This window comes from Anas acuta, chromosome 1, assembly GCF_963932015.1.
Source record: "Anas acuta chromosome 1, bAnaAcu1.1, whole genome shotgun sequence".
In the NCBI taxonomy this organism is placed as follows: Eukaryota; Metazoa; Chordata; class Aves; order Anseriformes; family Anatidae; genus Anas; species Anas acuta.
In genome coordinates, this window is record NC_088979.1 from 30,558,569 (window position 1) to 30,630,657 (window position 72,089).

Below are 72,089 nucleotides of genomic sequence, written 5' to 3' on the forward strand. Positions count from 1 at the left end.
AATACAGATTTTGCAGGAACCCAAATTAACCAATGTCCAGAATCTTATTCATAAGATGTATCTGAAAAAAGTCAGTACGAAATATTTAGTTAAGTATGTAATACATGCATACTTTTCACCAGCTTTTTAATTGCTGAAAGCTTGATCTTTTCTTGTTTCCAGGGCTAGACATACTATTTTGGCAAAGTCTGTTAAGTCTTATGGTATGCTCTAGTCATTTTGGACTGTAAACATATTTCTGAAGGCAACAGCAACACTCACTGAAAAAGCAATTGCAATCAACTCAAGATGGGATTTCAAAGGAAGTTTTCATCCTCTCCTCTCCTCTCCTCTCCTCTCCTCTCCTCTCCTCTCCTCTCCTCTCCTCTCCTCTCCTCTCCTCTCCTCTCCTCTCCTCTCCTCTCCTCTCCTCTCCTCTCCTCTCCTCTCCTCTCCTCTCCTCTCCTCTCCTCTCCTCTCCTCTCCTCTCCTCTCCTCTCCTCTCCTCTCCTCTCCTCTCCTCTCCTCTCCTCTCCTCTCCTCTCCTCTCCTCTCCTCTCCTCTCGACTCCTCATGGAAAAATGTGTGTAGGTGAGTGAGGGAGCACAAACAAGAAAGTGGCAGGTGTGAAGTGTCCACTGGACTCTGCATACCGTGGAAAAAGTACTAGGACTGGAACAGGGTGGAGGATTTCAGTTTGCTCTACATTTCCCCTCTGTCCGACCTCCTCCTCACTCCTTTACTTCATTTTTCAATTGCTGAGATAATGTACATTAAAAAGAACATCCAGCTCCATCCAGTCTGGCTCTCAGGACACATAGGCACTTTATTTTTTAAATAAAACGCTAACAACCTTTACATGGAGAGCATCATGGGTAAGTGTCTTATGTCATGGGTTTAGATTTCTATCAGGACCTCTATTAATGACACTGATGTCCAGCTGTTAGTGGACTCCTCTTCCAATGAATGCTTTGTTTAAATGTATATTGCAAACTTATTTTCACAATGGCTTTCTTCTCTTTAACAGGATTTGACGTGTTGGCTCTGGTGCAGCACCAAGTTGTTTGTATAAAGCTTTGAAATATTTTTCTGAATGGTGCTGTATAAATACTGCAAGCATTGGATTGTACTATTTTATTGTGCAACTAAAAGGTTTCCTGTTCTATACCATAATAAGATTTGTTATTTTTCCAGCGCACACATTAGCCTGCATTCAACTTCTGCACAAGGTAGAAGAACTCAAATTAAATTTACAAGCACACCTGAGCAAAGCTAGTTAGTTCTGGCCAGATCATGTTTCCATGATTAAATAATGCTGGCTATTATAACACATTGCAAGAAAATGCAGCTATAAATCTCTGTCTCGGTTTCCAATGCTTCATTGTACCATGGAAACTCTACTTTCTGGTGAGCAACAGGCTAGACGTGGGACTGAGCCACCCTGAGCAGATGTGTTAGCTGCTAGCTCTGAGGAGATAAGAGTAACAATGCTGCTCTCCCATGAGTTTTCCCCTCAAGGACCTTCCCATGCTACACGAACAACAAATTGATCTTTACTTCACCCCACTGCAGAGTTTATTAACCTAAGAAATCGGCTCCCTGAAAGATTTAGCAACTTGCTCAAGGCCAGAGGGTAGGTCCACAGCAAGGAGAAAGCGCTGAGGGACTGTACCGGAGACCTTTGGTTATTGCCATTTAATGTTTAACATTAACATTTAACACAGTGTGCTGAAGGCACAATAGTGCTAGGTGTTCACCTTGTCAGAAGCAGATGGGCACTGATTTTGGAGAACAGAGCAAAATGTGCTGATGGCAAAGCAAGCCCATGCTGACATACTCTTGGGACCATCTCCTGCTTGCCTGAGCAGTTGTTTCAGGACAGGGGTGAGACAGCCATGTCTCCACTGCCATCCTTGCTGGGATGCATCAGCAGGTCTCTCAGCATCCCAGGAGATGCTCCTGAGGATAATGACTACTTATCACTGAGGGATCAGAGCTGGGGAGGTCCTGGTCCCACAGGTCACACCACAGCTTGAAGACTGCTTTCATTTTGGTGGCAACAAGGGTGCCAGCAGTGTATGGGTTGTTGGTGCGTACCCAGCTCTGAGCTGAAGATACTCAAGACATGTCCAGGACATCTGTCTGAAACCAGGGAAACCGTGGCAGCTAAACCCCGTCTAGAGTTCAAGGCTTTTACAGGTGGTTCTGACAGTTTTGCATTTCATTATGATTTCTCATTTCCAGTCACTTACGGTGTTGCCAAAATTTGACCATTTGGAATGAAGTTATCCAATCCAGGTGTTTGCCTCAGGCTGAATTATTTCAGATAGGGTGGGAAGGAGAATTTCATTTAGAACTGCTCGTTGTGGCCAAGGCTCAGGCTGAGGGAAAAGTTTTATATTAAAAAAAAAATAGTCCTGATTTACACACTGAAACTCTCCAGTGCTCTGTGAATGAAAAGATCATTTGTGAGGGAAAGGAAAACATCAGACAATGAATTGTGTTCTGTGGGGACAGCTCAGATAGTTGGCTACTGCGGGATGGAGTAAAAGTAGTGAGGCAGAAGAGGGTGAGGACAAGGGTAACCATTTATAAGTTTTGCACCCAAAAGGAGGTTCATAGCCTGGACTGGGTCTGTTCCTAAATTTCACTAGTTACTGCTGTCAGTGTGTATGTGTGAAACCACTGGTGAAAGCACGTTTCGTCTCCCACGTGTTGCTAGAGCAGGCTCTCACCCTGCTGGCGTGGTCCTTCAGCTCCCTTGGCCAGCCTCAACATCCTGGTGTTCGCCCTGCTGATAAGCCATGTGGGTGTCGTGCAACCTGAGTTAATTTCCTTTAATTCTGTCTCTAATTACACACACATACTGGGGGGTTGTTTGTTCATGTATCTCAAAGTCCTCCATCCTCATACCGTGCACTAAAAGGACACCAGTAAGCTGATGAGCACCTACTCAGTCTGTTACTTTGTGGTATACTCCTGATTTACACCATGCGCTTTGAATCACAAAATATTTTCTTCATGGGGTTTTCCACAGTGCGTGCCACTTCAATGCATGAGCTCCACAGCCATTAACTGGTTCATATTAGCAGAACTTCTTCATGATGAGATGTCACGATATGGTCCTCATTTGGCAAACGGGCAGCTATGTCAGCACGGCAGCCACCCGCTTTGAACCCGCGGGGACTTGGTTTTTCAGAGTACTTACTATATGATATGGTGCTGTGAATCATCGGAGCATCTCTCTCCCTGACTCAGCTGAGACTGAGAGCTCAGCACTTCTGCAAACCACACCGCTGGGCTTGGGAGTCGGGCACCTAAAAAATAAAAAGACACAATTAGAGACCATCTGTGAAAAGCTCGGCTGAAAAATCTTTCGCAGCACTCAGGAACAAAGGAGAAGACAGCATCCAAGGATGTAATTTTCTGCTCTCTCTTTCCCACAGTCCCATTCCTCACTCACTTCTAGCTTTTGTAACAGCATGAAGTAGAGATGCCACCCCAGACTGGGTCTGATTTGTGTACCAAAAGAAGGAGCTGTGTGGAAAAATACTGTCTGACCCCACAGTTAGAACTGTGCCTGCACAATCCACGTAGGCATGGGTGTTGAATTCAGGTAGGAAAGGTAATTTTAAATTAGCATTTTCTGATGTTTGCGTGCTTGCTCTGCTAAGCTTCTTAGTATTCCTTCAAGGCACAGTTTTGATTTGTTTATTATTATTTTTTTGAATAAAATGTATTTATTCTAATTCCATGCAGAAAGTAGCCGGTCCTATCTTTCTTACAAAACACTTTTGCAAGTGGTAGGGTGCCCTTCCTGTGACTTTGCTCACTAACTTGGGCTCAACGTTGGAAGATGATAAATGCACATCAAGCTCAGCATTTCTTCCACCACCTACCTGCTCTGGCTCTTGTTTCATTAGAATTTCAGCAATGTGCTGGTTCATGGCAGATAACCTCCTCTCCCTTTCTGGGCTGCGAGCGTGCGTATGTGTGTGTGTAGGGGGTGAAGGAACGGGTACATTTCTCATCTCCTCAGTGCTTATTGCATTCCTCTTTCTCTACCTCCTCTGCAGCAATAAATCAATGCTACTTGTTATTGTCTACTCCTTGGGCAACGTCTCGGGGGGAGAGGCAGTCTCTCCTGGCTGTAATGTTGTATGTTTAATCTGAAGCTAAAATAAAGCAAATAAAGCAAACAAAACCCCACTTTTCATGGATTCTGGGAGGAAGGACCCTATCCTGGTCATGCCAGATACATCACCCATCGCAGCTGATGCTTTGCTCCATGCACACTCCAGTTACTGACCCTTTACGCTGCATATATAGGCAGGGGAAGACAGCACAGCAGCATTTCTGATTCCATCATGGAAAGGTAAATTTAGGATTTGTGGTGCCACTACCTATTTCCTGCAGCTCCAGGGCTGTCTTGCATGCATCCCGTGCATGTGCTGAGATGCGTGTGCACTCCTTGAACTTCTGCAGCGGGTTAATTGCAAGCAAAGACCTAAAAATAGTTTGTGGATGGAGCAAAATATAGCCTGATTACTGTTTACTCTGACAAGAGCAGAGGCACACACACTGGTGCCTGGAGAAACTGTAAATCAAGAGCAACATCACAGTGGGTCTGTGGCTTGTAGCGACTCCCTGGAGAAACTCTGCCCAGAAATCTCTGCCTTCTGTTCTGCTGCCTGCTCTCTAATCACAGCAAACTGCTTTGCTTCACAAAGACTTCCTGATTTTCTACAGGGAAAAAAAAAAAAAAAAAGGTTTCCCATAGACCTGGCCCAACGTGCAGGGATTAGATGTTACCTCTCTCTCCATGGGGAACACCCTGAAGAGATGGGCTGAAGAAATGCTCGGATGAGAAACTGGTGTGGTGGAGGAGCAAGCGAGGCAGACGGGAGCCTTCTGAAGTAGAGGCATTTATCTGGTCTGAGCCCAGAAACATAAAATAAATATCTGGCCCACCTGCTCAGGCAGCCGGGCAGGTTAAAGCCAAGGCTGCATCTGGGATTTTTTCAGCCTTAACCCCTTCTGATGTTAACTGGGGTAACTCATCTGGAAACCTTCATACAGAAGTTACTGAAGATTTTTTTTTTTTCCTTTCCCAGGCAGATTCTCAGACTCTGGAGTGCAGAAAATGGCCCCCTGACTTATTAGCATGTTTTTATTGTGGCTTTGTGGACATATTTTACATTTTCTTTCTGCAGCAGCAAAGGGGGGAGAGTTGGACCCCCCAAGCAAGAAAAGTAATTTATCAACACGGTTTGTCAGCAATGGCACTGGTAAAAGCATGCACACACATGTGTCTCTTCTTTCTCTATGTCTTCTTTAAACCTTGCCGAGTTTTTTTATTAAAATGGCTGCCTCGAGCTACCGACAAATGGTGCCTGAAACATGAGATGTGCAGAGGATGAAAAATAAAAAACAAACAATAACTTCTGTGCAAGTTCACATTCCTTTTCCTGCTCAGATTTTGACTGTTTCCTACTGGAAGACTTTCCCTGCCCTCTCGCCCTGTTTTTTGAGGGGATATTCACTAGTCATGATGCATTTTTCAGACCCTTTGAGGAAGATGACGCCCCTTTAAAGCAACTGCTTTAGGAGGACACCATGGCCACCTCCATGAAGGTGAAGTCCCCAGAGCTCTGGCCTCTCCTACCTGCAGCACCTGGAGCTCTCCTGGGTTTCCACATCCTTAAAACTCACCGTGTTTTGGGAGCTGGTGGTTTCTCCTCCTGCTGAGCACTGTAAAACAATTCGGCTTATCTCTGGCTACAGGAACCCACTGAGAGAAGCAACTGTTTAAGACAGAATGAATTATCCGCAGCCTTCCTGTCTTTTCACATCTCATTTTTCCACAACTCTCTCACTTGCTGATTATAATTGCCCTTTAATTGCTTGTGTAATTTCAATTACATAACAAGTAAGCTGTAGCGTAGCTGCCAAAAGTATCTGTTAGGTCCTTCTTCTTTAATCATTAATTGAGTTTAAATAATTCCACAACTCTGACTGCCATAGTCCAGAGAGAGTGGCTAGTTTATTCCATGGATGGACTTTCTCCTTGTACTGTCTACTTACTTTGGACACAAGTTCACCAGTTTCCTCTGCAGAGATAATTATTTAGATCTGGTAATGCTGACCAAACATCCTTAATGTGGACAAAAGGATTTCATGGTTTATGCAATCAAATGCTGTAGGGATATCCAGCCGTGTGAATGCAGTCAACAGCCAAGTACAGACCATTCATCACTGTCACTAGCACTGTTTCTGCTTTACATGCCAGCTAGATGCTGAACTGGAAGAAGTCCAAGATCCTTGTGGGATTGAGACGGAGATAGGACCAGCCCTCCTCAACAGCTTTTATCATGTTCAAGGCAGGGAGACATCAGACACTGGGTTATACTGAGAGAATTTGCTTGCATAAAGCAACAATTAATACAAGGATAAGCCTCGGGTGGGGTGGAGGCTAGATGTCTCTTCTGGAAGAAGTGTGAAAAATCTCATGTGAGGTTGACTTTTTTATTTTTTTTTCTTTTGTAATTTTTTTTCTGGATGAAATAATAAGGGATGATGGCAGTGAAGAGTCTTGTTGGAGACTTTCCCATGCTTCTGTTGTGTGGAAGGGATGAATTCAGAGGTAGAGAGCACCAACTCAACGGCCAGTAAGGAGTTTGCATGGAGATGGTTTTCTCCAAGAAGCAGGCTGACAGTAATGGGTAATAGAGATGTTCAAGACTGACAAGGCCATCCACAGCACAGAATAAGGCAGGAGTTGTAATTAATGTATCTTGTGATTGAACCTATCTGGATTCCTTTCAAAAAGGCTAGTTTTAAAATAAGTTTTATAAATGTGAGCATGCATTAATACATCAAGTGAGGAACCTTAGTCTGTTAGTTATTTTAATCTTGTTTTGCATTCATGCTTTTTTTCGTAGTTTCTTTTTCTTTTTTTTCTTTTTATCTTTTTTTTTTTTTTTTTCTTTAAGGAGTATATATTTTTACTTCTTGCTAAATATTAAATTGCTTCTCTTATGTAAAGTGTGGCTCCTTTAAACTACATTTTGTTCTTTTTGTTAATGTTAACCAGAAACATAAGAGGTACTAGAGGATACACAGCATGGGAGCCCCCTGCTTTAAACAGCCTTGTAGCTTAACATATGTTTATTTGGAAACTTTTCTTTTATCATTTTTATTGTACCAGGAAATGGCGGGTGATTCACTCTTTCTTTTTTCTTTTTTCTATTATTATTATTCAATTTATGTCAGATTCTACTCCCACAAATATTGGAATTCTATAAAAAATGAGAGGAATAAAATTCGTAAAATATATTTATTTTAAGATGGTGCATTCTTGAAAACAAGGCAATTGAATTGATCTAGTCACCAGAACTTTCAATATTTTAGATGTTTATAACTCATTCTCTCTCCCAAGAGACTAGAAGAGGAGGTTCTCCTGGTTCTCCAACTTTTAAGTACACTCTCAGCAGAAAGTGAATAAGATACTGGACTGAACTACAACCACTAAATATCTATGGACATTTTATCAGGACTATAGATTAACCGTCCCGTCAACGTAGGGACATGAGCTAGCTAAATGCAGAGTGGTTTATCAGTTCAAGAATTGTGCCATTTCAAGGAGGCATTAGGATTTGCAGGTCAGAAAGGGTTTGAGAGATGTGAAATTGTGTTTACACACTACTAAGCCCAAGCTAATAAATTCTGAAGGGCTCAGCCTGACTCTGCAGAGCAGGACAAGTGTCCCATGACACATTTTGGAGAACATACTGGCCACTAGCCAGAGCTAGTGGCTTTTACCATTATCACTATTATTATTATTATTATTATTATTATTATTATTATTATTATTATTATTATTATTATTATTATTATTATTATTATTATTATTATTATTATTATTATTATTTATTATCATCATCATCATCATCATCATCATCCAGAAAGTCTCTGTTGCCATAGCACAGATAATGTGGAGGATGCTAGAGCTGAACAAACAAAGCAAACTCTTTTGCTTCAAAAGCTGTTTGAGCACACATGTAGATTCTGCTTATTTCACGATTGTCATAATTCAGTGGTTTTGACCTTTCCTCAAAACTTGTTAAGTAAACTTACAGCGCTTAGTGCAAAAAATATTCTTTAATTATAACTCAAATGGTTTGATTAATTGTAGGAAATTTACACTTTAACATATGTACATCACAACTTTAGAAAGGCTCATTTTTTTTTCTTCAAATAAACAATATTGCAATTTAAAGGAAAAATTATTTTCACTTACATTAATTTTCTTTTTCTACAGGCAGGTTCTACATTTTCAGTAATTCCTATAGGACATGCTTTTCTATGTCTGCCTATGTTTCTACGTATGCCAGTGTCAAGTGCCACTGACTACTTTCATTCTTCTGGCTTTTTTCGTTTTATATAATCATTAAAACCACAGAATTCCAGTGGTGGGATCTGTATGGACACTAGGAGTAATTAACGGAAAATAAAAAATATGCTAAAGGACTGATAAAAATTGCAGTGTCAGAATTTTCCATGCTTGCCCCTCCCCTAGAAGACCATGCATTTGTCATCAAACTCCATTTCTCTTTCACTACTGATCCTTTCCTTGAGGGAATGTCTAACTATCTGACCTCTCACTTGTCCTCCCTCTCCCTCCTTCCCTTCAGTGGCTAGAGGATTTGGGGATGGACGAAAATACTACAAATATCAACGATTGCAGCTTTCCTTGGGAAGTGGAAACAAAAGCAAACCCATCCAAACATTCTGAACACTCTTTAAAGTCTTGCAGAAGTACTGCAAGTTTTGATGTGAAGTTTCTTAACCTGTCTGAATCAAGACGCTCTTCCTTGACATAAATCAGGAGAGGAAACGCTCAAACTTTAGGTAATTTGACTAGGACTTTGATCATAATTTGCCTAGAGAGAGAGGTTAAAGTAAGTGGTACAACATGAAATAACAGAAACTAAAATTAATGGAGCTGTAAATGGGATTGCATTGTGCAGGGCCCCAACATATGGTTCAAATTCAGTGCTTCCTCTGTATCTGATGGCATTCTTGCAGCAAGAATGCTTCTGAGGAACCGCCACTGCACCCACCATGAAAACATGGGGAAGAAAACCTCACCCCGCAGTGTCTGTTCACCATTCTTTTTCCTCCCATGGTGGTTCTTTGTGGTTTTATTTATGCTCTCAATTAAACACAGGTCTGAGTTTGCTCTCATAAACAGATTTATCGATCTAATTTATGGTATGAATCTCAAGAACAACATTGGAAGGTCACCTAGATTGTAGAGAGCTGAAATATCCTCCATGAGCTCAATTCAGGTGCTCAGATACAGACATCAAATGCCATCTGAGATGCAGAGAGATATTGAGGCAGGGCTGGCAGATATGGCACAGTATCTACAGGCGGGACAAGTCCACCTGAAGAGGCAAGTGGAGGCCAACCACACGATGGCAAAGCAGCTCCCATGGACAAAGTTTAGAAAACTTAGCATACATTTGTTGTTGTCAGAAGAGACAGGTGTCAGCTTCCAGCGTAGTCAACTGAAATCTAGCCAGTGCAGTCAGCAGCACCTGGAGAGCTATCCATGGGACCAGATGTTGAGATGAAATTCAGTTGCTCAAAAATGGATATCAATTTTCTTTTGAGCTATCCTCCCGTATTTAAAGTATTGACACAGGACTGGGAGATATGTTTGAAAACCAATGGGAAATTAGTAGGTAGATACCGGGAAGGGTACTCAAGTCAAACACCACCTATGTTCTGTTAACCAAATCACCAACTGTAAAGAGAGGCACATGCTCTGGGTAGACTGGACAACAGATAAATCAAAGTTAAAAGCAGCCCATCATCAAAGACCTCAACTTCAGCTCGTCTGCATTAGCTATGATGATGCTACAGCACACAGCATGAATGAAAACCATATGAGTTTCAATGCTTATGAAGTAACCTATTGCCAAATTCATTCTTCACCTTGAAGTGTAGACTGAAGGTCCAATTCCCCATTAGCCTATGCCAACCAGTGACCAGCATTTTGGCCTTGTAGAAGCTCTAAGTAAGAAATATGGATCATGTCAACACAAATCTGGTGGGAAGTGAGCCAGATAAGGACCTCATTGAAATGTCAAATTCATGCCTATGTATTAACGTGTCTTTAAATCCGCTATTTCCATTGCACATAAGTATTAGCATTGGCATGAGTTATCCCCCTTGCTCGAGCCTGCGAGGAGTTTGACTTTTGTAGCTGCACTTAACTGTTGCCAGGGATCCCTGTAGTAGCATTACCCTGTTTAATATTACATGGCATGAGAAAATTAAATGATCAATATCAGGTTAAGAGCACTCAGTTGTTCTTTCTTTGCTTTTGTAATTGCTGGTGTGACGGGAAAATAATTACAATGTTGAGTTTATTGCTATTCTTATTGTTCTCTGTTGGTGATTTTGTTGTTCAACTATGGACATGTCTGATTTAAATTGTCTATAATATTGTTGTCTTGGAAGGAAATAAAAAGGAAAAGGGAAGGGAAAGGAAGTAGGAGAAATTAAAGGCTGATCTAAGATTAACATAATGTTTACTCTGGCTTTTGGCAAGGTCTATTTGTAAAAGGAGACTCCCAAAGCAAAAATCATGTAGAGTGTATTTGTTTAAAGTGACACTGTCAACTTAAATATCACACTTCAAGATTTTTTTTCCCCTTAGTGCTGCTACAAGTATCATCCAAACCAATTATATCCTGTTAATGCCATCAGAACACCTTGGATTACTACAGATGTCAGAATGAAGAAAAAAAATATGTTTTTCTGTATGTTTATTTATTTATTTATGTATTTATTTAATTTTATTTTTATTGCGCTTGATACAACCTGTCTGTGATTACCAACTCATATGGAAAGCCTATACACAAAAATAGCCATGTAAAATGTTGCCTAAATCTTCCATAATTTCTTATTGAAGTGAACTAATCACCAGCTGAATTTCATTTGTTTGTTTGTTTGTTTTAAAATTTCCTCACTTCCCTGTATTAGGGCTCTTTCCTGTTGTTTGTATAGCTTTCTGATAGAGTAACAGGAAGGAAAAAAATACCACCAGTGGGTTTAGAAATAGAGATTTTAAAACCAGCAGGGAAAGCAGAAAAACAGAAATCACCATTAGGCTTTGGCAGGCAGCAGGTACCCTTGGGGTCCTTGCTTTCAGCCATGCGGGGACAAACTGGTCCCTGGTGAAAGAATACCTACCGCCTTCAGAAGCTGGTGGGAGTGGACTGATAAAGAGATCCATTTAATGGTGATGCCTAAGAGTCACTGGTGTCAGCCTGAAGACATCTTGGGAAAAAGAGGAAAGCAAAACCAGTTATTCATTTCCTTTGTTCAGCTGCCTTAGGAGTTTCAAGGGAGCTGAATACAAAGACACTGTGGCATATGCCAACTGTTGACTCTATCAAATAATAAAGCAATCCCAGTGGGTATTAAGAAGCGTGGAATCATTCTAATGAGTCTGGCAAAATCTCATTAGGATGAACAGCAGGTGATGACAAAATATTTGCTCTGTATGCAAATGACTTGTTTCCTTCTCCATCTACACATGTTACGTGAACACTCAGAATAGGAGCTGCTAGATAATTACTCACTGGAGTAAAGCCCTGTACTTGTGGTGGTTGCATTTCAAATGCATTGGTGGCAAAAACAGGAAAAACACTAGAAAAAAAGCTGTGTTTTAGGGTGAGAGCCCCTCTGTATCACCAAATTCAGCCTCCTACCCTGCAAAAAAACATATTTTTCTGGGCTTTCAGGCAATCCAGCTGTCTTTCCAGTAATGTCTTCAAAACAAGAAGAGAAGGACTGCTGGTTCTCAAAAATTCTCCAAGAGCTGAAGGCATAGGAGGCATGATGTGTGCGTGAGGGGGCTGTGGAATAAGGAAAATAAGAAAAAAAACATGGCAGTTCCTGTTAATAGAAGTATGCTAAATGCATAGTCCTGAGTCTGGTCTGTCTTCCTAGCTCAGAACAAGTCTACTAATTAAACAGGAAATATCCAGCTGTGGGTTCAAATATTGCTTTTTGCATATGTACTAAATCACTGCTTTGCCCTCTTCTGCTGCCTTAACTGGCTATGTAGCCCTTGATATCCATTCAGTTTCTGGTGGTGTTTTTGGCATAGCACACTTCCATTCTCTCCAGTGTATCATTAATAATTCTTCATACATTTGTTTTTAATCATCTTGATATTTATTTATTGCCGCAGTCCTGTTCCTACTCCTCATACGTGTCAGAGGCAAAATTCTTGCATGGGGGAGATGGAAATCCCCCAAGAGCCCCATTCTTCTGTGTGTGCCAGAGAAGAGGAGGACAGGGGATCCGAGTCACAGGACATTCCAGATTAAATAAACCAAGCCATGCAAACACAAGTGTTCCCGTAGATCCACTGTTCCAGTGCCTGGCAGTCAAATACCTTCGCTATGCTCTCCCCCATGTAATTGTGGTTTGCTCTCAAAAAAAAATAAGAGTCAGGAATGCATTTGAAGCCTCCCTTCTAAAAACACCCCTAGGATCCCCAGGGCCATGCAAAACTTACAACTCTGAAAGGCAAAGGGCTATCTGTATGATGACCCCATGCTCTTGCTGTGCTCATCGGCTCTTACCTGGACTCAGTTTTCTGTAGGCTGTCCATTAGAGAGAGAATTTAGTAAGCTGATTATGAGAAAGAGACACTTAGCTTCCTGTCTAAGTCCTATACAGAGGGGGTGAAAACAAAACAGTAAAGAGCAAAAAATTTTCTCCCTCACCATCCCACAACCTGCAGCTCAAATCTTTTGGAAAGCAAGGAAAGAATACCAGTCTTCTAAATTACTACCTTTAAAAAAGGAAAAAAAAATATCATTAGATGAGTACTTGTGGTACAAAGATATTATAATGAATCAGTTCCTGATTTTAATAATAGAGTTTATTTTAAATTATTAATAGTATTATTAAATGCTAATAATATTGGGGTCTTTTTAGTCTGTAGATCTTTATCAGAAGTACTTTTCATCTAAGTGGTTTGTCAGGTAAAGCCAATATAATCATTCCTTCTTTCATGTGGTTGGGGAGCCTATAAGGGTCCCAGAGCAGGTCAGCAGGAGAGCTGGGATGCAATCCCTCACCCACCTGGTTTCCAGATCAATACCTTGTGATCACAGAGGCAGTGGGGCTCCCTCTGTCTTTCCTGGGGGTCTCGGACCTACAGAGATACTAAAGACCTTTCTCTCACCAGATGATTTTAAGAAAAAATTGGACAAATATCACCTGGAATAGTGTGGGGTGTGTTTGATTCTCTGAGCATGGACTGGCAACATAACCTCTTGAAATCCAGACCTCCCGTCTGTGATTTGATGACTGATGTATCCTACATGGTATTTGTCTTACATTTAATAATTGTATTAAATTGAGGTCTGCAGCCCAAAGTGCTGCCAAAATGACAGTGGGCCAAGAACTACATTAAGCATTAACGTGCATGCTCGGCGGGGTTTGCAGGGCAGCGCGGCTTGTTCTCACGGTTGGGTTGCACACGCTGGGGTGGTGCGCTCCAACCCAAACCAACAGCAGCGCAGAGGGGCCATAGGCTTCTGGTTCTGCTTAGCAGGTTTGCTGAACAGCAAAAAACGATGGAAATCCCAAGCCCTTAAAAAGCATTAGAGCTTAAACAACTATGCTTTCTATTTTTTTTTTTTTTTTTTTTTTTTCCCTAGCCTGGAGAGAAAAACAACAACTGAGTGTTTGTTCAGTGAGGCTGGCTGCAGCAAGAAAACTCTCTGGACAACCATGGCAGTGACCTATTTCAAGATAAAATGCCATGTGATGTTAGTGGTGGCCTGCATCATCTGACCAATAGTCATGTTGATCCTAGATGCATATTGTTCCTGGAAAAAATCCTCTGGATTCCTCCCAAACGCAGTATAGATAAGACTGCACCAGGTTTGCCTCCCTCTACCCAAAACGACCCCCCACCACTGTCCCAAAAGATTTTGTGTCCTTGAACTCATCCCCTAACAGCATACCTCCGGGCATGCGACTTACATTTGGGGATGTTCTGTAAAAACATAACTTAGGTGCAGCCATCAAGGTGTGTCACACACTTCCCACTAAAAAAAGACAACAAACAGTAAGCAGCATTTCTCTCTCAGGACCACATGGAGACCATATGGGAGTCAGAAGATATCCAAGACAAAGCAGTGTAGGCAAGAGAGAGCAAGCCCTAAGCAGTGCGGACAGCAATCTGTGCTGCTTGTCCTTGGCAGCAGTCCTTGCCTTCTTTTTGTTTAGCAGTATAGATGATATCTTACAGAGGGTAAGAGCACTTACCCATGCAGAGGTATCTAGTGCTATCTGAGATGCCAAAGCGTATACTATACAGCTTTCACTTTTTTCTTCCAAAGTGAGAAATGTTGTGTGCAAGACCTTTGTAGTGCCTGGCGGTCTGCAGAGGTTGCCTGGATACTCTCCAAAATGCTACCTTTGCTGTACCACCCCCCTCCAAACCTCTATAACTTCACTATTCCACTTACCTCCTACCATTTCTACCTACACCTTCCAACCTTTGCTGCCCCAGATGGTCAAACTCAGACCTTTCAGATTTTCTGCAGCTCCTCGGTTCCTCCGTGTCTCCCTGATGTCCATCTCTCCGTCTTCACCCTGTACCTACCCTTGCAGGATTCCATTGCTGCTCTGCCCTTGGCCAAAGTGATACAATTCCCCTTCACCTGGCTTTCCCAGGGACAGAAATGCACCTGGCCAGGTTTAGGGCAGAAGAGAACATGTCTGTGTAGAAAACAGTGACCCTAATCTAGGGATTTGAAATGCCATATTTGTTATTTAATTGTTATCACATGTTTATTAGCTAAATTTCTGGAAGGCTAGGCTGTGCTGGAGCATCTCCACATCCATATTTCCTCTGGCAAACTACATGCTGTCACCCACTTAATGTAACAAACTGCAATTCACTGGGAGTTCACAAGTCACTTCGGAGTAGGTGATAAAGGGTTCTTTAGAAGAGAACAGCAACTGAAAGGATGAACAAAACTTTTTTTTTTTTAAAAACTTCTGTTTTTCTCTTGGTTCTCAGCATGATTTTGCCTTTCAGATGTCTGCCTCACAAATGTCCTTTCACTTTTACTTTACATTAAGTAGCTCAGAAGGCAGACTCTTCTCCTTTCCTGTCCATCTCCTTTCTCTTCCTCTTTATGTAATAAATCAAAGTGGTAACTGTTGGTTTGGATATATATATATATTTTTTGCGGATTCTGGAACCTAGATTCATCCTGTCTTTCAGCCCTTGCTAGGGCATGTAAGCCAGTAGTCTAATTACCCTTGGATACTCTCCCTAATCATTGGAGAAGGACAAAGGCTTCTTGGAGTTCTACCTAGTGGAGATGAGTGGGCAATTAAGTCTTAGGTTGAAATTCCCTCTGGATGTGCTCAGTTCTCTCTGCTCCCAGGACCAAATCTGCTCAAGGCCAAATGTGCAAGGTGTCTTTTGTTCCATGATACTGTCCAGCCACAAGATTTTTCTCCTCAGCAGATCCAGAAATCTAGATGAAGATAGACTACAGGTGGCCTCACGTCCTATAAATGTCATTACTTTTTGCATGTTTTTTGGACTTTCAGAGTTAAAAGGTTCCTGGTTTAGCTGAGGGAAAATCTGTAGGCTATTTCTTTACCCACTGACTTCTGCTGTCTCCAGAGAAGACAGAAAGTCAAAGAGTTTGTTGTACACTTGCTAACCTTACACTACTACACATAATATTTGGCAACATTGGGAACAATGACTTACCAGGTTGTGTCCTGTAACAGAGCAGTATAACTCCAGATCTTGCATATCTTAAACTTATGCAAACTTCAGCAAGATTTTTCTTCCATTAACTGTAGAAGAATAAAGCATCTACTCTTTCATACAAAAATAATAATAATAATAATAAAATCACCTCTTCCTGGAATCCCAAGTCTAAGGTGTTTTTACTGTGAAAAAGAGCTTCATGGTAATGATAGCAGAATATCAGATTGCAAGCACTGTATAACAGTCCTCTGTTTGGCTTCTGTCTACCTCTTAACAACATCTAGTGAAAAGCTGAATGCCTTCCAGAGACACCTTTAATTCACATGTAAAGAATGTTTATGCCTCTCAAGTGGTCAAATTAAATTGTATCAAATGAACCGTATGGGCTTGATGTAGGTTCTAAGGCCCTCTTTAAACTGTTGTGTGTTCATGAAACAATTAAAGCTGAATAAACATTGCCAAAAGAACTTCAGAGAGGATTAGTTCAAATGTTTAACTAAACTAATTTCTGCCACGGTTGGTTTCCATGGGCATTCTTTTGATCTGGCAGAAATAGTCTTCCCTTAAGCATTTAACCAAAGTCTGATTGTAAGAACCACATTTGTTCTACGGGGGAAGGTAAATAGTGATTTTGCCGTCCATGGTCCGTTATAACTGAGCAGCTCCATATCAGACCTCTTGGATAAGAGGTGTCCAGCAGCCAAGCCAGGAACTAAACACTGATTAGGGTACAGTGACTGGAAGACAGTCACTCAAGAAAGCACTGAATTTGCCTGGCTGTTAACAAAAACAATTCTCAATGCATCTACTATTTTTACAGGCTGCTATAAACTAGACCCAAACACTTCAACTTTAGACTTGGCAAATTAAGCGTGACTGGAGTCATGACTTCTACAGGTGTTTGAACCCCTTGACATTACACCAGGTTTTGAGATCAACAAGGAGAAGCAAGTCTTACACTGTGGTTGGCTGAACTGATCCATCTTTCCACGCAAACCCAATCTTCATTACACTCTCCAAAATCTTCCAGAAAGCCTTTAGGATAGGAGGTAGGAATGTGGGAAAATGTAAATGAAGGGGGAAAAGAATGGCTGTGGTGAGGTTATTCAACCCCTTCAGTGTAAATAGCCTTCAGCCTGTATTTGTTGAAAATGAAAGCTTGAAATCCAAAATTAAACTATAGTGAGCTTTGAATATATTTGTTCAGTCCTGCAAATCACAGTACCTATCACACATGGAGGAAATGTCTAAGGTGTGCTATCAGATACTACACATGAATGCCATAAAAAAAAAAAAAAAGTGGTATCCCCAGCTGCCCAGAGAGGTACTCTGCTCAAATTTAGCTGTGAGCTCCAGAGGAACTCAGCTGAAAACACTTCTTTTGATTACTTGGTATTAAGGATGTTCATACAGAAGGTCACCAACTCTGGTATTTGCTCATCACTTTTGTCTCTGAGATCTCAGGAGACTAAACTGTGACCTAACGGTGGCCAGGAGTTCTAGGTAAAGCCCAACAATTTATTAACATCTTAACTCTGTGGCTGTGTATCAAGATAGATTATTTTCTTTGTGTGTGCACTACGTGGGGTTATCATTATCTTTATTGTAATAATGGCTGAGTTTTAACAGACTCTGACAGTAGCTGTTTGGAGGGAAACCTGCTAAGCACAAACACTAAATATTGATCCTCCCGATCCACATCTGTCAATCCACCACCAGTCTTCAACCCTGTGATCTGATACTCTTCGTTGGCACCACTCTTGCCTATCACAGAAAGAAACTACTCCGACTTGCGATCTTTGCACTGTACTTAACAACATCGGGAAGTAATCATAGCTAATTGTTATGGCTGTAATTCCAAACCTGACAGCTGGCAGAGAATCAGAGGTCTCAGTCACATTTGCTGAATGTCTCCCTAATACGTTCCACCAGACACTTTATGGCAGCACTCCCCAAAGTCTTGCCCTTTGACTACTTGCAGTTCTCCAGCACTCAGGTAGCTGCTGCCAAAGCTATCCTGCTCAAGGGTAATTATTTGTGTAGTGTAATTTCTTGGCAGCACAGCTGGCAAATGTTGCTCTCATGCAGGCTAGACAAGATCTATGCAGAGAAGGGCTGACAGGGTAAAGATTTTAGGAGCATCTAGAGTGAATGAATAAACACTGGTTATAAAGAAAAAGCAGGTGCCATCTGCTCCCACTCAAATAACTCCTGTTGACTTCAATGGGAGTGTGCTGCTTTTCACAGCCACTCTATTTGTTTTCTGAAAATACTTTCTTTAGCTTTAACAATGACTCAAAATGACAACCCCAGAAATCTGAGGGAGTTAGAGAACTGAAAACACTGGTAATGGAGCATGGATCCATTCTCATGAAGGTCATCAGAACAGAGCAGTTGCCACGCAGGAACATCTGAGACATCCTAGCAGTGGGTAGGATGGGGTAGGTGGCTTTTTCCAAATGGCTTTGGTAGTGTGAGAGTGATTTTTCTATGGGCTGGCATCCTCCTGAAAATAAGCAGCTGACTTCATCCCATAAGGTTTTACCTTTACCAGGAGCAACTGGGCAACTTTGGAAAGGCCCACACCACCTCAGGAAAGGAGAGCCCTTGAAACAAAGAAAACATTTCTGGTGTCAGGAGATCTGGTGGCCTTGTGTGCCACCAAAGTCAGAAAAGAGCAAATGGCTTGATTAATCTTCTGGTGTCTGGGCAGACAAAGGATGACACAGTGAAACAAAACTGCTGGCAGCTTCAGCAGTGTGGATAAAACCTGAGAAGTAACCAAAGGGGAGCATGGGGGAGTGCTGGTTTGTTTTCCACGGGCTGCTGCACTTAATGCTGGCACTTGGACTGGAACTGCTCTGAAAAATGTGACAATGCTGTACATTTCACCGGCAAAGCTTCGGAACCATGTATGCACTGCCATCTATTGTATCCTATCGCTCTCTGGTTACAGAAGTAGCACGTCTTATAGTACACCAGGGCTATCACCTTGAGTCTAGATGCCAAAGTGAGAACCAAGTCCTGCTATGGGTTCAGTACACCACTGGAGACTTTCACGTGGAGCCTTTGGTCATTGTGGCTCTTCTTTGGTGTGTGCATGCACTGAATGAACTCGGATTGCTTCTAGAGCTGCCCAGCTGCTGTCAGGGCATAGGCACCTGCTCAGGTTATGGTGCCTGAGTCACCATGTTACTGCTCCCTGTTCCAGCTAAATTGCTGTACGTGTGTCTGCACACTCAACGCCTGAGGCACTAATGGAGTAATTCAGCTGCAGAAGAGGCTGGAGATAAGGCATGGGCGCCTCATCAAGTGTCTGGGCCTTTATCCTAAAACCTGCATATCAGCAAGTAACTTATACCTCCCTTCAGGCCCTTCTGCTGGGACCGATGCTCTAAAGTCAGTGGTGTGTACGTGAAGCAAAAAGAGGTCAGACTGGTGTAACCAACCCAGCACAATGAGGATACTTACACGAGAATTCGGGAGGGTGCCTTTGCCTTTAGTTAAGATGTCATCTAGGAGACCCAACTAATTGACCTAATGACCTCCTCTTACAGTCTACGGCTGCTAAAAAAATGAATAAAAAGTGCATCTAGTTCTGCAGTTTGACACTCTGGCATGCAGTCATCCCTCAGAGCTGCCCAAACCTCCTTCTGAGTTAAAAATTAAAAGCTACCCACTATGAAGACAGAAAAACACTTTTTTTCCTTCTGTCTCACCACATCGCCTCATATTTTTACTGCTATTCCTTCCTTCCCAATTCTGTCCCAGGCAGCAGTATAAAAAGGTGCTTAGAGGAACAGAGATTGCATTTCAGTGTGGCATAACACACAGGGCTGGGGCAAAATCAATTTGTGATTGTTGTCACGGGCTTAGGAGCATCTGTAATGAACACGATGCCAAGAGGAAAACAAATTGACAATAAGCTCTCGAGATTTATGTTTCTTCAGGAGCGTGGAGAAAATGAGGAAGAAAGGAGAAACTCTGGATCCTTACAGCTCACCCAGCTCTATTCAGCATCTTTACATGGCTGTGAAGAGCAAAACACAGTGCACTCCTATGTTGGACCAACCAGGCAGAGCTTTGCCAGTGAAATTGAAAAAGGCTAGAAGATTTCAAGATAAATAAGACAGCAGGAAAAAGTAATGAAGGAATTAAACTGACCTTCTTTAGAAATGGGTGAGACAGGGTAAACAGGCAGAGGTCTTGTTTTGCTTTCATCCTGGAAAAAATAACATTTCTTCCTTTCCAGTTCAGCACAGTTGACTGATTTGGAAACAAATCTGTTTTCTCTGGAAAGATTTATTTGCCCAACAGACTTTTTTTCTTCTTTTTTTTTTTTTCTTTTTCTTTTTTTCCTTTTTTTTTTTTTTTTTTGGCAAAAAGCAATAGGTTGAAAGAACAAGGCTTGTCTTGTTAGCAGGTTTAAAGGGCTCAGTAATTAACTGGTACATTTAGAGGCATGGCATGCAGGATATTTGCTGCAACCTACTTTATTACAGTGTCAGGGAAGTGCTGCGAAATGGGCAAGAGCTTTAAAGAACACTGTTTATTTCTCAGGCAGTATCAGATAGCAGGATTATTCGGTTATGAAGTTAAGCCAGAGCATTTGCTGAGGTAAGGACACTCTGGCGTGACCTTTGAGAACATGCTTTCATCTGTGACATCCTTTCTCTGTCCCTCCCTTCCTTTCCCACTTTCTTTCTGTGTTTTCTAGCTCGAAAACAAAGCAACACTTATTTAGTCTGGGGACAGCTTGCACTTTTTCACATCGGTCCCCTGCAATACATAGTAGGTGCCTTCAAAACACAAATTGACATCCTGTGATTTGGGGAAGTAAGTCACAAGGGTCATTTATCCCTGAAGTCATCTCCTTTTGGTGCATAGTATGTAATAACATTATTCTCAGGCAAACCTCTCTTATTCCCTTACCCTTTTTCTGCCTCCTTTTTTTTTTTTTTTTTTTTTTTTTTTCCTTTTCTTTTTGAATTTGGTATGATACTGCAGGCAATTGCTGGCTTGGAGTAAATTTTTTTTCAACGTTGGTGGCTCAAAATAGGACTCTAATTCCATGCTGCAATGATTTAAATCTTGGCTACTTGACCTTGTGAAGTCCCAGAGATCTGCAGCTTGCTGTAGCTGTACGTAATGCAGAGAAATGTTCAGCACTCCTGGAATACAACTACCAGTAGGCTGCTCCCCAAATCTGGGAGCTAAAATAGAGCCACCCCTGTCTGGAAATGCAAAGCTAGTGAATCTTGTCAAGTGAATCTTGTCAAGTGCTAAACAGACCCTTGCAGGAGTGAAGGTCCTGGAGATGTTTGACAAACATTTAACTTGCAAAATGATGTCTCTTGTATCACAAGTGCAACCTAAGCACTGAAATCCCTCCCGACTCCTGTGCAAAGCCAGGCTTGCCTCTGATACCAAGGCTGAGAAATGCAATGTTTGCCACTTTGTCAATTAACTTCTCAGCTCTTGGATGAACCAAACAGTGCACAAACATTTCACACCCTTGCTGAGAGCCCTTCAGTCTGAGGGTAAGATTTGTCCCTAAATATCAGTGTGCAATTATTGTTATGTTTTTCTTTCTTTCTTTCTTTCTCAGCAAATGTCATTTACCTTTAGACTCTGACCTGCTTTCGTCAGGTGCTAACATCTTCTTGTGGAGAAAATAAACACCACAAGCATCTGGGCATATGGTTTTATATTCACTAGGGTTGCACGCTACTTGCTTGAATGAGATCTCTCCAGAAAACTCTATCCACGCTCCCATTTAAAGGCTAGGTCATCATTTTTCAGCTGCATCCAGAGCCCTGGGGAACAACCTGGGAGGAAAATAGTGATTTGCTGAATCATTGCCTCTTCCCTGCTGCCCTGGAGGAGGACAGAGGCATCTGCAGCTATTCGGTTTCTCTAACAGCATCTTCTCATGGCTGCATTGGCGCTAACACCTTGGGATCATGGTCCTGCCTCAGGTTCCTCATATTAGATCAGGGTGCCATCTGCCATCGCTGGCACAGAAGATCAAGCCATGAAACCCAGCAGGGTGAGGGAGGAAGACCTGGCTGGAAATCAGTATAAATTTATTTCATGCTCTCCTTCATAGGGAGAAGAGGGGCTTGGGGGGAAAGCACTGGACTGAAAAGATCAAAGCAGATAGGAATGAGTTAATGAGTACGCTTCTCAAAAGGAATAATTCTCCTGACATCTCGAGGGACGGGTGAAGGGCATATTGCCTCGTCAGTTAAACACAGCCGTTAGTTTTGAGCCCATACTAATTAGCCAGCTTAGGAAAACGTGCATCTCAGCAGTTCTAAAAGCGGACGGCAGCCTCTGCCACTCCTCAGCACAGATATATTTGTCTACATCCTCTCAGAGTGACATGCTGGTACAGAGGCGGCTTAGTTAGTAGTTAAAAGAGAACCTAACATTAAGCGAGGCTCCATCCAGCATTTTTCTCACTTGCTACATCCAGGTCAGCCCAGGACAAACCACTGTGAATAAGGAGTGGGAAGCTCGCTGTGTGCTGGGATCCCGCTTGCACAACAGAGCAAACTGCAGCCGTGCCAAGACCCAAGTCACTTCCCTCTGACTGCGCTGGCTTGCACCTGCATAAGCAAGAATCGTGGTCCCTAATCTCTATGGAGCTTAACCAGAACAGAGGGGAGGAGGGTAAAGCTCACTTTTGCAGAAAAAAACATGTGGGAAGAGACAGCGGTATTACAACAAGAGCAGAATACATGAGATAAAGATTCAATGTTGCTTCAAAAGGCTTTAAAAAAATTCACTTTCACTCCTGGCCCTTCATTTTCCATGCTATAATTCAGGGCTGCTAAGCCATGACTGCACTGAAGGGGCCCTGGAAGGCACTGGTATGGCTAAGGTGCTCGGGTGCAGCAGCGATGGGTGCCCAGGGAGGTTCTGCAGATGTACCATTTCCACTCAACAGGAGACCCTCAATTACAGTGCTTAGCTATCCCTGTTTTTTTTTTTTTTTTTTTTTTCCCAGTAAATAGATATTAGAGGTGCCTGGACAGAGCTGCATAAAGCTGTGATTCCAGACTTATTGTCTGCTGCCGTGGAGTAATCTCCATCACATCTCGCAAAGGGAAGCACACAGCATCCATCTCCTCTGACTCCACAGAGTCTCAGCTGAAGCACATCTACAGGCCTCCTGCAGAGCCCTCAGTCCCAGGGTGGCTCTTGCTGCCCAACAGAACCCTTTCATCACAGTTTCTGTTTGTTCGTGCATTTGTTTGTTTTTCCCTTGCCACCCCAAACACAAGGATTGGGTGGTTTGGGATCAGGAATCTCTCACAAACGTACATTGACCCTAATGCCAGGCAAAGGGATTTTGCTGCTGCTGCATGCCAATGGAAGCCACATTACAGAAAGGAGCAGGATATTCTTGCAATGCACTTCTCTTGGTCTGTTCCCATGTTTGGGGCTCTTCCAGCATGCCCTAGTCAATCTGTCATCTGCTGAATTTTGGAGCTGCTGACCCCTTGCATGGCTGGCACACATGCACACATCAGGGTGCCTTGGCTCAGCAGATTTAGGCTTTCTGAATCCTAATACAGCGCAGAATTAGCCTCCAAACCCACAGTAGCTCTGACAGTGAAGCCAGGCTGCTCACATTGGTCCTTGATCCCACGGTGCTGTGCTTGGGCAGGGGTGTGGGCAGGCCTCAGTACAGCTCCCCAGAAGGCAAGCTGAGCTCTCCAGCAGTACAGGCTCCCCTGCCATGCCCCCTGATGCCACCTGGGTCTTGCAGAGAAGGAGCATGCTGCTCCCCCCCACTACTTTCTTGTAGCATTTTGTTTAAAAATCAATCCTCCAAAAGTATGTAAAGCAGAACCATCTGACTTATTGTCCGCAGTGAATATAATTCATAACTTTACGCCAGAAATTTACAATCCCCTTTCGTGTATAAAAAGTTTCCTGCCACGGTTTTACATCTACTCCACGGCTCTGCTCTGGATGGAAACACTTGGTGTAATCTCTTTAGAGATAAATAAGCCCTCTGCTGAAAGTTAAATGATGCCATTATTTTCTGGATGTTTATAGACATCATCCTGCCTCGCTCCCATGCCTGGATCCAAGACAGCCCGAATCTTTGTTTTCCATTTCCGAAAGCTCTGGAAGAGAGAATGAACACGAGTGTGTAGGAGGGGCAGAGGGGCAGGCAAGGCGAGCCAGAGCTGGTTTCACACACAAACGTGCCTGCTCTGGAGAGCCAAGTGGCAGATGATGGACACCCCAGCTGCTTCCTTGGCCAGGAGCGTGTTTAGTCTAGGATGCAGCCTGGATCCTAGCAGGGCTGGGAAAGGAGATGACAATTGCAAGAGACATGGGGAGCAGGACCCAGACTCCAGCCATGGCAAGGAAACCTTCACCGATAAAAGCCCCTTGAGCATGGCTGTGCTCCTCAAAGCCGTCCTGTAAGTAGGGTGCTGGGGGACTCTGTTGATGGTTTGCTGGGTGGCCCAGGAGAGGAGAGGTCCTCCAGAGAGGTCATCATTTCAAGGGGTGCTGGGAAAGGAGGGATTTATAGTTCTGAGACCAAACTGCCAAGCCAAAAGGGAAAGGGGCATCTTGATGTCCTTAGGCCAAATGTTTTCATTATCAATAAAAGCAATAGCTTGTAAACAGAGCTAACTTGGTACAGGAGTATGAGCAACAGATATCTGGTCTCTAACAAAGCTAAAATATCAAGGCAGAGCAGCATAAGCTCCTGGTAGAAGTTCCTGCTATAAACTGTTGGGACTGTTTCTGTTGTTCCTCAAGTAAGCGTGGGTTTAAATAAATAAATTCCATGGACATATGGAAGGAAAACCAGCACGAAAAGTTGAAAAACAGTAAATAAGTACAATAAGGGAAGGCATGGCATCCTTGCTAGGATGGGAAGGGGAAGGGCAAGTGGAAGGGGAAGGGGACTTCAGTCGCAGGAAGGTGTTAAGTAAGTGGCATAATGACATGTCGGAGTAACTGCAATAGCAGACCTGGGGTTGAAGGAAAAAGCTAGGTTTCTACTATAGCAGTACAAACCCTTTGGACACAAATGTATGTATATATTTAAAATCTGGAACAACTTGAACTCCAAGAATAAAAAAATAAAATTAATAAACACCAGCTAGATTTTTTTCTGGAGCAAATAGTTCCTGCTATTGCTTCTGTGTTGCTGGAGAGATTAGCAGGGTATTTATTGCCTTTTTACATTCATACCTTGGCTTCAATGTCTTGGTTTGTAATGTCAGACCTGGGTAGTTTCATTGCTCTGTGTCAGTCAGCAGGAAAGGAAAGCAGCACAATAACAGGCATAGCAGTTACAGTGGTTACATGTACTTAAGTAACCGTCTGGGAAATTGTAAGGGCTGCTCCAGCCAATTAGGAGTATTAGACCAAGCCTCTATTTAAGCTATAGAGAAGGTTTGTAAGTTGTCCAGATTTTTGGTTTGGGGGTTTGGGTTTCCCCTTCATCCCTTGTATTAACGGCTTGCTAGGAACTAGACAGCCACAAACTCACAGAAATGGTTTTCATCATATTCCAGTGAATAGAAAGCATTTGGCAAACATCAGGAGCAAATCCAGAGAGCTGGCTTGCAGTTCCTGAATGTCTAAGCCCCCATTTACATCGCCACTCAGCAGGGCAAACTGTTCCCACCTCAAGCTGAGCTGGCACTTCTGTGCCAGAGATGAACTGAGGAGTGCGAGCTGGGAAGTGGCACCATCAAAAAGGATGGTTCTTGGAGAAGGGATGCTTCCCAACCACTTCTGCAAAACATTGGGAGCAGATAATCCCCTTCCTCCCTTGTGTTTAACAAGCAGAGGAGCTGGGGCTGGTTTAGCTTCACTTTCTGCCAGCTACACTGGGGTGCGAGCACTGCCAGCTTCTTCCATTCTTCCTTCTTCCATTTTTTCATTCTTCATTCTTCCGTCTTCCACTGAGAGAAGGGAGAGACAAAACGAGCATGAAACATGGCCAAAGAGATAGGACTTTCAAGTTTACAAAGCTGGCCAAGCACTTGGCTCTTGGAAGTCATTCAATCTTTCCTGCCATCCCCATGGTCCCAAAGAAGGATGGTGGTCACCCATGAGTGACAAGGGGGTCCCAGCCATGGCTAGGAGGACAGTCCTCATGGATCCTGAGCAGACATTGGCAGTCTCTAAGGTGCTTTTTTAATGTACTACATTGCAAAAGGGAGAAAGCAATTCTGCAGATATATTGCAAACCTATTTTAGCCTTTTAGAAAATGCAGAAGTTTAAGAACAGCCTCCACCTGCAAAATTAATTTAACAACATGTCTGCATGACGTTTTGTGGAAACCTGGTGGCCTGTGCTGCCCAGCACTCATTGGAGTGCATTTTCGACTTCCTTAAGAGCACAGCTACTTCATCTCGGGGTAATTAGGCAGTCGGAAGCTCCAGCTGGGCCTAAACAAACATCTTTTACTCTAACAAAGAAAGTTATTGTCTAACCTTTCAGGACACAGTTTTCTGTAGTATGCAGTGACTCTAATGTCTATTAATTATTTCTAAATGGTTTAAGCATTATCTGCCTTTGGGTAAATTCTTTCTATATAGCATAATCTAACCTGTGGGAGGGGAAAGAAAAAAACAACAGTGTTTTGCCATTTCACCTCCCCATACATAACAGATTCTTCTTTTAATCATTATCACCTTCACCATCACACATCAAAAGTTTAAGGACTTGGAAAAGGTTAGCGGGATGATTTCCCGGACTCCGTACTACGTGTCACTGACTCACTGGTTTTAAAGAGCCTAAGTGTGTGAGAGCCTCTAGGGTCTCACCTCTCCCTCCAGCAGCAGCAAGAAGGGAGTATGCCTGTTTGTTCTTTGCCTTTACAACAATTTAAGTATTGTCAATGTTCTCAAGGTTGTGGTCACGAGGCAAAGAGTTAGGCAAGATTTTATTTTGTGAAGCTACCAGAAAAATTGCATGAACAGACAGCCTGGAAGCCCCAGGACTATACCTCTACTTTTGTAGAGCATCCAGTTTTGTCTTAAAGAAGAAAAATACCCCCAGCTATGTTGTGTGAGCCTGTAGAATTTACTTATGCCTCCTTTGCTTCATTTCTCTAGAGTCAACCCCAGCCAGACTCTGAATTTTATACTCACGTGTCTCTCCATTAGCTGAATTGCTGCTCTTCACTGCTGAAAAAGAGCATTAGAAGTATCATTAAAAATAAAATAATTTGGTCATATTTTTCTTCTCTATTATGACACCATCCTTGAAACCACAGACTCACGGGAGATGCCATTTGCCTTGGCAGGAAAGAATGATGGGAGAAGACAATACAGATCAATAAAACCCCTGCAACTCACAAACTGGTTTCAGAATGAGAAGCTAAACTCTTCTCACAGTTACACAGATGAAAACAAACCGAGTTTGATTTCTTAGTACCCGGCAGCTTTGTGTCCCTCAGACATAGTTGAAGCAGACAGAATCAGTGTAGCAAATGTTACCTGGTTGGTTGCAGAGGAGAAGTTCCCTGTTTATTTCTGTCAGTGTTTATTAACACTTTGCTAAGGAGACAATTGGCCCGTAAGCTGGTCAACGCAGTGGAGCGCTGCCGAGGCCAGTGTTTCAAAAATCAGAACAGCGTCTTTCAGTTTCCTTAAACCAAAAGGGTTTCCACCTTTTCATGGGAGTTTTCTCTTGAAATAGTGCAGCCACAAGGGTTCCCTTATGTGACCATAAAGCACCAAGCACATCTGTCAGCACTCAATAAATTCAAATTAATAATTGGTCCTCAAAGAGCTACATACTGCTTCCAAGATACCTCAACATGTGGGCAGGAGAATGGTCTCCCCACAAAGAATGAAACATGTTTTTGCTTAATGGGACACTTATAAACGAGTTTTTTTTTTTTTTTTTCCCCTATGAAAGACTATATTTATAGCTTAATGCGTGCACCCAGCAGTCAAGTTTATCAAAAAAAAAAAAAAAAAAAAAAAAAGAAAGAAAAGAAAAGAAAGAAAAATAAAAGAAAAAAATGCTCCTATGCAGTGTTTACAGTTTATAGCAAGAGTGGGAGTCGCATAGAAGAAATACAAACAGGCTTCATCTTTTCCCTTCTTTACCCAGTATCACTTGAGCAGGGAGGACTACAAAGACCTGAGTCAACACTGACTCATCTGCTGGGTCCTGAGAAGGGATTCACCCCCACTAGACACACGCTTCTCCTGGGAAGGGCAACCTCTTGGGGAGTTGCCTTGTGGTTGCACAAGGAATGACGCATTGATTCACCACCTCACCCGGCTTGCTTAGCTCATCCAGCTCCTCAGCTAGCCCTCCCTCTCCTTCCACCCATCCTGAGGCTACTTCATGCTCCCTTCTAAGAGAGCTTTCTACTACCAGTCTTGGCAGGACTGATGGGATCGTGTTTCATTACAATATGGCTTGAACATGCCCAGGTCCATGACTTTGGCCCAAGTTGGGTTTGACTCTTCGCATGGCATTTCTACTTGTCTACTACCTTCAGGCCTCCATGCTGGAGGCTTGATGTGAACGAGCGTGTCACTGGGGCCTTTGCACCTCACAAAATGGAGTGTTTGTGAGTTATTTCATGTGGACCTGTCCCAGACCATGTATACTTCAAAGCATAAGGACAAGGCACTGGTCTAGCCTAGCACATATCTCTCTCACATCCCTTCCAGCCAATCTCAAGGCTTTCGTTCCCCTCAGGGCAATGGGTTCCTCTTGGCAGCATGGTTACTGCAGCAAGACAATGTGCAGTATTTCCATGTCTCCTTCTGAGCCTCAGGAGGTAGTGACATGGCTTGGTGCAGACCATACAGGCTCGGCCATGCAGGCCACCATGGCACACAGAGACAGATACGGCATGTGACAATCTGACTCCCATGTCCAGTCAAGCACTGACACCATGTGAGGGATATCTCATCATTCCTGGCATGAGAGCAGCACAGCCTTGCCTCCCGACAAGACACCCTTCCAGAGAAGTGTCAGGATCTCACACTTTACCTTGTAGAAACAGCCATCCCATCCTGGGCCCTACAAAATGATGAAGGTAAACAACTGGGTACCTGACTAGAGAATAAACCATAATCATCTGACAGGCTACAAGGGTGCCAGAGCAAATGTAGACCCTGCTAAAGCATGCTTTCTGGGTTGGTATCTTTGCATGTTCCTCAGCATAGGTTTCCAGGTGTGGCCTCTGGCCAAATCCCAGCTGAGCGAAAAGATGTGACTCAGAAAAGGTGTTTCCATGAAGGAAGCTGATCTTGTGCTGGAAAGGAGTTAGGACATGTTCAAAAAGGTGTCCTGCTCTTGGAGACTGGGGGGAGCCAGAGGTGTGAGGTGCCTCATGTGCACTTGCTTACCTTAAACCTACATTTCCCGGGTCAAACCAGATGTTTCTCCAGTCTACCTGCAAGCCTGTTCAAATGACATCTCTTTGGTATATAGGAGTGGGATAAAACTCAGAATTAAACAAAGAATATTTAGAAAGCTCTCTGTGCTTTCACAAATGAGAAAAACACCTGGCATATCTGTATTTTCAAGTACCTCTTGGAGCAACAAGTAGGAGAAACAAATGCACCTGCATGTTTTGATGCTTCTCTGTCTCTGTACCCACTCTTGAACTTCAACCGTTGCTAACCTCAGCAGGAGATTGCTCTGTCAGCTCTGCAGAATTGAGCAACTTCATTAGAAGTTAAACAGGGCTGTGACCTAAACAGTAACTTTCCTCAGGGCTACAGAACGACAACACCAAATCCTAACCTTCTGCCCCTGTCTTGCCCTGGGACGAGCTAGGATACGTTCCCTGTGATTCAACGCTTTTGGATTCTTATCTACAAACACATAGAACTCATGGGAAATGGGTCACAGGCCACCATTTAACCCATTCCTCTGCTGCTCAGTTGTGATGGCAGGGTAATGTGCTTCAAAATTCTGATCTTAAAACCAAGAACAACAGGGTCTCTGCTATCTAACCAAGGTATTGGATAACCCCATTCTCATTCCCTTCGCAATTTTTTTGCTAACAGCTAACCATTGCTGCAATTTTAATATATCACTTCTTGTCCTCCTACCTTCAGTGGACATAGAGTGCATTTTATTCACTTGTTTTGTCAGAAATCATTCACCTAATTACAGTCATGAGACAGTTCTTAAGTCTCCTTTCAGTTTTCCCTGTATCCCCCACTTCATACAAAGGAATGACTTGAACTTCCAGGTTTTAGAGAGGTGAATTTATCATTTTATTTGTGGGATCCAGCACCTCCTTTCAATAAGGAACCAGTAAAATACGAGCGAGAGGAGGTCCTGACATTGGCAATGCCAGTGGTGCTCCACAGGACTGAGAAAACCCCTGCTGGGGTGGGGCCACGACAGCCCCAGAGTTTCACAGAGCAGGTGTGTTCTGAGCTGTGTTTAGAACCAGGATGTTTGTCAAACCTCAACTGGAGGAATGCTCTGCATGTGGGGAGTGGCATGGAAGAAGTCACAAAGTTCAGGTGTGAATTGAAAAAGGACTGAAAGGCAAAGGGAAATTAAACAATTGAAGCTGGAGCGGTGTTAAGGTTCACTGCCTGCAACCCTGACAGAGAGTGAAATCAGGGCACACCAAGGCACAGAAGCAAGATCCATGTCTCCTATCTCCGTATGTCTACAACACAGTTATTTACATTTGAGTTAATCACTGTTGTATCCTTGGTGAGTCAATGCCCAGGAGTTCATGGCAAATTTGAAAGGTATTTCAGATGATGTGTATTACCACTTTTAGTTGTGCTTATTTTTCCTGTTGATGTTGTGAGGTGCAGGATGCCCAGATATAGATATTATATTTCTTCAGAGGAATCTGACCCAGAGAGATTCCCTTTGGATGAGAAAACTTTGATGTCACTCTTAAAATGCTCTTCTCTGGGCCTGCCTTGTTCTATATAGGAAAGGAGGATGGTTTTCTTGCACCTTTCCTCATTCCAAGCTCTCCAGGTGTTGATGTCACATGGGACCAACCTTCTGATGGAGGTCTGAAAACATCCATCACCAAACTGAAAACTCTGGCTTGTGTTATTCATGAGCACAGATCCAGATACATGTAGTGAGGAGGTTTTGGACATGCTGCACCCATGCGTCACATCCTTCCCATGATGGCAGAGCCCTCCCCAAAGGGTCTTTCCCCTTCATCTCCCATGAAAACCTTGTGGAGACCATAAGGTGAGCTGTGGCCATCTTACAAACTGCATGCTGTGGTCTCAATATCTCCAATGTACTGTGATAATCCAGACTGTCAGCATGCTATCAAATTTCTTCAGAAAGAGTTACAACACATATCGATAGCTGTTTGTGGGGACCTTATATGGGAGGGTAGGAAGGGAGAGGAGAAGGGAGCAGCAGAAGGAGGAAATGGAAGAAAGGCAGGGCCTGGAGGAACAAGAGAGGCTGAAGGGGCTCTTGCTCCCTGTCTGCCTTGAGAGATGCTTCACAGATGTCTTTTGAGACAGTTTAGGCCACCTATCTTATCTCCATCGCATAGCAGGAGGGTTGCTGACAAGCAGCACATTTCCCAGTGCTTTGTCCAGGCCCATGTTTACCGCTTATCCTCTGGGACTCCCACTCTTTCCCCCGGGAGGCTTAGTCAGCACTCCAACAGACTTTGCTGCTGCTGGGGAATAAAGAGAAAATTGTCCTTTGCTCCGTGCTATTACTCCAAGTTTTTCATCCTGTCCTGTCCTCAGCAACTCTCTCCTGACCTGATGTTTTCTTTCTGTTAACTCCTCAGCCATCGTTGTTTCAATCTTTGGAAGTACTGGACACTGTTTTGAAAACACGTCCTCAGGACCTCAGAGGTGTTTACTCATTTCTGCTAAAAAGCAGACTTGGGGAGAATGACGTATCACTTACACAGTTCAGAGGCAGGGCATTTCCCACATTATAAAAGAGTGGACTGCAGCCACAAAAGTTGAAACGCCACTTTAAAATGTTGCTATTTGAGGGGGAGGATTGCTCATTACTGTTAAAAAGTTCAAAAACACTAAGTTATTAAAAAAGCCAAAAATAAGATCCCCTGGCAGTCTGTATATGTTTCAAAATGCTGATGGTTTTAGAAACCCTTTTCAGATACGAGAATCTCTGTGCCAGACTAAGATTCAGCAGTAAAAACAAGCAGCAAATGGAATAAACATTGTGATGGCAAGAAAAGAGAAATTGTTGCAATAACGTACTTTTCCTGGAAAATTAACCATAACAACAGTGCTGGTGAATCATTGGAGTTTTCTGAACCATAACAGCTCCAGCTTATAAACATGATTTTGAAATCTTACAGTATTATTATTTGCACAGTAGCATTGGCAGTAGCTATGTAAAGGTTTTCTGGCATTGAAAGAGATTTCTCATAAACACCCTGATATTTTTCAATGCTTCTCAAAGAATTGCATTAAATGAATGGAAATTATCTGCCTAAACTATTTACAAATCTTTAAAAATCTTCTTCCAGCTCTATCATGTGCAAATATTTGTAAGCTATGAGGCTGTTCTGGAGAAATACAAAGCATAAGTACTCATGTGAGGAGAGGGCAGCCTCATAAATCAGATTGGTGTGAGTGAAGAGGGAAACCCTTTGCTTTATTCATTGTCTTTCAGTATCAAACAGTGAAGATTGAGTAGAAGAGACTTGGGTCTAAAACACCCCAAAAAATTTCCTAAATCCCAGTTTAGGTGAACTTCATAGTTTTAAATCATAATCATCCAGGTGATCTGCTCTAACCCCTTTGGGGAACCACCACCAAACCATGACGCTACCCAGAAGGATGTTATGCTGTGGGCAGAGACCCTGATGTTCATTTGGGGAGTGAGGATGGAGGCTTATCACTGCATCTGGGATGTGCTCACAAATCATGCCATCTGAATATGGCATCTAACTGCAGTGCAAATCCAGACTGGGCTGGCTGTTACCATTACAGAGAAGTGGCTTTCATGAAATAAGTTGTGGTGATGTGATGTGAGAGCCCCTGGCTCAGTTTTCACCTACATGCATGGCCGCAGCTGGTGGTAGGCAGCATTCCTGCAGACAATTGCAGCAGAAAAGGCTGGGTAGACATGAAGGATTAACTGTTCTCACTCAGCCTTTGACAAGTTCCCTCTGGATCACAGCTTTTGGCACATCTGTGCTTCTACAAGCAGTGGTGAAAGTATTCCTGTAATGTGATATCCATCAGGAGCTGTGCCTGTGATCACACACACACAAACATGTGCACACTCTCCATTTCAAGGTAATCTTCCCTGTAGACAGCACAACATTTCCAGTAGGGTCTAAAGGGCCACTTGCTCCTACCACATTGTCACTACTGGGGAAATCCTTGCTACTACCCATTGGCTGAAGCATTATGTCACCAGTGCTTCAATGACTGGACACTGTTTACACGCAAGGACTCAAACTTTAATATTTTTCAATATTCCTGAGCTAGAGATTCTTTCCTACATAAAGGAGTTTTTGCTCCAGTATCCACTGCATTTCTGAGACTAAAACTAATAATGGTTCAGTTCAGTCTAGGAATATAAGTAATAAAAATTTCAAATTCTCATTACTGAGTTATTTTTTTCTCATTTTGGTGCTACTGTTCCACTTCTTATTGCCCTTTTCACTTTTTAAAATTTATATTTGCAAGAGGGAAAATATGCTGCTGTGAGCCTATGTTAGTTTCAGAGTCATACAGATCTCTACTGTAGATATCCACCAGCTTAGTGACCTGACTCAATGGAACTGATGTGAATCTGCAAGAGTGATGTTAAGACAGCATGATTCCTGGTAGCGAAGGCAAGGAAAGACACCACTCTTTCCCTCTTAGCTCAAAAAGAAAATGAAAGATGGAAGTGACAAGTCTAGAAAACATCCTGCTTACCCAGGAAAGAGAGAAGCAGACAGTGGCAGTGGTTTGGGTGGTGACCTGGCCAGACAGGGATAGGAAGAGAAGGAAATTATTCCAGTAGTTCTTGATGTTCTTGGAAAATGAGTGTCTTGGTAAACTGTGGGGTTGAGGTCTCCACTACAGGAAGTGTTGCTTCTTGCCTCAAGAGGAAGGTCAGTCAATCATTCTGGAATAGCATAAGTTTGCCCTGAAATCTGCCAGATTATCTTTTTTCATCAACTATTTCATTGGATATGATGTGCATATGAGGAAAAAAAAAGGGGGACATCACATAATCAATGTCAGGCCTGACATCACTACGTGACCTTGGCAGTCTGGAACAGAAAAGATCTCACATCTTTGCAAACCATTCTAGTCTACAAGAAAACCTTACAGAGATAGGGGGATACAGACTAAATGTCTGGCTCACTGGCCTCCAGAATCTGGTAGCAGACAAATGTATCTGGTATTTCAAGGAAGCTAGACTGGATCCTGGAGGTGTAATCGCTCTGTCAGGCACCTTGGCTGTAGGAAAGCTCTGTTCTGCCTATGGCAAAAATGGAAGAGTCACAGCAAGAGTCATCCAGGCACAGGGTCCACATACAATGTCCACTCATGAACCCAACCCAAACAGGAGAAGAGGGAGTGTGTAGCAAGGCCCAGCTGTAGTTGTGTGTAAAGTAGATGTGCTTGCCAGCTTCAAGGAGCACGGAAGAGGGACAACTGGCTCTCTGAGTTGACTGATAAGGGGCCTAGTGAGCTAGTTTAGGTTATACTGTGACTGTCTGACAGCTAAAGCTGCATAAATGGGATCCCTCTCAATGCCTACATGGTTAAGGAAAATATGAAAATGGACTCTTTAACAGAGCTGATAATGATATAATGAGATCCAGTGGCTGACAGCAGAAACCAGGCAAATTCAGACTAGAAGTGAGGAACATTTTTTAACCACAGAGATAATTAACCATCGGAAACATCTATCCAGGGTTGTGGTTGATTCTTCCATCACTGACAATTTCCAAATCAAGATTAGATTGCTTTTCAGAAAGAGATGCTCTTTGCTTCAAGCAGAAACGGATGAAGGAAGTTCTCTTGCATATCCCTGATACAGTTTAGCTTAGAAGTTACAGCACAGTAGTTAGGACAGGCCTAGAGGCTCAAATAGAATAAGTATTTGTGTTACAGAGATATTCTTATTCTGCACATGCTATGGGAATAGTGAAGATACAATGCCTGGAATCAGCTCTATTGTACATCCCAGCATATAGATCCAGGCACAACTCACTAAGGGCAATTTCCTTCAGAGCTCTTGTCAGAACATCACTGAAATATGATATTAGCTTGAGTTTCAGTTTCTAATGGCAGCTTAAATACTCCCAAACACCAGCTTAGTTTCACTTTAATTGTATAATGATGATCTCCTTATGAACATGCCTTGCAATCATTTTCTTGCATAACAGAGGAACATAATAAAGTCTGATGGTACAGACTGAGTGTCTTCTTTGTTTTCCCATATTGCAGCAGGAATCTAGGGGGACCTGCAGATGGGAATGGATTCAGAACTGTTCTGCTTCCTCTATGCATCTATACTTTAGTGTTTCCTTGTAGCTCATTAACAATATCAAAGAATTTTTTAGGACAAAGTCAGCAAAATGTAATATCTTCCCTTTCTCCCTGTTGTTTTTTAACCCCGTGATTTCCAGATGTGTGCTGAAATGCATTGCAAAGAAATAAGCAATGATCAATGTGAGAATTGTTTTAGATGCTATTTTTAAGGGAGGAGGATCAAAAACCTTAGAGCATAAGAGCAAAACAGCCCACAGATAAGGCTGAAATCTTTTTAGTTACTCATTGAAAGGTAGTTCCTAACAGTTGCAGTTAATCATACAGCTAAATCAGTAACTGCTGTTACTGATAGGCTTTAGTTCATTATGAGACTTTCACTATGTTAGCTAACAATCAACTCACTCCAGGATCTGCTTCCCAGTTCAAGATTTAAATTGGCACCAGAGTTAATAATGCAAAATAAAGTTTATTAGTAGAGTTAGTATAGCTGTGATGATCTGAATACACAGACCAAAAATATTTATAGAAAGTGATCACAGTTTTTGTTAAGCCATTTATTTTTTGAAAGATTTCTTTGGCTTAAAATTTTATATTTTGGTCTGAAATGGAGTGAGGTTTAGCTACCTTTAGGGCACTCAGCTTGCGCACTGTAACAGCTTAATTTGGCTCATACTTTATTGAACACATCACCTACAAACACAAGAAAACAAGAGTCATGTTTATGCATTTTTCACTACTGCCACAGTTCTGGAAGTATCAGTCAACAAACCTTCATACTATAAAATAGGAACTGGTGAGCCTACAAACACCTCACATATTCTGCTGTTATTTGTATGGCAAAGAGTCCCTGGTAGGTGAGTCAAAGCTCAGAGCCCATTTATCTGGGAACTGCAAATTACCATACACTGTACTGAGCAGAGAGCTGTTATTCTAAGAAGAGTCTGAAAAATCCCCAGTTCTTAAAGTAAATAAATCAAAATAGCAATATCAATAAGTGGGGTTAATTATTAAAGCCAAGTAACACCATTAAAGAATGACAGATTCCCCAGAAGGAGAGGCTTTGCCTTGCTTGAATGGACACAGTCTATAAACAGCATGACACCCAAGAGTGGATTCGTGCTAAGCTTCAGTCACTCCCCATTATCTCTGGGCTTCTTCACAAAGTTCATTGTTTATATCACTCTGCATAACAGCAAAGTCACCTGAGCATTTCCAGTATCACAACTAAGATCTAGCTCCTGAAAACAGCTAAACCTGTGGGGCACCTTATGCTGCAAGACTCACTGACCTGGATCGGCAGAACGAGAGGACACAACTGATCCATTATGTCAGAAACTGTGCTACGTCTTGTCAGCATACACAGGCTATTGTTGTTTGTAGCAAATTTAAACAACCTCCTACTTTTTCCCCTTGTGTTTCTATTCCCGTGTCACAACACATTTAGCTAAGTCTTTGTTCACTTGGGGGAATTATTCCACAGACAACATTTCTCTTCTCCTGCTGGGAATGGTGCCCGAGAACAAAGCAATCGGAAAGGCTGAAACCTCAGGCACGGAGAGATTAGTCAAGGATTGGTGCCACAGCCAGGACAAGTGTTTAGTCATCCCGACACAGCCCACTGAGCCCTTGACCAATAAGTTCCAGCCTTGCTTGTTGTCCTCACTGAGGAGTACAAAAATATATGAGAAATTCAAGCTCTGTGGTAGACGTCTGAGTCAAGCACTTGCCACATGGCTGTCACACCCACTGGTGTTTGGTTTACTCAAACTTAATAACTCTTCAGCGTATTACGTGGATTACGGAAATGCTGTAACTTTAGACGGGCTGGCAAAGCGATGTATTGCTGTAAAGTACTGTACTGTAATCCCTCCAGCGGACATGGTGGTCTCTTGATCTATCCCTTCATACTGTAGGTTTGTGGGTCTCTGCCCACAGAAGTATTTCTGACGGAATATGTGATGGTGCCCGGCCAGGTCTATATAATAATTTCCTTTCCCATCAGAAAGATTGACTAGTAAGGGATTTACTTTCTATGTGAAATAACCATTCTGGTTTATCTCTTTTTCCTAAGCTTGGAAAAAATCTGTCAGGTTTTTATAGCATGTGTTTAGAGAAAATTACCCTATTTACCAATTTGCCAAGCCTTTTTTATCGGAAAACTTTGACACTTAAAGGGTGTGAAGTTGCATCCTTTTAGAAGATCATAAAAGAAGACTTCGTTTTGTTTGGATTTTCAGCAATGTGCAATTTCATCCCACCCCTTTCCACGTGAACCAGCATTAATGGATGATGTTGTAACAACCCATGCAGATATTGTTTACAGGAAGAATGGAAAGTCCCCAAGCTTCTCATCTGTTTCATGATCGTTGTTTTGTGAAGGCTACACATTCAGGAGACTGCTTTAGTAATTTAATTTAACAAAAGGTTAGAAGTCATCAGGGTACCTCTAACAGGAATAATTCAAGCAAAAATAAGAACCTGTATTTTGCCTACTATCCTTCACACTGTGTATGTATGTAACTATCTATCTATCTTTATGGTATCATATATATCCCATAATACTGTACCACCATATATTTATTTATTATATTAAGATAACACTGAGTAGTAAACAGATTCTCTGCAGAAAGTACAACCTAATAAAGGCAGGAAAGATAAAGGAGAAGAAAGCATTGTTGTGTCTACTGAAATGAAGCATAAAAACATTGACCACTTGTTTCCAAGCCATCTACGAGAACTGCCTGACTTAGATGCCTCAGTGATTGCAATGCTTAAGCTCAAAAGAGGAACGAGTTTCTCAGCAAGCAGGGAGCCAGCTCCCAACTTGTTATGCTGCCAGTGAAGACAGGTAGTAGAGGATCTGAGCAAAGGGTAACATCACTTGCCAAAACAAGAATAAAGAAATGAACACTGATTTCTGTGTCTTCACCGAAAAACTAACTTCATACCTTGGAGGTTATGTTTCTGTGACTGCTGAGCCTGTGAGCTTGGCAGAAAAAAGAAAACAAAGAGCAAGTCGAGTGATCCGTCTCTGGCATGCTGTCAGAAAAGCGTCATGTGCATGGACTGGGAGCTCTTTCAAACAGATATCAACATATGAGCAATTTTAGCTGGGCTCCTCCAGCCTGACAGAGCGGTTATGGCAAAACAGGAGCTGATCAGAAGGCTGCTACAGCGAGCTCTGAAATGCCATTCACCAGCTGCCTTGTTAGCAATGATGGACAATGAAGATGATGAAGGGACTGGAACATGTCTCATAAAAAGAGTGGCTGAGCTGGGACTGCTCAGCCTGGAGAAGAGAAGGCCCAAGGGGATCTTATCCATGTGGACAAATAGCTGATGGGAGGGAGTAAAGAAGAAGGAGACAAGCTGTTTTCAGAAGTGCCCAGTGACAGGACATGAGATGATGGATACAAACTGAAATACAAGAAATTCCTGTAGATTTTATATATATACATATGCATATATGTGTATATATATATGTACATATATATAATCTAAAGGCCCCAGGACAAAGTGAGAAGTGCAGCAGCAATGTCATAACTTCACTCCTGCTTACAGCATTGCCACTGTTGCCTTTTATTTGCTCCCCTGAAATGCGAACAATGTAAATAAGGTGGAAACAAGAAGGGTCAGAGCCCTTGGTCAGCTAAATAATGATGTTTTGAATGCAGCGAAGACATCAAAAAGCTGTGGGAGCATGGGAGGAAGGAAGTGGCCTTCCAGAAACTTTACAAACAGCCCTACATGCATACAAATATCCATGTGCTTTAGACTGGTAGAAAACAATTTGTTAGAAACAACTGCTCATCAACAGGGGCATGATGCAAAAAGCGTCTTGCTCAGATTTCCTAAAATGCTGCTTCGATGTAATTTGCTGGCTTTCCTGCTTTGCAGTTTTCCATCCTGCATCTTGTTTAGCTAAGGGGGATTAATGAGAACAGCCTGTAGTCAGCTAAACTACTGCCTTTCTGGCAGTGTCTCGTGAGGAAGCTGTAGAAATCAGTAAACAGAGCTGAAAGTATGGGTGGCCATGAGCTGCCTTTTTTCCCTTTTTTTTTTTTTTTTTTTTTTTTTTTTTTTTTTTTTTGTCTGCTTGTGTAAAGGAAGTAAGAAGTGCAGCAGTCAGCCCCGTCAGACAGGGGAGATATTTCACAGGAAATAACAGATGGTTTCAGGCTCATATTTCTCCTGCAGAAAGCAGTGCCCAGGTATCTTGAAAAATGGATGCTTCAAGCTAATTTGTCTCTCTTTTTGGTACACTGAGGTAAAGTATAAAGCACAGAGAAAAAAAAAAAAAAAAAAAAAAGGCCTAGTCCTTGCTTGTTTGTGTTATTACACATGACCTTTATTTTGGAGGACAGTGGATGACAAAGTTTGAGGTCTCTGAAAGAACAGGTATGGGATTAATTTTTGGCTGTAATCACCAAATCCGGGCTGAGGGGGTCCATGTCTGTATGTTCATCTGGAAGAATACAAAGCAGCAGAGTCCCTAAGGGACTGCCTTGCTGGTGTGTTATCTTTCACTACCAGAGAAGTTGCCTGCCTAGCTTCATTTTCACATTCCTCCCCCCTGTGCACCTCCTTTTGCCCCCTCAGCTCCCACAACCCAGGGCTCAGGCATATCTCCTGCTATGGCCAACCAGAAGAGCTTCCATGGAGGGATGACGTGGTAGCTAAACCGTCACCACTGGCAACTGGGTAGAGCTGTCAATCTGGGCGAAATGAGTGGGAAGAGAGCGTTATCACAGCTTGCCTACTTTGTATGGCTGCAAGCTTCCCTGGAGGCTGGCAGCGCCTGCTGACCGAGGAGGACATGCTCCTTGCCTCAAAGGAGGGTGGCTCTGGTGTCTCAGGAGCTGACCGAGGCCCAAACGCAGCTCCAGAGACAACCATGTAGTTAGAAAGGAATTTCTATTTTGGGTGATGTGTGTCAGAACATGGCCCATGTGAATGGTGAGCAAGAGGAGCTCAGCATGTGAATTGCCATCAGTGGCAGTGGCACAGGGCCAAGCCCAAGGGGCCGAGGTCCGTCCTCGCTGACTTATCGCACATTTTGGGACAGTCACGAGCAGGTGCAGGTCACTGGTGGCACTGGGATGGTCATTTCCCCACCCATGACCTTAATGCCTGCCTGGTGACCTGTCATTATGCCCTCCCGGTGACAGAGGTGGTGACAAACCCCAGGAAGGCCTGGTGGTGGTCCAGGCCTGCCTGCCCTCCGGCTTCTCCACCCACATGGGGCAGCTCTTGCCACCTCAGAAATAGCTCACACCATGTGATGGGGACAAGGCAGGATGTCCGGGCTGCCACATGGCTTAGGTGTTCAAACCCAAGGAGCTGACAGCCTCTGCTGGGAAAGGGGCAGGAGGGGAGGACAGCCCGTGAGACAGACACACCACCCTATCTCTTGATTGATTGTCTTCCTTGGGGCTTTGCTCACTGATACCAATTTAAAAGCCCTGCTTTCACACTTGGCAGGTTGCAGAGATGCAGCGGCAAGGAAAAAAGCAGCCCTTCAGCATGTCCTGCTGACAGCTGCTATCAGATGACTTTCAGTCATTCCCTCTCCTGCTCGCAGCTCCGCTGGGTGCTTACTCATACAGTGCTGCCTGCTCCCTGCACTTGTCCCATGGACATAACTGGAGAGGTTTGCAGGTGGAGGCACTGGGCAACACCACAGCCCAGTGCTGCATGAACCTCTTCCCCAGCACTATTACTCTTCCCAGATTTCTGCTGTGGTGGTGGCTTTGCTGACGGGCCCATCACTGCCTGTCTGCCCATTCCTAGGAGTAGTTTTCCTTTTCATTGGTCTGACAGGCACCACATATAAATTGTATTGCTTGTTGATAGTTGTATTGATTTATTATTATTATTATTATCATTATTATTATTTGATTCACTGATTTTGTCAAATGCTTTGGGAACCCATCAGTTCAATTTGGATTCCCCTGAGTTTCATGCTGCTTCTTTTAGCCCTTTTACTCAGTCCTGTCTCTTACCTTATGGCCAAAAGCAATAGTATGATGTTACAGTCCGTTTCCCTACCTATTTACATCTACCACACCACCTCCACCCAGTCTAAGAGGTTTATCACTCTAACTGACTTATTCCCATTTTCTTTTTTGTTCTCTATCTCTTCTGACCTCTCCCAGGATGAAGTTATCCCTAGATCCATGTTAAAATGGATGGATTCAATAGGACTTTGCAAGGTTCTATCCTGAATCACATCTACTCAGTACCTTTTTAAATAAAATAGATGAGGGACTAGAAAGTCCATATATTAAATTTGGAGATTGAAGTGAGGGCAAATATTTTTAAAGATAAAATTAAAAAAAAAAAAAAAGAGTTAAAATTTAAAATGACCTTAAAGACTGGTCTGAAGGGAGAAATCCAAATGGCATTCAACAATTGCAGAAGGTACTGCATTCAGGCTAGAATAATCAAGTATGTGACTACATGGCTATATATTTCCCTTGGCTATACAGTGGAAATCTGATCAGTAGCAGTTCTGAAGAGGAAGATATGAGGGTAATGGTGGATCACAAGCTGACCCTCAGTCAAGAATGTTATGTTGCTGCAAAAAAGGTTGGCATCATACTGAGAGGAATGTAGCTTGCAAGGTGCATTAAATAATCCTTTTGAAGCTCATTGGTAAAACATCAGCTGGAATATTTGGACATTATATTTTAAGAAATCCTGGAGAAGAACCAAGGGGAATAGACTAAGCAGTCTTCAAACACTTCTGAGAAGATATAATCAATATGTACTTCACAGAATCACAGAATCACAGAATCTCTAGGTTGGAAGAGACCTCAAGATCATCGAGTCCAACCTCTGACCTAACGCTAACAGTCCCCACTAAACCATATCCCTAAGTTCTACATCTAAACGTCTTTTGAAGACTTCCAGGGATGGTGACTCCACCACCTCCCTGGGCAGCCCGTTCCAATGCCTCACAACCCTTTCAGTAAAGAAGTTCTTCCTAACATCTAACCTAAAACTCCCCTGGCGTAACTTTAGCCCATTCCCCCTCGTCCTGTCACCAGGCACATGGGAGAACAGGCCAACCCCCACCTCGCTACAGCCTCCTTTAATGTACTTATACAGAGCAATAAGGTCACCCCTGAGCCTCCTCTTCTCCAGGCTGAACAGGCCCAGCTCCTTCAGCCGCTCCTCATAGGACTTGCTCTCCAGGCCCCTTCTCATGTACTTGGGAAAGAAATGGGATGTTCAACACTAGCTCTGAGAGAAATATGATGAACCTTTGAGTGGGAGGTCTACGAAGGTCCAGGAGCATCTGCTGCTGGAGATCTTTAAGAACAGGTCAGACATATATCTGTGAGAAATGACCCTGACAGGGAGTGTCCTGCTGCGGGGTGAAGAGTAAGCTTCTTCTTTTCTCCAGGCCCCTTCCATCTCTAAAGTCTGCTTCCTGCCCAGACATGAACCTGCATCCTCTGTCATTACCCCTATCCTGCTTGCCCGCCACTGCCTGACCTCACCCATCCGTTTGCAGGAACACGTTTGCCAGCTTCCAGCAGGTCACTGACATCCAATTTCACTTTTCTGCATCTTCTTTTTCTCATTCCCCATTTTTCCCCTTTCCCTGATGCCTTTTCCCCTTGCTTTCCCTCAGCTCTTTCCTTCTTCTTCAGCATAGATCCTCTACCATGCCCCGGCACCTGACTCCTTGTCCCTCTCTTCAGAGAGATGAGACAGGAGATGGTGAAGGTCACTTGTCATGGTAGTTCTCATGACAAGGAGATGGATGAGAAATCTTCGCTCCCAGGTTTCTTTGTTGTTGCTCCAGAGTGTCTGCAGACTTTGGTATTTACCACTGCTTTGGTTATGCTTGGTTAAGACTTGGTAGCTCTTTTTCCAATCTCCTGAGGACATTTCTTTGCTTGCTTTTGAAGAGGGCTTTGCTTCTGCAGCCTTTAAGCTTGATGACTAGGCCAGATGGGCTGAATGATTTAACCCAATCTCCACTCTATTTGTCTCATCTTTTATTTTTTTTTCCTGTGCTTTTATTTTTTATTTTTTCTTAAGCTTTCCACATGTGCCTCCAACCCAGCCCAAACCCAGAAGACTTCAATTCTGAGAAGTGTTTTTGAGCACACAATGCTTAAGGACTGGGTTTAAAATTAAGCCAGATGAGCAAACATGCCCATAAAAGGAGCGCTCGGTGGGCCAAGACCATGTGTAGAATTGCAAATCCGCCCTGGGATTTTGATTCCAGTAACAAACCCATCTGAGATTTGCTCTTGCAGTTTACACTCTCCTCCGAAAACAAGCCTATGGAGAGCGTGATGCAGCAGTTACCATAGCAGCCGGTACAAGAAGAGTCCATTAAGTGATCGCAGTCCCGTCTCAAAGTGAATTAACAGGCTGCAGGTGAACTTTTGCACCTCCAAAAATGTCTCTTGGGGCAAATACGTTGTTGTGTGTGGTGGAACAAGAAAATGCCGATGGGTTGCACTGATTTGCTGCTGCATTGTTATCTTTAATTGTGCCTGTGTGCTGATTTTTAAAAAGTACTGCACACGCTTTTCCTTTTTCCTGTCAGGTGGTTTTTCTGTATGTGTTGTGGTTTTTTATTTTTTTTTTTTAAAGGACGAGACAAAGTACCCCAGTCAATAACTAATGAAATGCGTTTCAGGCCTCCCTGCATTCTGCCACAATTACATTGTCAGCCATCCCAGGAGAGATGCTATTATCTGTGTGGGTGTGGAAAATGATCTATCACTATTAATCATTCCTATTATAGTAGCAGGTAGCGCTCCAAACATATCAACACCTCATTATGATGGCTGTTTTTCACAGATGGGAAGTTGAAGGTCCACTCGTACACTCAGGACATAAGGAATACATAAACAGACCTGGGAGGTAGAAAGAGGATGATTACCTTGAACGATTTTAAAACACAACATTAGAGATTTATAAATAGAGATTTATAAACATTAGAGATTTATAAATAGAGATTTGAAATCAGTTTTGCTTTCCTCAGCACCCCTTTGCTCCTTCTCTCACAAATTTATACAGAAAAAAAAAAAAAAAGAACAAAAAAAAATCAATAACAACAATGAAAAAGAAGGTTAAAAGTAAGCTGTGTTACCCAAATAGCAGTGGTGATGGAAAGTGAGGCTCCCTGTTGCACCTGAGTGCTGTCTCATTCTGCTCCCTACCCCAACACTGGAGTACCAGAATTCCTCCATCAGCACTTTGCAAGCAGTACTTAGTGGTTGTGGGAAGCCAGATAAGATTTCCCCAGCCTCCCCACTCCTCCATTACAACCCTGGTGTTGTTTCCATTACTCTGAGTGCTCCTCTTCAGTTCAGCCCTGTGGGGGAGACGAAAGGTGCAGTGACAATGCTGGTGCTGCCTCCTCAGCTGGTGGGGCCGAGGTTGGTTTGGAAGCAAGGATATCTTTCTGTACCCTGCTGCTGATCATGTGTGACCTTGGGAACATCCATCCACATCTTGGATCCTACTTCAGATTCCAAAAACAGTGTGCATGATAATATTGATTTATATCCACTGCTATTGGGGAGAGCACGGTGGGACCCTAAGAGCAGAGAAGAATAATCTCCTTTCTCAGTGTCCCCTCACCAGTGCAGCTCCTTAGGCATCCAGAGACATGGCAATAGTCCCTGAATGTGGCAGGGAGGAGCTGGTTCCTGCACACAAGCTCCTGATGCAGACCTTGTGTGATTTCTTCTATTTGTCTCTGTATCATACAGTTCTGTCCTATTTATTACTGCAACTTCTGACAAGCGTGGAAGCATCTTTCTCAAAGGCAAGGTACAGCCACGGATATTGATGTCTTGACCCACAAAGGATGAATTTGGGTCAGAAGACCCAGGCTAAAATAGCAGAATGGTTATTTAATCCCATCTTGATGGTCTTCCAGAAAGTCACTTAAAGCCTTTGAATCCCTCCACAATGACAAGCATAAGAGACACAAGAAGAGCTACTAAAAACTTCCTGTGAAGGAAGCTAATGAAAAAACTATAATGTCTGGGAAAAATAAAGCAAACAAACAAATAAAAAATCTCCCGCCTTCCAGAGAGAGTTCAAATTGAGCTTGACCTCTGCAAGGTATCATTTGGTTCCTGTTTGCTGCCAAAGTACAATGAGGTTTATATTTGGGCCCCACCTTTCAGTGTCTGGGTCTAAAAATATAACAATGAACTTGTGACACAAAGGCCCTGTCTCACGGAGAAGCAGAATTTAGATTTAGCTGCAAAGCACAAATTCTCCGCTGTTTGAGGCAGAACTAATTTTGAGTAGGTGGACGGCCTTTTTTTTTTTTTTTTGCCTTTCTATTTTTAGGTTGCCAGACTTGGGAGGATTACATTAGGATTAGGCCAGACTTACGCAGCTGTTTGTTTTAAATGATCATGACTACAACCATTTTAAGGCCCTTGTCACCATGGTTACCTCGATGCTGTTCTCCAAGGTGTCTGAGCCAAGACACGGCTGGGAGGGAGCGTGGGGCTACCCGGGTGGGAACGTGCATGGATGTCTAATCCATAAATCTTTCCCCTTCCTTGAAAGTGCTGAGTCTCAGCTCTGTGGATAGGAAAAGTATGTGAAGGCTTACATTTAGCCCATGCTCAAACACCACCAAATTGACTGCTTAATGATCCTTAGCCAGCTCTTGCTTTCAAATAAGAAAAAAAAAAAAAAACAAACTTAGATGGCAGTGGGGAATATGGAGAGGAAGGGCAAAATGACATTTTGAAAGACGATTCAAGGCCTTCCTTTTAATGCCATTTGAAAATTTATTCTTAAACCTAATGCCATTTCTCACCGCGCTGTAATTCCTTCTGTGAAACCCACCACCCATGCCTAGTGGGAGTTAGACCAGACGTATTCTCAGTTTCTCAGCAACACACTGACTAATGCTGAGGTCTGCATGACTCTGGCTCACTTGTTTCATCCTCTCTTTCCACAGTTCACTGCTTTGTTCTCTTCCTGTTTTTTTTTTTTTTTTTTTTTTCTTGGAAGCATTTCTGTTTCCCCTTCTCCTTATTTAGTTTTTTTTTCTTCTATTCCTAATGCATTTATATTCTTAGTGATTTTCTTAAGAGTTGGATATGATCTTGCTGATTCAGTGGAGCCCCTCAGAAAAGGGGAGGAGTAGGCTGGATGTTTTCTTATTACCTTTATCCAAGAACTAGAGTCTCTTTCAAACCCCATCTCACTCCGTGGACCCCATGGGAGATGCCTGAGCACAGATTCTCTGTTTGTGTGCAAAGGAACAGCTCTACATCAGCCGGCTCTTCTAAAAAGATGCCTTGGATGATTTCCCCAGACCACTGCACAGGAGGCTGTGGGAGACAGAGCATTTCCAGCAGGGAGACACGAGGGCTGCTGCATGAAGGAGGGATCACTGGAGTGATGCTGCAAAAAGGTCACACCATGGAAACCTATCTGTGAAATGACACAGCCTCCGATCCACTCTGTCCCTTTCCATCCAGCAGATCCATACAAGTCCTGTGGTACTTCTGCGACTTGGTCATCTGAGCTAGCTACCACCAACCTGGCAGTACCTTGTGGTTCCCACTGGCAAAGCTAAGGGTGAGGACCCCATCAAAGACAACCCCTGGCCCTTCTCACCTTCCCCAAATTACTGGTCACACATGGCAGAAGAGAGCTGACTGGAGAAGGGGAAACTTGGCACTGGGACACGGGCTGCTGCTTTCTGGGCTTGGTGCCATGAGAGCTGATGGGGAGCACCGGGCAGGCACTGAGGGTGAAGGTGGCCTTTGGTGTGGTTAGGCTGGGGACAGAAAACAGTGGTGCTGCACTAACACAGCTCTCAAATATCTTCATGCATACAAAATTGGAGTTATTTCTCTGCTCTGAAGAGCTTTGCACCCTCCACAGTAGTTTTCTTGTGTACCTTTACAAAGCAGTGAACTCATGCTCACTACAAGATCTGTAACGTTGAGCACTGGCACATATATTATGCTCTTCTCTGTTTCACTCTTGCCATTCTCCCTCACAGAAACCCCAAGGCTGTTTGAAACAAAAAATGTAGCTGTCTGTAAAATGCAGTATGTGAAGGCAGTGCAAGGGCAACAGGATTTGCTTGTAAATAAAATCCCAATCCAAAAATTCAGTAGATGTTGTATTTTTGTGTAGAGAAGTCCTGCAGCATGTTTGGACAGCTGTTGCTATTAAAACTTTTGCCAAGTAAGTTTAAAAAAGCCACCTTCTGACTGTCATTTTCCCAGCTATATAGGAAAACTTACACATACTTCAATGCCAAACTGAAATCTTCCTGGAGCTACCTTTAGAGTTACTTTCAAAATATTCTAAACCTTTGAGTAGCATTTGCAGTCATTTCACTTTACCTTTCCTGTTCATTCTTACTGTATTTATTTACCTTAAAGTTATACAGATTGTTAATATATTAGTAATATACAGTCTACATTTCTGTGTATAACCATGTGTGTATCCTGTTTCATTTATTTTTCCTTCCCCATGAAGCTGATATAAAAATCTCACATTTTAGATTTTTGTTTTAAAAGTATTTATTATAAAATTATAAACCTCAGAACTACAAAGGAAAATAAAGAATATTTGCTGCCAAACTGGTCACAGGGTGAGCTTCATTCCCTATACCTGAACAACAACAGACAGATTGGGTACGTATTCATGGTTAAGAAAGATCTAATCATCAGTATCTTACCAAGGCATGCCCTGATTGTGCAACAGGCAATGCAGGCTTAATTCCATTGGAGACCCAGGGATCTTTGCACTGGTAATGGAGGCAGAGGGTGCAGGAAGACATGTCCCCAGGCTTTTTTCCACTGTGTCACTCAAGTCATTCCCTCAGGGAGCAAAGTTTATTCTTACATTTTCCGAATGCTAATAATATTGCTCTTTCTGTTTTCCTTCAGACTCTTCCATCACCAGTTGCAGTGCAAGAATACAGGGCAGGGACCCAGAGGGAGGAGGTGAGACTGCAGCTGAAGGCATCTGAAAGCATATTGCATTAACTCTTCACATGCTGAATAAGTTAAAAAAAAACTCAGTTTGACTCTAAATTACAATGGCAAAGGCTGCCTGTCTTCATAATGTAAGGTCTTTTCTCTTGGCTCCATCCTGAATATTTATTTCCAGTAAACACTTTTTTTTTTTTTCCCACATATCCCTACAGTGTAACTATTCATTCACAGAGAAAAATAATACAAAATCTCCAGAAGAAACCCCCAAATATCCCATACTGTAATAGAATGCCAGACATAGCAAGATTATTATTATTATTATTTTCTTTTTTTTCCTGTGTTTGAGCTTTGGAGACCATCATTTTGTATTATGTATTTGCTGCTAAAGAGAGTGGAGTATAGGTCAGGTAGTACCCAGCCATACTGGGGCCCTCTCTGGGCTCTGGCAACCATCTTCTATATTTGCTTTGAACAATTTCTTTGCACAGTCTCCCCCAGTTTCCCCAGATGTGGAATTGCATTCATAGTGTGTGCAAACTTCTATCGGTCCTCCATGGAGGGGCTGAGATGTTTTGCTCACCCTCCTATGTGGAAAACAGTATGAGCAGGAAGATAAAGGGTTGGAAGGCTTTTCTGAAAGCATATAATCAATGTGGTTTAGATCTGAATCTGGGGAGAAACTCCTTTTGGCAGCAAATATTCTACTTAATGTATAAATAGCTATTTAGATTGCAAAATATTCTTCATAAGTTATACCCCTGATTTGGCCTGAGTGAGAAACAAAACGTGGTCTTCAGAGTGGAAGAGAAGCACATAAAATGTTCCCTTGATGGAGCTGACATGACCTGGGCCCCAGACAGGGTTTTTTGCTTTATGACCCACCAAACTAGCTTACCATGTGGTCAAAATTACGCTAAAGATTTCTGCAGTCCTTGTGTGTACAGTAAGACGTTCTTCTTCCAAGGGAAGTAACTCATCCCTCGGAGGTGTTTGTGTTACCATCACCATGGCAGCTAGAAAAGATGAAAGTGTGACACCCCCCAACTCCGTCCCCCACCCCACCCCCAAAAAAACTGTTAGCTGAGGTATGGATGGGCAGTCAGATTGTAAAACCATGCATGGACTGTTAAAGGAAATGACTGTTCTGTATTAAACAAACCTACCAGAACTCCTAGTGCTGTAGCCTAAAAATAGCAGCCCCAACGCCATTAAGTGTAATTTTTATAACCCCTGTTAAGGCAGATATCAGGAATGAGGGATCCTCCCTTTGCCTGAGATGAGGATTCACCGTTCTGCTTTCAGAGGTTTGTGTCCTGCAGCACAGGCTGTGTCCAAGCAAGGCTATTTGTAGGAAGCTGGTGGCCTCCTCTCCAGCTTTTGACATGGGTTTGATGAAACTTGGCAATGAACAGCTGTGACACCCATCCTGCCTGAGCTGGGCTGTAAAAGTGAGGCTTCAAATGGACCAAAAATCCAAGCCTATGTGAGATTTCAGACCTGGAGACAGCATTTTGGATCCTATTCCAGTAGACTTGGTTAACTTTTTTTTTTTCTAACTTGGTTTGGAAGAAACTCCTTGGTCTGTCAGGATTATCGTGTCATCCCACATCGGCAGTATCTTTGCTGTGCTGCCTAAAGCGGGAGAGCAAACTAGCAGAATTCCACAGAAATTGCTTTCAGTAGAAGGGGTAAGTCTGTATTTTCCATGGATTAGGACAGAAGCCTGATTATTAGCTAGAAAAGCTACAAATTTCCCACACAAATATTCCATTAAGGCATGGTTTGTCCTTAGATTTGAGCTATGAGTCCCCGTCTAAAATTAAATTAACTCTGGCTCAAAATGGTGTGTCCCCTCTTGTTCCCAGCTTTGGCCATAAATGAGTCTGGCAGAAGCAGTAATGTGAAGACAGTTCTCAAATCCAGTTGCAGACCTCAGGACAGACAAATTTTACCTCTTTTGCCATCACGTTTGAGGCAAGAGGATTTGCTTAAATCACTGTGAAATACTGCTTCATCTCATAAATGGAAAGCTGTGTAGAACAGGCTCCTGTATTATTAAGCAGAATAAATATGGCAAGACTCTTCCAGGTCTTCCTCTTTACTTATTTATCATAGGCTAATAGACAGCATTCTATTTCCCTTGGTGAATTTAGGGATTAAACAAATAAAGCTCAACACCACAGAGTCAGATGAGGACTCGCATGTTAAACATTAACAAGCACCCAGCCTTTTCAAGTGTCTGCTCATCGATATCTCTGTGGCAGGCTTCAGGGCTTGCTTTTGCACGTTTTTAGCACACTACATTGAGCAAACACGGCTGTAACTGATTACCAGGATAAGATTCCTCTGGCTTTGTGGGAGCCAACCTTTCTCTCTAGCAAAGGCAGACTGCTGGTTTCATGTCTCGCCATATCTTACAGCCTTCCTGGTACTTTGCCTCCATGTGCTTATAGCCTCTGTTCACCTCAGCTGATCATTTGTGCTTTAAAACTCCAAAGTGCAATTTATCTCTCATTTTCTGTTTGCAGATGACAGTGCAGGACAGCTTTTTAATGAAAATGGAGTAAAGGCAGCAAGGAGCCCAGCTAAATCTGAGGTTCATTAGGGAACCCTGTAGAGGGGAAATAGAAACCCAGTGCTCCTGTGGCTGCAGCTGCCTCCAAATCACTAATATTTTCCTGTCTATGTGATGTAAGGAAAAATGGAAGGAAGAACAGAAAGATCCAAGGAACAGACAAAGAATGGACAAGTGAAGATGGTCACTTGCTCACTCTACCCAATCTGGCCAGTACAAGTCTGCTTCAGGGTGGTGGACAGATACATACACATTAATGTGATGGTAAGATCATGAGGCCCATTACTCCATCCACTCTGGTTTAAGGGAAGAGGAAATGCTCAAAAATCTGCACCATTTTTGTTGACATAACTTGCAACAGTACCCATCCTTAAAGACCTTTGGTCCACAATACTTATTCTTCACATACCTTGGTGTCCTTATGCTGTGTAGAAGCTTCAGTCTTCTTACAAAATCCATAAAAAAGACACAGTAAAAAAGAAACAAATTATGTCAGAATAACTGAAAGCTTAATGGGAGCACAAATGAGGCAAAAGTCACTATATTTGCATTTATTTTCACTAGTTCTCAGATTTACAGGAGATCCAGCAATATGTAATTTGATAGTAAGCCCAGCTAGTTACAGTATCCAAGGAGAGTGAAAATCCCCTCAAATTGGATGAAACTTGATGCTGCCAGCATACTGCTGAATCCCCTCCAGTGCATTTCCAAATCACATTCCTCCTTTGGTCTGCTGAGTGCTGCCCAAAGAATCAACAGTAAATCAAGCAACCTGCAATATACTACTTTTTTTTTTTTATAATGCATCTATAAATTTCATGGAACTATGGATTTCTTTTTATGAAATTTAATTTGAGTCACTTGGGGAAACATTTCCATATCGAAGGGAACTCCTGGCTTTCATTGTACTTATCCGTTGCTTTTACTGAATTGCAAATGCTTTGATTTAAAGGGGCATGGCCGAGGGAAAGCCTGCCTGCTAACAAAAGCTTTAGGATCCATTTCCACTTGGCACAATAACACAGGGCAGCTGCTGAGCTGAGCCATCTCACGTCCCCCAGCCACTTGAGGATGGGAATGGTGAACACAGGCTTATGACTGGTGATGCCTTTTCCACCTCCTGGTTTGCTGTGTCATCAAGAGGACAAGGCAAGTGACTGGCCATCGTTTCCAGCATGACTGAGTGAGGGACAGAGCTACTGCCAACACCCCTTGTGCACATCTACCAAGTGCCAACACCAATTTCTGCATTCCCATCCTGGGGTTTCTGTGAACAGGGCTTTTCAAGAGCTTGTGGGTCTGAGCGAAATAATTGGTGGCCAGTTTAAAGTGGGCCACACCTTCATGACACCAAAACTTATTGGAAATGACATTAAAAAAGTAAGACTGCTCTGTACGCTTCTTGGATGCCTTGGGCAATTTTGTGAAAAGCTCTGCTCCCATGGTGTTTTGTAACACAATCTGAGGTGCAAATGGGTCACATTTTGCTCTTGGTAAAACAGAGAGAAGAGGCCAGTGCAGCAGCTCATGGCTCATAAACTAATACTAAATGGTCTGTGAAAGGTAGTTAGGAAATGCAGCTGCACTACCAGCAGTCTTCAGATCAGTAAGCATAGATGCAACAGAAAACATTAAGAGGGCAAAAAATAAGAAATGGCTGAAAATATCCAGGTTAGAGAATGAAAAGGGAGTATAAACGAATAAATCAGGCTGAGGCTTACAATTAAAAGCCACCAAAAGAAAATAAATTCAGAAAACAAACAAAAAACTCAGTAGTTAGGCCTAGATATCAATGTAGTCTTCTTCAAAAGAAAAAAAAAAAAGAAGATAGAATTAGATGCTTAAATTATATATACATAGGTTGTGGTTAAAAATAATAAAAAGGGCATCAGAAGTTTGTAAATGCAAAGCAAATAGAATAAAGAAGAGACAGTTGTTAGAAAACATTTGTGTCTGGTTTGAGCAATTTGCTGTGTCTGTTTTCATGGTGATTGGTCCTGTCCTTGTGCATGGATGTGTATCATATCTCACGGCTGATCATGCTTCCTTCACAGGTAGGACCAGTTCACAGAGCCACCCTTTCCAGTGACAGCACCTAAGTACCATTATCCCATGTGGAAACTGAGGGACCTGTGGAGAACACAGTGACATGGGCTGGTTTCCCAGCCCCGAGAAGTTGGCATTGAAGCTGCAGACATGACTAAAGCAGAGCCCACAGGAGCAGGGGGCAAAGATGAGGCAGATCATGGGAGAGCTGTGAGAGGGATGGATTGGAGAACTGCTTTTCTTCCATTGCACAGAGGCCAAACCTACCACACTCAGTTGCTCGCTGGTATATCAGCAGAGCAGGAAAATCAATGCAATCTGGGCAGGCTCTTAAAGGAGAAACCAGTCTGAATGCCCTGTGTCACTCTTTTCTACCTTGAGCTCTAAGCAAGAGGACATCAAACGGAAATATGTTCAAAAGAGAAAGGCTAAAGTAATACAGACATCTCCTTCAGTGGGTTTAGCTGGCATCGCAACAATGTCATGAGCAAGAAGAGAGTTGCCTCTGGCTTTTTCTCCCCCTCTTATCACTTACAGTCATCCACTCAATTAAGTTCCCAATGCCATGCTTTCTAGTTTCCCATTATCCTCCCACACTCCCAGCATCTTTAATATCACACATTTATTTCCACGCTACCTAGTGATTTGTTGCAACTGCCTACCTGGATGGCCTTATCCCAAGAAACAGGTAAGATGCCCTCATGACCATCCTAGAAACAGTTTGTCTATCATCGATGACAAATGTCCCACTGTCCAGGAACACCCAGACCAGAAAACATCTCGAGATCCCTTCCAGTGCTGCATATCCTGGTTTTCGTGAAATAATGGCATGTATCCACAGACCTGAAAGTATGTCCAACTACCTATATGGGTTTTTTATTTCCAAGAAAGGCCTGAATATTTTTATTCTACACACTGTTTGCATTTCCAATAGTTTATTATTACTTTTAAAGAATCTAGTTAAAAAGGAGAAATATGGTTCCTATGAAGCAGATATGGAATTGCCAGAACAGCCTCAGTTTGGCGCAGTTTTGGAAATCTGGAATTATTTGCTAAGTAAAAGGGTTTTGCTGTTATATGATACATTAAATATTCCCCTAAGAAATCCTTTAATCAAGGAAATGTTTTGTTTCAGGGTGGAATTGGACTGTGGGCTAAATCATCATTCATGTTAACTAGAGTTTAAAGTGTCAAAGGTCTGAAACACATAGGGCATCATTTACAACTGGTAAAGATGGCTTATAGCTTGCTCTAGGTCATAAATTATCTGTCTGCCCACCTACCATCTGCACATTTATTGCTTGTATGCCATTTAAATGTTTTTTTAAAGTATTTCAGCTTAAATAAAATTAGCAATGGGCAAAAAGAGATGAATTTAAATTGGCTGCTCAATTCCAAACCTTAACAGGAATTTAAAAGGGCTTTGGAAATGGCTCGATACAGCCTTGTTTCTCAGTCTCCTACTGAATGCTGTGTTTTCTCACTGGGGCGGGAACCACAGGTCATCCTCAAATGATGGAAACCACTTAGCTAATTTGGTGCCTTTCTGACTTAGTACTTACGCCATCAGCAGAACAGGTGATTGAGAACTGCCTCAGTGTTGAATGTGCTAATTAATGCAACCGTAGGCTGCTGGGCCCTGACAAAGGAGATGGTTCCTTCTGCAAGTTACTGCTGAAGTCCCTGGGAAGCCGGAGGTATAAGGAGGTCAGGAACAAACCCTGAACTCCACAGCAGTTTTCTTTATCTCACAGGAAGCCTGCTTCTAAGCTGTAGGAGAGCAAACCTGAGGCTATTTGTTTCCAGTGCTTTCCCTTCCCCAGAGTGAGTGGTTTCTGCAGGTTTGTTTCTGCTGGCTTTGGAAGCACAGTGATTCCAAGTGCAGCAGTTCCCTCAGCCACTTTTAATTGCTTTGTAGCGTGACTGCTACAGCTCACAATGCCCTCTCAGATTTTTGGCTTGCAGTAAAATCCACATATAGGTGACTCCAGAGAAGTCCTGCATGTCTTCCCCTGGTACAACAATCTCATGGCTGCAATGGAGGCAACTCTCCCAGCGCTCAAAGACCCGACCAGAACAAGGCGCCAGGCAAGATTTCTCTCAGGCGGACAATACTGCCTTCCCCCAAACCAGTTTTTAAGCAGCTGTACCTCTGCCTGTGCTTTCTGTGTGCAAAAAACTGCACGCACATTTTAGGTTAAATCTAATCTGGATTGCAGATGATTCGTGAAGTGGCTGCTTCACCGTGGGAAGGCTGGTTAGTGGCTCAGGGCTTCCCCTCACAGCATGTGAATCATCCTCTCACGGAAGGATCCCAGTTGGAAGGGATCTCGGGAGATCCTCAAAGCTGGGTCAGCACAGAGTTTAGACCAGAAATGACACAATGCGATTCTTCTGCCAGTCATGGTGGGAGCAAAACCCTTTTGGCGCTTCCTGCCAAGGAGGTGTGTGGGTGCCTGTGAGAAAGAAGAGGAGGGGAGGAGATATGGTCTGTTTTAGGAACCGAGATAAGAAACTTTACTGGCAGTTGAGCCCAAAAGGCTGTAGGGAAGGAAGGAAGGGAACAGAGAAATTAATCTTGGGTGTTTGAGATAAGAGTCATGGTTTCAGAAAACATATTTTTTTTATTTATTCTTCAGAACCTTGAGGACAGGGAGCAAATTATGATATATGGTCTAACTCCTCTGATCTTTTATGTCATGCAGGCATTTGCACTTAGGGCAAGTGACTGAAGAAAAGCTGTGCTGCTGCTTGTGCTACCTCTGCCCAGGATAAGGACAAATGGAATCACATCAGGTACAAGAAAAAGGAGGAGTCAGCGCATGCTTTATCAATTCTACATAATGCAAACTGGTCCTGAGGGAAATCTCTCCCTGTCGTGAGACAGAGTAAACCTGGCAAAGGATAAAATACATCTTTAGCCACTACCCAAAAAAGACTGCATCTTTTCCATGGGCACCTTTCTTCAATCAGAAATTTCTGACTGTTTGGTTCAACCTCCACTGACAGTAGCTTCTTACTGTACTTAAGCCTGATCTGCCAGGATGCCAACTTCATATTCTCAGGATAATCACAAATTACAAAGATATTTGTTTTAGATGTCCGTGGCACTCATAGAAATACAGCTTGCAACTTGTACCTGCCCAGATCCAGTTTAGGGACATCTCTAAAATAGTTTCATCCCCTTTAAGACACTCTTTCATGCAACAGTATGAGCATATAATATCTTCAAGGTTTGGTTTCCAATGCAATTGTCATAATGATTTGCAACTGGTAGTGCCCCAGTTTGATGTCCCTGTGCTTTTTTGAGTCAGACAGTAAAGATGAGGAACTGGCACCAGAGGTTCACCTCATCACCTTACCAACTCCCATGTAGTCCAATTTCAGTGGGAGTTGTATGTGTCTAAGGACTTCCATGTCCAATGGAATGTCCAAGGACATTCAAGGTCAGGTCTTCAAAGCTCTCTGGCACATGCAGGGCTCCTTGGGATGCTCACGTTTCTACACTGGTGAAGAACCTCTAAGAGATGCAAAGTGGGATTTGGGTATCTCTAGGAATCCCCTCTGTCTCCTGCATCCCTATAAAGTTTGCTGTAGGGCAGACTCGAAACAGCAAAGGTCCTTGAACTACACCCACTCCCATCAATTCTATAACAAGAAGTTCCTTTTTCCTTCCTGTTGTTTACAACCCCATATGGTTTGCTGTGGTAATTCTCCTGTAACCAAGTTAGGTGAGTGACCAGCAGTACATGCAAAAGATGATGCATATTCAAAATGCAGAAACTTTTGTTTCAGAGGAAGAAAAATCCACTGTTGATGTCACAAACTTTACCCCAGCATAGTGAATAATTTTTGTCCATCTTCATAATTGTAGGCATTGTGCCACCAGCAAAGAACTATCTGTTCTGCACAATTAAGTTCTTTACTTTATAGAGACTGACAAGGAGCTTTGTGAAGTGCCAGAATAATAACTCCTGGGAGAATCAAAACAGGGGCATGGAAACACTTGTACAGCTTTTGAGAAGTCTCTCGCTGTGAGTTACTTTTGGGTGGATGAATGGGTAGATAAATCAATAGGCACATAAACAACAACAGACGGAGAAGATACACAGTTCACTGAAGTTTATAGTTCTCTGGAAAGGTAAATCTTGCATAGCAGCTCTGGGTTTGCACACAGCAGCATACTGCATTGTTATTTCCTAGGTGTTGTGGCAGGCATATCAATCCTGAACACAGCAGAGCCTCATAGCATGCAATGGAGACACAAACTCAGAGTCTGCTGTGCTACCCGTACAGGAGCTTCCGCAGACCTGTGAAGGTCTAACTGCAAGACAACAGCCTCCCAAGGGATGGCAACTTTTGCAAAAGGCCAAATCTAATTCTGTGATCCTCCTACTGTTGTACTGTGCTGTAATTTCTAATGTTCATTCTATGTGAAACATGTTTGCCAAATAGGTAAAAGTTATCCTTATCAGTTTACATAAAATAGACCAGCTACAAAGAATCCAGTAATGCTACAAGGTCACTCAGAAAGCTTTTTGCTTAGCCAGAAGGAAAACCTTGATTTCTTGGTCTGCGTTTATGTTGACCAGTAGGGTGGTGTGTGGTATACTCAGGGATCGTATTCCATTGAAAGTGCAGATGAGACACTTTTTCAGAATATGCCAGGGCTTCTGTCCAGCTCACATGCCCTCTGGGGACACCAGACCCTGGAGGGGGCAGGTGGCACATGCCTGTGTCTCATTTCAGCACGGCATGGGAGCACACACCTCAGAAATGCTCCTGGGTAGCACCAGCACAGGCATAGTTTAAACTCCTTTCCAACATTGTTCTTCTCGTTTCTGTCATAAGCCCAAAGAGGACGGGAGTATAATTCTTGTTCTGATTCGATTTTCTATTAAACAAAAGAAACGCTGTGGTGCTTGTCCTATTCCTGCAGCTACAGATCCATGGGTTAATATATAACCAGTATATTCCTGAAGCATTTAAGTTGCTATTTCCCCTCACTTTGCCAAGGTAATGAGGTGTTTGATGAAGGGAGTTCAGCTGCAGACCTGCAAATGTACATTCTGTAGGCTAGAGAGAAACCACAACAGGCTCTTGCGTTTAATATTCTGATAAATTGGGCACTTCTGCACCTTACATCAGGCAGTGACACAATGCAGCCTTGTTAATCCAAATAGAAACTGTTCCTTCAGTAATGGAGTCTAGGTCTGTTTCAGCAAAATTAGATTTGCATCGCTAATTCAAAACACCATAAAAATCCAAAGGATGCTCTGGAAGTGGAGGTTATCCGCTCATCTGTTCAGATAAGTGAAGCATAAAGCCTCAACCATGTGAAGAGGTAATGGAACAAGTTGATGTCAACATACAGCATTGGTTAGTTAGATTAAAAGAGCATATCTGGTGATGATTGTTTTCTGAGAAACACATCAAGAAGTGTATTAAAACAGCTCAGAATCACTGATGGGTTTTGTTATCTACTGCCCAGTTTTATATTGCTGATAACTCCAAGGCCATCCTTCTTTTTCAAGACTTTGAACAATGTAATTGAGGTTTCTTGGAAATAAATCAATACTTGATACCACTTCTGAATAACGTGCTCACCAGACAATCTGCCTTCCTTATTGAGACACAGCTAGGAGTCACCGGTGTCAGGGTTTAAGCTCTCACCTTTTTGCTTGTGTGTTTATTTTGTCAGGGAGGTTTTCTGGTGGCAGTTAAAGCCTCAGCCCTTTCTTTTCCAAGCCACAGCTGCTGTGCTGCAGCACGCAGGCGCTCCACGCCAGAGGACAACCGTGATCGACTCTTGTTTCATTAACCCCCTCTGCAAATGCGGGTGGAAGGCAGACAGTGGTTGATTGACTGCAGTTTTCAGCTGTCATCTGCAAGAGCAGTTCATCACGCTTTGCCTTTCATTCATCCTCTGCTCCTCGGTAGTGTACACAGAAAATGAGAAAGCAATAGACTCTAAACAGCATTACTCAGTGGGGAGGAGAAAGGTGCTCTGTGGGGTACTGTCCTAAAACAACTGTGCCCCTGCTTTTAGCTGCCCATGGTAGCACCTCTCTTTGAGGCACCAGGATGGGAAGTCATTTTAGTAAAAAAAATTATTTACCTTTTTTAAACATGATTAATTCAGGACCTGGCAAAGTTTAGGTAAATTCTCCGGGGTCTTGAAACTGTTTAGTCTAAATTTTAAGGGAAACGAAATTGCACTTTTGAGTGGTTAGGTCATAGGTAAGCCCTAAGACTCTTACTTTTGCTTTGAAATGAAGCTGAAATAGGAGGGTTTAGTAAAGCCTCTGAAGGCTGGAGGTTGTGTTAAAAAAAAAAAAAACAACAAAAAAAAAAACACACACATAAAAAAAAAGAAACACGCACGCAAAAAAAAAAAAAAAAAAAAAAAAAAGCCAACCAACCAAAACAAGCACAGAGGTCTTGATATTGAGTTAATTCATCTATGATGCCTGACCCTTTCCTCTGCAGTGTGGGACAAAAAGGACCAAAAACATGTTTTCTCTTTGAAGTTTCCTTAGAAAGAGCCCCCAGTAAAGACCATCCACCAAAGAGATGGTGTCATTTTGCCACATGTGCAGGCAGAGCCCAGCTCCAAGCTAGCTTCATCCAATGCAGGCACTGGGACATAACAGAGGAAAACCAGGGTAAGCAAGACTGGATGGTAATCACTGATAGACAGAGGTTATCTTTAATCTCTTTTGGTCACATTCACCAGAGTGCTGCAGAGAATCAAGTTCCTGTTCTTTGTACAACCATCTAACAGGGCTATAGCATCTAGATATTTAGGATTAATCAGTCTGTCTTCTCATATGGATTATCCTAAAATGCTCTCCAAAGAAGCAATTGCTAAGGAATTTTGGTGCAATTTATGGTGTGGAGAGGCACTGGGAGCCTAATGCTGTCTCTCTCCATACCCTTGGATGAACCTTACATCTGACACCCAGACAAATTGCCTAAATTTGGCATGCCATTTGAGAGCACAGTGGCCTAAACTCTCTGCAGTGGTTGTGGTGAGAGAGACATCTCCTGATGACATTCTCCTTTGTCATCTCCCACCACTGACCATGGCAAGGGCTGCATGCCACTTTACCCTCCCACTGTAGAGTAAGGTTTGAATGGAGAAATCTGCACCTGCATCTCTCCTCATCCTCATCATTTCCATGAAATGAGATGCAGCACATATGTACTACAGTAGATAGAAGTACCTAAGGCAGACAGAAGAGCCTAAATCAGGTTTCAAATCGCTGACTGTGAAAGATGCTCTGTGCTCTTGCTGCAATAGCACCTAACAGAGAATGTAAGAGCCCAACACAGAGGTCTCTCATCCGCCTGAGAAATGTATCTTCCCTCCTGTGGCAAAGAATATTTGAAGAGCTGGTGAGCATGAACTGGAATTTTCGGTCGAAATACAGCATGAAAGCCTTTCTTTAAGAAGCTAAATGGATAAAAACAGTGCATGAAATTGAAGTTGATAATTAGCAAGTCAGTCCCAGTGAGGAAATCACAACTTCTTTGACCTTAGGGCTTTGTGCAAGGGCTGAGAGGCAAAGCACATCTCTGCAGCACAGCAGAGCCCACAAGGTTTTACCTGAGGAAATGGCAATGCAGTGAGTTAAGCCTCAGAAAATAAATAAAATAAAGTATAATAAATCATAGATCAAAGGTAATGTAAAGAAGAAATTGGTCCTAAGCTGCCTGCCAGAAAATTAACCTGAAGAGCTAATTCTCCCAGAGCTGCTCACAGTCTTGTCAGCAGTCCCAGCATGCCACCCATCTGTCTGTAATAGATGGGATGTGGTTTTCCAAGTCCTTCTTGGATGGAAAGATAGTATGGACCTGCCTTTCACTTTCTAAATTTCACAGCCATACAATCACAGACACTTTTCAGGCCATTACTATTAATACTTCTCTAAGTAGTATTCCCTCTGCATATCACTACAATGCTGTGGCCCTGGCCCACAGCCACTGTTGTCAGTGGAAAGACTCCCCAAGGACTTTTGTTATGTCTTCTGGTGAGGGACAGGTACCCTGAATGGAGAAAGATCTTTGCAGCACAACTCAAAGATTCACAGGATTTAGGATCCAGAAGAGCTATCAGATCACATAGTCTGTCCATCTCTGCACCATACACACTGGATCACCCATTTACTCTGGCTCCGGGGGCAGGGACCTGCACTTCTCTCAGGCATCAGTTCCAACCTTGTGTCACAGCTAGACAGAAGCACCTCTCACTATCTGGGCTTTTTCCCTCCATGCAATTGCATATTCTAATACACTCATTTCCTAGTCCTTTGCTAAACTAACCAAACGTGAGCTCTTTTAGACTTTCATTTGCAGGCATTTTTCCCATCCCTTGAGTCACCTTTTATTGCTTTATCATCTCCTCCCTTATGACATCTACTCTGAAATTGTGACTACCGGCACTAGATATACTTTCACAGTGGGAAATCATGTCCCTTACTCATCACTCACCATGCAAGCTAGAATTATGTTTTCAGCTCTCCTTACCACGTACTGGGCAATTGGAGCTCATCAAGGTTTCCAAGAGACAGCTCTCCACCTCTTAGCAGGGGCCCGTGTTCCTTGTAGCTAGACTTTGCCAAGTTTTGTTCTTGGCTTCTATTCTAATGCTTTTTGTTTTGGGAAGCCTGGTGTACCAGGAATCCAGACCTGTGTAGATAAACCTTCTGTGATTCACCTCTACCCAAAACTTTGTGCCTGCCATTAACTGGTAGCAAAGACTTTAGGATGGTTTTGTGATGATATATCATTACGTCAAACAGACAAGGTGGACTTTTTTTTTTTCCCCTGCAGTGTCATATCAGGGTATGATGGGTGAGCAAGAGAAAAAGAGAAGGGCAAAGGCCTGAAGAGACAGCCAAGCCCAGAGCTGCTAGCGTGCCTCAGTTGTACTGTAATCTGCACTCCCACCCTTGTACTGCAATGAATAAGGGAGGCAGGGACACTTTTAAAATAACTTTCACTGCAGTCACGGTTATGATGCGTACTTGTAGAATCACTCCACAGCTATGATTTGCCATTACACAGTCAGGTCACACTTGGTAAGCAGGATATAAAACTATGCACAATTCACAGGTGGGGCAAAGGTGACCGGCTCTCACAAGGTGGTGCTGGTAGGAAATGTGTGTGCAAAGGGGTGAATTTGAGTCACGTGAAGAAAACTGAGGTGAGTGACACCACCTTTGATTGAGCAAACAAGTTTAATGTTCTCTAAGGCAGCCTGGTAATACTACACTTAAAATTTCACTGATATCTTTTATAATGGCATAATTTCTTTTTTTTTTTTTTTTTGACATACCTTTCCAATATTTTTAAGATCACATTTGCCATTCCATGACTTCTTCATTTCAGTGGCTTTTAGTCACCTGGTCTTTTTCTCAGCCATTCACTTCAGAAAAGCTCTAATCTGATGGCTGAAACCCTTGTTATTAGATCCTAAGTATTCTTGAATTACATTCTATTTCATTAAGATATTCTGAGTCCTCTCTGTATTGGCAAAAATTATTTAAATCACCAGCAAAATCAGAGAGAATTTCTTTCTTATAATGCCTCTATTTTCAATATTAACTCCATTTTCATCTTATCTTTAGCCAGTTCTGTATAACTTTTCTTCTGCTAATCCCCTTCTCCAACTCACCTAATAATTGTCCATGTAGCCCTCTCTCAAATACTCCAGTAAGTTTATATAGTTATAATTTACTTAATTTCCTTTGTCTCAGAAAATGAATTATCCTGTCAAGGAAAGGTCAGTTTAGTCTGGTAAGATGCATTTCTGTCATTTATATGTTATCCACGTCCTTTTATTGCATTCTAAGACCTGAGGTGTATCAAGATCAAGTTAACAAGCCTATGGCTTCCCATATCACGTTTTTCACATTTCTAAAACATGGATATTACCTTTGCTATTCTCCCTTTCTGTAATATCACCTCTAACTCAAGAATTTTATTGAAAAACTTTACTAACAATTATGGTGTCATTAGAGAGTTCTTTTAAAGTCCTGTGATGGAGGTTATCTGTTCATCATTTCATACATGTGAGCACCTGGGCTCCATGTAGACGCTCATTTTCATTAACCATTGCCTTTCTCCCTAAGTTCTTGAAAACAGAGGCAACACATTCACTTAGGTTTTGGAAAGAAAGTTATTTTAATAGCTCTAATGTCCACCCCAGAATGCTCAACTTCCTTATGTCTTCATTTTGACATATCCAGTGAAGCTTTCATCCTTTTCTAATCTTTGAATATTGTTTGAATTATTTTTTTTTTCGTTTCCATTTTTCCGTTTTTCTTTCTTTGTTTCCTGCTTCTTCTTAGGATTCTTTACCCCTGCATTATTCATACCTTTATGTTTGTAGTCCTATTCTACTTGTTTTTCTCTCTTCTTTCTTGAAATAGAAGTCTAAGATACTTTCCATACCTTCAGTTAAAATTCACCACCATATCCTGAGATCAGCTGTCTTTGTTAATTACATGTATTCCTACACTTCATCAGTTTCCTCTATTGATTTTTTTGTTTAAATCTTACTTATTAGCTTACCTTTGCCTACACTGTCTTTTAATTGAAACGTATCTGACTTGTAATACATCACTCACAAATATTTGTCATGACCAGCTGTTTCACAATAACCCAAGGCCCTGTACAACAGCTCCATTCCTGCTTTCTTCTCTATCTTCCTCCTCTTCCCTTTTACTCCCCCATAGAAATACCATCTCACTGGAGGCATCTGATTTCAGCAGCAGAGATTCCTTACCCACTTAATGGGTGCTCTGAACCACCCCCTCAAAATCCTTTGTCCTAAGCTAAGCACGTACACTGATACTCAGCTCCAGGCACAGGTTATTTAGGTGCCTAAAATATGCACACGTACATGGGAGCTGAGTGCTAGAGCTCCTGCTGTCATCAGCATAACAGTTCCTCTTGCTCATTAAAACAGTCGGTGGAGCCTGTGGAGCTGTTCGGAGGCCAGGTGTAGGTGCATTGTGTAAATCACCTGAACATTTCTGAGCTCTCAGTTAAGAAGCTTGAGTTCAGAAGATGTAACTTTCACTGGATAGAAACAAGTCAAATAGGAGCTTTGCTAAATATAAATATAAAGCGGGGATTTCAAGTACAAAGGATAATAATTTCCAGCAAAAACACACATATATTTACTTGCCAAGCAATCTGGATTCATAGAGTCATTGAATCACTGAAGGGTTTGTGTTGGAAGGGATCTTTAAAGGCCACCTAGTCCACCTATCTGCCATGGACAGGGACATCTCTCACTAGATCACAAACAAAGAGATCGCCTGGTTCTTTGTCTCTCCTGTCCTGAGTCTAAGGCAAGAGATTTATCAGGAGGGGAGTTCTGGGTGAATCCATTAGCAGAGTATTAACAGCACATTACTAGCTAGGAATGAAAAACTGACTTAAATTCACAATGGTCTAAAAGGATGTGCTGGCCTGTACGGGATCAGCTGTGTGTTGACATTTTAGAAGACATATGGAAAGATCATCTGAGACCTAATGATGCACTTTAATGCAAGCCCCAGGCGTGCTGGCCTCACCCGATGGTAGGACATTTTGTGCTGCATTCAAGAAATACTACAGCATTTAGCTAATCTTGCATTGTCTCCAGCCAGCCCTAATATGATGTTCTCAGTCTACACAAGGGCAAGAGGTCCCTTCACATATTCTGACACAGAAAAAGCATAGGGATAAGGTGGGTGACTTTTTTCCCCACTCCCTCGCAAACTTTCATCATTGAATTTAGCCAAAGATGTTTGATAAAGCTAACAAGTGAGATGAGTGTTTAAATTGTTTTATCTTGTGGTAGAGCTTGTATGAAACTACATGTTAGGCCAACTCATGAGGCTGAGCATCCTTCTTGCCTGGAGATTTAGGGCTGTCATAGTTCAGCCACAGTAAAGAAGAGCTCAAACATCCTCGAGGACCCTGTAGTGGAATTCCTCTGGTGTGCACAGGAAGAGGGAAAAGGAAGCTGAAGAACCGGTGGCTCAAAAAAGCTTGTTCCCTGAAACAGGTCTAGGTTGTACCTAGAAAGTGGTCTTTTCTGCATAAGAAACTTTCTTTCACTCACATTCAGCTGTTTTTGTTTGTTTGTTTTCTGGTAAGAGCTTTAAGCTAAGAAATGAAGGAGCAAGACTGGAAGTGTTTTTCCTACATGCAATTATGAGCAGATTGCAAGAAGAAAGCAAGGCAAAGGAAGATGCATCAGTGGAAAAAACAATGTCAGTGTTAGGAAGAATACCCAGCCAAGAGATGAAGAGTACAAGTATTTATGAGAACGGTGGGTAAGGCACTTAGTGAAATGAATCTGCTGAATCCTGCTAGGGAGCTGGGCGTGGTGATGAGACATTCTTTTATAAGAAGGGACTAGGAGACCTTGGCTTGTTCAATAATAAGTCTTGAAAGGTTACATATCTGATGTACATGCACTTCAAGCCTGTGAGGAGGAGGGGGCAAAAAGAGGTGAGGGGGGAAGAAGAGAGGGAGGAAAGGAAGAATTAATATAGAGAATCCTGGCACAAGAACAAGTAGGTCAATAAAATGCAGACTGGAAATTAAAGAGATGTCCTTGCTCATTACAGCTGTGAGGTCTCCAGATGAGAATGGTAAACTCCAGAAAAGCCTACTGACTTTGCAAAACAGAACCTGACCAGCTTAGGAAAGGTAATGTAGGATGTGATGACTCGTCTTTGACAACTATTAATTTATACTAGGGTGCGTTTTAAGCCCTCTCATCTGTCCCTACGCGGGCAGCATGGAGGTGGAATGAAACTCTTTTCTCATGCCTGCTTTGTACAGAAATGCAGCACAGACTCTGGCTGGGATGGCAACTAGCAGTGCTGCTGGCACCTTCCCTCTCACTGACAGAGCAAAAAAAAAAAAAAAATCATGAACAGCATCACTGACAACACATCAGGCCATGGACTAATGTTTATTTGCTTTTTCCATTTGCAGTACTCAATAAGGAATGTTAATGGAAAGTTGTTTAAGCTCAACAGGCAAAAGCTAAACTCATGAATAAGAGGTCTTGGAACATTTTTGTTTGAAATTTCCTTCGTGTTCCTCTCACCCCCTCCACCCCTCCCCTTCTTTCCTATTAAACTGAAGTCAATTTCCCTAATAAAGTCCAAGGTTTTTAAATCCAGACTAATGTTCATGATTGCTATCTTTCCCTGAGTAAACAAAATATTTTATACCTCCTGCTGGAGGCACAGACTTCTCTTATTTGCAGGGCAGAGTAGGAGCAATATTTTAAACACTGCTTCATGCACAAAGGCAGATGAAAGTTGAAAACTGTGAGAATTGGGCTGCTCGATCCTCATTCTTTACCAGGAACCAGGGTGATAATGAAACCTGACATATCGCACTGCCTTCCTTGATCAGCTCCTGATTTCAGAGCTGCACAAAGAGGAACCCAACAAAGGGGAAACAGGACCTGTCCATAAACCCAGGGACTGATCACGCAAAACCTCAGGCATGTAAAGAGCCTGCAACACCTGTGAGAACTCAGCTACCTCCCAGGGACTTTCTACAGGATCAGACCCTAAGCGCTACTTCCAGTAAGAGATATCCCACTCAGATAGATAGCTGGGAGCCCTGGGCAATGCAGTGAAATTGTCCCATGGGTAGCAATGGGAACGTGACTCTGACAGATGAAATATCCACATGCTGCTGCTAAGAAAGACTGCTGTTTCTCATCATGCATTGCCCTGATGCTAAATGTTCCCCTAAGGATGAACCCCATATTCATGAGCCACTGGAAAATGTCCTTCTTCCTCCTCTGTTCTGAGGCACTGTGTACCCAAGAAAGAGTGCAAGTACTAGAGGGAGAGGATGTCACCCTGGGTTGCAATTTATGGGTGACTTAGCTAGAGCAAAATTTTTCCTTGGACCCATAGCAGCCCAGGTTTGCTCCCTCCCTAATACAAAAGCCTACAGCCTCTTGAAGAACACAGGAAACTCTGAGAGAGCCACAGCTCCTCATTGAAATGTCTCCTTTGGCCTATTAAATCAAAACAAAACAAAGCAAAAGAAACTCACACTGAAACGCAGAGGTTTAATGTGCCTTTCTAGCCACACATGTTTCCAATGTGTTTTATAACAGCCGCAACAAAATGCAATTACTTGGTGTAGGCAGGCATGCTTCTGGACAGTTCAATAAAAGCCCAGACTTGCCAGGGCTGCACAGACCAAGGCTGAAGCCAGCACCTCCCTCCCCTTCCCATTTGCATGGCCACTCACCACATGTTGTTACTGAGATGGAACCAGACAAAGAAGGCTAGGATCAAAGGTGATGGAGTGGGGACCATCTAGCAGCTCACTTTCCCATCTGGTGCCCTCACTGCAGCACAGATTGGACTTCAGTCCCTTGTGAATCAGAAACTGCTCTGACATAACCTCACCTTGATTTTCCAGTAAACCAGGACCATGGGTCTATACAGGTCTTGACCGCTGCAGTTAAAGCATTGCATTTGTCCAGAGGACTGGAAAAAATGGTGGGTTTGAAAAGGAGCTCAGGGAGTACCTGTGAAATCCCCCATCTGTAGCTGAAGAAAGAAAAGGATTTTCCTTTCCCTTTCCCCCACATGTTGTTATCAAATCCTGTTTTCTGGAAAAATCAGAAGTTATCCAGATCGTGCTGACTCTCCAAGTGCTCATGAGTACTAAGAAGTGATGATGTGCAATCATGAATAACAACCCACTTAGAGCTCTCATAAAAACCCTACCCTTCAATGACCCAAAGATCAAAAGCCCCTGTGCCACAGCTAAAAGTTGTATTCAGACAATATCCATGTAGGCAGTCATTTATACTGGTTTCCAAGGCCTCCTTGTTGGAATAAGGCTTATAAGACAGGACCTCCCCAGGATGTGGCTTATTTCCTTGTCTGTACTTGAGGACTTGGGCACTGCCCTTTATTTCAATATGTAAGTACTGCTTTAACCACCCTACTTCCTGAGAAATTCACTAGTCAATAAAATCTCTCACATTTTTTTCTGCTAACTAGGTGCTGAAAAAACATTTGCAGTCATACGTTCCCCCCTGATGAGAGTTGTGCTTTCAAGTGTAAGAGTGTTACGCAGCCGCCGTGCACCTCCGTCTTTTTAAAAATTAATTTGGCCACATCATTTAGCATCCGAATTCTAGTCAGTTCTGGGTAATGATAATCATTCATTTCATCGATTTCTACTGCATTCCACTCAGGGTAAATAATAAGGCAGCTCTCTGCCACGGATTCAGGCTGAGACTCCAGCCCTAACAATGACTGAATGTCCCCATGGGGGTGTATGGTAGTCAGAGACAACAACACACCAATTATGAAGCCCTGCACTTCATCCACGGCTGGCAAAAGAAAAGGTTAATTATCTAAAAATAAAATAACTGTGTTCTAGTGCAGGAGGGCGAGCTGTGAAGCAAGCAAGATAAGGCTGCGAAGTACAATGTTAGAAGGCTGAATGAGGAACCATCTGGTATAATCTGTTACCCACAGGCAAATCAAATTGCACGGCTGAAAACTCTTGACCAAAATAAACGGGCTACGTCACGTCTCTTAATAAGCCTTTTCTGGTTCTGACATTGAAACCAACAGGTGCCCAGGAGCCGCAGACGCTCTCACACCCACTTAGTTACTCCAAGACTGTACGTGTTCAGATGACTTACCACACCATAGAGAGCCTGAGATGTGAGGGCTGAAGTTGGATCTGAACTTCCACAGTATTTCTGTTACCTTTTAAGAAGACAAGGCCAGTTACTCCTTGCAGATGTGGATTTGAAACCTTCTCTCCAAAGTGCTGCTGTGGTTAAGTGCAGGGTTTGAGTCTCCGTGAGCATCCATGAATTGCAACAGGTCTAGGGAGCTGGGGAAGCATCCAAAGGTTTAGGGGGTGAAGTTCACCCCCGCAGATGCGTGGGCAGGCAGCTGGCATCTTTCAGCGTTTGTGAGGACCACTGTACTGGAGAAAAACTCATTAACCCTCAGTGGTTCTGCTGTAGGAATACAAGCAGGCAAGAGTACATGAGAAGAGCAAGGAAAAAATTACACTTCTCCAGTTTATCGTCCTTGTTTTGAAGGCCTGTCAAACACTCAAGGACCTCACTAGCAGGCTCCAGCTACATATTTATGGAAGAGAGGAATGAGCACCGATTCCTCCAGCCCAGGTTAATGACTAAAGGTGTACAAGGATTATGGAGTCAACCCCACTCAGTGAAAAGAAAAATAACCAATAAGAACTTCACAGAGGCTTTAATATATATTTAAGCATAGCTTAGAGCCTGGAACATGGACTCTAAAGCTTCATTCATTCCATTGCCTCAAAGTTTCAGAGGTTCATTAATACTTTGAGTTTTATAGCAGCTGAAATCATCAAAGGGCATTGCAGGTGTTCCCTGTATTCTGCACAACCCCCTCTGAGATAGGAAGGGGAAAATACCTCGGAATAAATAAAGTACCTGAGGCACTGAGATGTTAAAATTACTCAGTTAATTGCACATCACCCATCTATAGGAAGGCAGGCAAATTTCTCATCTCCTGTCTCCAAGGTAGGCTTAATCACATAACAATTCAGCTTCTGGGTTAAAGAAGCTGCATTATGAGAAGAAAAAAATAAAATAAAATCCAAACCAACCCAGAATGTACTGACAAATGGGGATTAGATTTTCAGGTCACTGTACTAAATAATGACACTAAAATTATTAGATTTACATAGCTTGGGTTGCACTGAGCTAAGAATGGACCCCATTAAGTTTTTGGTCAGCGTAAATTTCATGAGAACTGTTGCATAGATAGGTGCACAAGAATTCCCATAGGGTCACAAGAAAAGGTCTGTGGGTGCGCATGGCTCTCCCTCATATCGCTTTTCCAGCTGCCCTTTTAGCACCATGAGGAGGAGAAATCAGCGGGTAATACAGTCAGGTGTCACTTTGCTACAATCATATTTATTAGAAGAGGAGATACAGGAAGTCTTGCTCCACAGAACATACAATGGCAGTTCTCTCTCTTTTGTTTTATTTTTTTAAATAACTGAAATTCAGCTTACTGAACAAGGACAGTTCCCAATCTTTCATCTGGGAACATGATGAACAGAGCACTTGTTCATCCTTCACTAGATGTACCAAAGCCAGGATGGGGCAACTGTGTTTTCATGGGTTACATCATGTGGAATAGCTTGATCTGACATGTTTTGATGTGTCCCTGCCAAAAGGTGGAAAGAAACTAGGACTGGGTTAAAGTTTTAGCTGTCTGGGATCATGATGTCAATGTGATACCTTGCCTGTGCACAATACAAGATGACAATACAAGTATGAACAGTTGGATTTTTCATGGACATTTTCCGTGTGAGTTGTATGCATTCCTCATGTCTGCAAATAAGAGTATTTTTATTTAGATACATTCTTACAGACTTAGGAAGTCACAGCTACCTTAAAGATGTTGTCATACACTTGGTGAGCCAACGTGTGGCATCATGCAGAGTTGTTGTCTGTAAAATTGCTATACGGAGAGGAAATCAGCCAATCTTCCACTTTTACATGATTACTCATTTTGTTGGAGTCTTGTTACTTGAGATGTAATACGTTATTTGCTAACATGTGACTATTTTTATGTCCCTGGGGTGGGGGTTTGGACAGCCTCTCTCGTGTCTTGCTGGAGAGCTATTCACTTTCCTGGCCAATTCAGGTCACTGGAAAATTTTCCTTCCAAACAGATCCTCCTCCTTCTCATTCCTAAAGCAGCCTCTGCAGGGAATCCCTCTTTTTCCTTCCAAATGCCCAGAGAAGTGACTTCAGCACACAGCTGTGGCACCAGTGTTCAAGGTTGAGGATTGCAGCAGCTGTGCCTGATGTCTGCCAGGTACCTCAGACATATTCTCATCATCCTTAACAACAGTCTAACACATAATGAGATACTTGTGCTTATTTACAGAACCTAAATAATAATAACAATAACAATAATGATAACAATAATAATAATAAAAACACTGAAGTTACTTAGAAATAGGGGATGAAGACAAAAAACACAAGCACTTGTTTACTTATCTTGCAGTTAGCTCCAGCAAGACTTCTGTCACTCTCACCATTGCCTAATGAGCTGATCAACCATACCTAAGGACCCACTCCTAACCTAAGCTTCATTTTCTTGATGTTCTTTCTTTGAGTCCCCCGGGCTTCTCTTCAAGTTCAAGACACTCTTCACTCCCGGGATTATTGGTATTAATTTATTCAGGAAATATTTTCCACACTCCTGCCCCAAGGCTAGTGTCTGCCTTTAGCTCTCTAGAGATGCTAAAGGCTTTTTTTTTTTGGTGGTCAGGGACCATTCTCTCCCATCCTAGTAGCAAGCAGATATTGCTGATAATGACTTGGCTGAGCAAGTCATTAGCCTTCATTAGGGTAAAATGCTTTCCCACCTGGTCAAGTCATACTTTAATCTCATTGTGAAGCTATTCTGTTCAATAAATTAGGCATTTCCTACAAAACACATGCTGACAATCATACTTCACACAGAAAATATGAACTACTTCAATGGATGCATTAATAGTGCATTACTAATGTTGCATTACTAGTCCCAAACATGACAATAACAGCTATTTTGGGGTGCTAAAGATGATATCAATCTCTTCCATGATGTGACTGATCTCATCTAGGTCAGGAAATTTAGGAGATTTTTGAATTTGTCCCATCTCACTGCTGGAAGTCATCAACATCTGTTTATGTACTGTCTGGGTATGCTGACACTGGAGTTGATTGTTCCTAGAAGAGTTTCTTTTTCTTTAGAGAAACCATTTTATAAACCGTGGGCAACAGATCAGGAGCTTACCGAGCAATGGGTAACCTTTGTTTATGAGGCATGGGGCTGGTTTCATACTCTGTAGCTGAAGCTGAGAGTAAATCTGAGGCCTCCTGGGTCCATGTAATTCTGAGACTTGTATGTGGCAGTATCTGTGGTGTTTGCAGTGGTGTTAGAGATGGGCGGTGACATGAGCAAAAAGATCCCGTTTTTGCTCAGTATATTTTAACTAGACTTGCCTTCTTTTATATACGGAGACTACTTAAGTTATAAACACAATGGTACATATGCTTCAGTCCTGTGAGCTAAATTGTTATATAGATGGAGTGTGGGTTCATCTCACCTGAATGTGGACCTCTAAAGTCAGGTGTTTGCCTCTTCCATGTCAGCATCCA

The 72,089-nt window shown here is 42.6% G+C and overlaps 1 long non-coding RNA gene across 1 annotated transcript; it reads left to right on the forward strand.

Annotated features, from left to right (window-relative positions):
• Positions 1–21,438: 21,438 nt before the first annotated feature.
• LOC137853144 (uncharacterized) lies at positions 21,439–60,055 on the forward strand. Its single transcript, XR_011094275.1, has 3 exons — positions 21,439–24,261; positions 48,193–48,249; positions 55,567–60,055. It is a non-coding gene; the product is annotated as an uncharacterized lncRNA (long non-coding RNA).
• The last annotated feature ends 12,034 nt before the right edge of the window (positions 60,056–72,089 follow it).